Source organism: Halichoerus grypus, chromosome 8 (assembly GCF_964656455.1).
Source record: "Halichoerus grypus chromosome 8, mHalGry1.hap1.1, whole genome shotgun sequence".
NCBI lineage: Eukaryota > Metazoa > Chordata > Mammalia > Carnivora > Phocidae > Halichoerus > Halichoerus grypus.
In genome coordinates this window covers 78,811,735-78,883,823 of record NC_135719.1, presented here as the reverse complement: position 1 = coordinate 78,883,823, position 72,089 = coordinate 78,811,735, and the positions used below count along the sequence as shown (strand labels likewise).

At 38.0% G+C, this 72,089-nt stretch overlaps 4 protein-coding genes and 2 pseudogenes across 4 annotated transcripts; 2 read left to right on the top strand and 4 right to left on the bottom strand.

Moving 5' to 3' along the window:
* Positions 1 to 1,976: 1,976 nt before the first annotated feature.
* LOC118551904 (olfactory receptor 11G2-like) lies at positions 1,977 to 2,942 on the bottom strand. Its single transcript, XM_036118050.2, is given in 1 exon segment — positions 1,977 to 2,942. A coding segment is annotated over 1 exon segment (933 nt). The 5' UTR covers positions 2,910 to 2,942.
* Positions 2,943 to 20,897: 17,955 nt separating this feature from the next.
* On the bottom strand, positions 20,898 to 26,853 carry LOC118551905 (olfactory receptor 11G2-like). The gene is made up of 2 exons (XM_036118051.2): positions 26,834 to 26,853; positions 20,898 to 21,801 (listed from the first exon to the last, which is right to left on the bottom strand). Exons 1-2 carry the CDS (start codon positions 26,851 to 26,853, stop codon positions 20,898 to 20,900), a joined length of 924 nt encoding a protein of 307 aa, XP_035973944.2.
* A 3,754-nt stretch (positions 26,854 to 30,607) lies between these two features.
* LOC118551913 (U4 spliceosomal RNA) lies at positions 30,608 to 30,734 on the top strand (annotated as a pseudogene).
* Positions 30,735 to 35,298: 4,564 nt separating this feature from the next.
* Positions 35,299 to 36,177, bottom strand: LOC118551906 (olfactory receptor 11H6-like). Its single transcript, XM_036118052.2, has one exon. The coding sequence runs from the start codon at positions 36,175 to 36,177 to the stop codon at positions 35,299 to 35,301; it is 879 nt and encodes a 292-aa protein (XP_035973945.1).
* Positions 36,178 to 51,797: 15,620 nt separating this feature from the next.
* Positions 51,798 to 52,739, bottom strand: LOC118551907 (olfactory receptor 11H6-like). The gene has a single exon (XM_036118053.1). The coding sequence runs from the start codon at positions 52,737 to 52,739 to the stop codon at positions 51,798 to 51,800; it is 942 nt and encodes a 313-aa protein (XP_035973946.1).
* A 14,288-nt stretch (positions 52,740 to 67,027) lies between these two features.
* LOC118551889 (olfactory receptor 11G2-like) lies at positions 67,028 to 70,145 on the top strand (annotated as a pseudogene).
* The last annotated feature ends 1,944 nt before the right edge of the window (positions 70,146 to 72,089 follow it).

The following is a 72,089-nucleotide window of genomic DNA, read 5'->3' as shown; positions in this document are numbered from 1 at the left end:
GTGGAATTTAATGCAATTAAAGCAATAGAAAAGAATTTCTGGTTTTGTCATGACTAAGCAGCTTGTATTAAACTAAGCTTTCCACCAAAAGTAACCATAAAATCTGGACAGAATACATAACACAATCATTTGAAGCCACTGGAGAACAGTCAACACAGACACGACTTCAGAGACTACAATTCCAAGAAGGGAAGAACAAGGAAATGAGTTCTACATTCACCTTGGGTACCTTTTCTTGAGGATGTTTGACAGTTCACTGGGTGGGGGCAATATGGGGATATGGAGACATGTGGGAAAGAATGGGGGGAAGGAAGAATAAAGTCGCAGCAGAAAGGAGTAATTTCACTGATCTGAGAAGATAAAGGATTTGGTGTTTGTGGCTGCTAGAGAAGCTGGAGTTTGAGAAACAAATCCTGGAGACAGGAGAACCACAAAGAAGTGAGACTCAAAATATGAATGCAATATTCCTTCAAGGCATTTATTGATTGTTAATCCATTAACGTGCATGATGAGATTTCAAGAAATCTAGCAGAAAGCAAAACTGGGAGTTTAAAGAACTGAGCAGAGGTTTCAGGAACATGGGGTTCAAGGAGTACAGAAATAGGAAGTCAGGGTGCACTAAAGTGGAGGGGCCCTGAAAACAGTCCAGGCTTGCAGATAGACTTAGAAGACTGTGTTCCTGGAGTATGAGTCACATTCCAGGAATAAAGGCAAAACTGGCCTAAGCTATTTTTATACTTAAATTATAGTCCTTAAATAAAATCAAAATGATCTGCCTCTACTTTCTTTACTGCTACAAGAAAACTTTTGTTGATTTACCACACTTGTTGTCTTCACAATTTTTGAAACATAATGTTTAGCTTCAATTTAAAAAATTGCATGCTAAGAAACAGGACAAATGATCAAGAACCAGGGGAAGAAATAAACAACAGTCACATGCTTACAGGTGCTTAAGGTTTTTGGTCAGTACTATGATGAATAATTTTTGGGAACAAATTACTTTTTTTTTTTTGATGCTCAACATCTCTAATCATCAGGGACAATGCAAATCAAAACCACAATGAGATATCACCTCACATCTGCCAGAATGGCTAAAATCAAAAACACAAGAAACAAGTGTTGGCAAGGATGTGAAGAAAAAGGAACCCTTGTGCACTATTGGCAGGAATGCAAACTGGTGCACCTACTGTGGAAAATAGTATGGAGGTTCCTCAAAAAATTAAAAATAGAAATACCATATGATCCAGTAATTCCACTACTGGATATTTAACCAGGGGAAACAAAAACACTAACTCAAAAAGATATACACATCCCTATGTTTATTGCAGCATTATTTACAACAGCTAAGACATGGAAGCAACCCAAGTGACCAACAACAGACAAATGGATAAGGAAAATATACATAATGGAATATTACACAGCCACAGGAAAGGGTGAGATCTTGCCATTTGAGACAACATGGATGGACCTAGAGGGTATTTTGCTAAGTGAAATATGTCAGAGAAAGAGAAAATGCCATATGATTGCACTCATAAATGGTATTTTAAAAATGAATAAACAAAAAGCAGAACCAGACCTATAAATATAGAGAACAAACTAATGGTTGCCAGTGAGGAGCAGAGTGGGGGTTGGGCAAAATGGGTGAAGAAGAGAGGGAGATACAGGCCTCCAATTATTGCAATGAGTAAGTCACATGAATAAAAAGCCAGAGCATAAGGAATACAATCAATGATAATGTAATAACGATGTAATGAGACAGATGGTAGCTATATTTGTGGTGAACATAGCATAATGTATAAGCTTGTCAAATTGCTGAGCTGTATACCTGAAACTAGTGTAATATTGTGTGTCAACTATGCTCAAATTAAAAAAAACTAGTTTTTTTAACCTGAAAATAAGTTAAATACAATTTTTGCAAATAAGTTAAATATAATATTGGGTTCTAATTTCCCAAGAGCCTTTTTGATTAACACGTTTTATATTCCCAGAAGTTTATGCAGGGCATTTTTCATATCTTTGTTCCTAAGACTATATATCACAGGATTAAGGAGTGGAGTCATGACAGAATAAAAAAGAGTCACAATCTTCTGTGTTTCAGCTTTATGCTCAGATGTTAGGTTCCCATACATGATCAGTACTGAGCCATAGAACAGTGAAACCACAGCCAGATGAGACCCACAGGTGGAGAAAGCCTTTCTTTTCCCAGCTGCTGAAGGGACTTTCAATACTGCTCTTGAGATCAAAGTATAGGATCCCATGAAGAAGAGAAAGAGAATGACAAGGGGCAGAAGACTTAAAGTGGAGAAGACAAGCTCTACCACAGTTTTTTTGCAAGTGAGTGCTAGAAGAGGACCTGGATCACACAGGAAGTGGTCAATGATCCTGGATCCACAGAAGGACATTTGGGAAATGACGATGATGGGAATCAAGTACCAGAAGAAACCAAGTACCCAACAACTGACCACAAGATTGGTGCAGAGATGTCCTGTCATAGTGGTTGGATAACGTAGAGGCCAGCAGATGGCAAGGTACTGATCAAATGCCATAGTAGCCAAGAAAAAGCATTCTGTAGAACCCAAGGAGAAGAAAAACTAGAACTGGAGAAAGCACCCAGAGAAGGAGATGACCTTGGTGTCAGAGAGGAAGTTGGCCAACATGTTGGGGACAGTGGAGGTGACATACCGGATCTCTAGGAAGGAGAAGTTGGCGAGGTAGATGTACATGGGGGTGTGGAGTCTCTGATCCCAGTACACAGCACAGATGATAGACGCATTGCCCATGAGGGTCAGGATGTAGACAACAGAGAAGAGCAGAAAGAGGAGGATCTGCCCTTCCCTGGGGCAAGGGAAGCCCAGGAGGATGAAGCCAGTGATGGTGCTGGAGGTGTTGGGGGTGCTGGAGATTTTCATGGGTCTGGGAGCTGTGAAAGAACCCGTAATTACTGAATATTCCTGGAACAGCAGAGGGACTTCATTTTCTTTGTCCAAAGAAGAAACTGAGATTAGTTTATTTATTCATTATGAATTCAATATTTATTGAGTGTTTACTGCTTGCTAGGTATTTTTTCCTAGATACTGGGGATATAGTAGTGAACAAAATAGATTAAAAATCTCTATTGCCTTTAGCTTATCCCAGGTAGGAGAATGCAATGTAGACTGACGTTACTATGTGTAATTCTTTTTCTCTCGTCTTTAAATATACTGGGTTAGCTCTCTTCTTGACAAATGTCTTTTTAAGAGTAGACTGAGGTTATTGTTATGTCTAGCAGCAGTGTCATGGAGGTGACTGGGGGTACAGATGATCCTTGCATTTAGAAGGGTTTCTGCAATTTTTTTTAATGAATGGATAAATGCATTGCCTTTAGGAACTCCATGAACAGTCACCTAATGCAGCTGTTTGTAGGCAGGTGCCTTGTTGGTCATGTGATTGTGGAGCAAGAAAAATGTGGGACTTTTGATGTCAGTTAAAAATTATTTGACATTTAGCTATATTTTAACTTAACCTGGTGATTCACTGTCTCTAATGTCATTATCTACCAATTTCATGGGCAAATCCATCAGGTTTGTTGGAGAAAACTACCTGAAAAAATAGCACCTAAGGCCAATTTCGATAGATATCCTGAAAAATAAAATTAACATCAATAATCTGACCATATTGGAAAAGGTCTGTTCTCTGGGGTAAGGATGCAGTGGTGTCCTGGAACCCCTTCTCTGGGTCAGGTTTGTTTAAGACATTTACTTGATTCCCACGTTAAGGGGTACTCATGTGTCCCCTAAGAACTTTTAAGGTTCTAACCATCTGTCTCAATGTCTATTACCACAGGGCTTTCCTGGCCTCAGCTAGGGCGGGAAGGGATGGGGAGATGATGACTGCATTATGAGCTCCATCTTCTGTATGTTTTTGACCAGCTTTAAATTCGTCTGTATCAGAGCTCAGGTTAAGTTCCAAATGATTATATATTTATTTCTCATAAAGGGGAGCTGAAAGCAGGTTTTATTTAAAAATCTCTTATTTGTAAAACAACTCTCTTTTCATTTAGGATAAAAATATTCTTTTGTTGGAGAAAAATTTTTGCCCTAATTTGCCTGTCTCTTTGTAGAACATGTTAGAACTAATATTGGAGTCACTTGGTACACTGTTTACTCACAAGTGGCAGAGGGTAGGATTTGATATAACCCATAAACTCAGGTTATCCAGTCTCAGAAGTTAAAACAAAAATTTTGTGGAGCTTGTGAGTTTATAATATTAATTTACAGACATGATGACTGGATTTAATCAATTCAAGGACTCTGTTGCTTGGTAGTGATTGTGTGTTTTTGGTTTGGATTATTTTGCTGGTTTTCCTCAAATCTCAATTTATACTCAGTCATCTATTTGACCATCATATTACTGGAAATGTGGATAGTTGAGTAAATCTTTGAGGGCTTTCTTTTTTTTTTTCCCTGTATGTTTTAGTATCATATCTCCCTTTCTCTTATCCTTTAATAAATTGTTGTATAACTGCTTCCTTTTTTTCAAAAAATATTTTTTTAATTATGAAATACATGTATCATATAAAACTTTGGAAGAATACATGAATTGTAATGAGAATAATAAAAGCTTTTAAAAATATCTATACAACACATTTTAGGAGAAATATGTTCTAAGCCTTAAAACGATATTATTTATATGAAAGTGATTTTTATACCATGGGAACCTAAAAAATAATGTGAGTAAAATTTGCAGGAATGTATTATTTAATAACTTCTGTGTATTACCTTGAGTTACTAGAGTTCTGATATAGATTTCAGGGAATTTATTTGAAAGGGGGTTATGAGAGATTGAGTGTTCTTGGTAACAGAAGCCATTCTATTTTTAAGTGATCTCTTTTTTTTTTTTTTTTTTTTTTTTAAGTGATCTCTTCAGCTGCTAAAGGATGGGTGGCAGAGTGGAAAAGTAGAAAGACAAAGGCATAAATTCTGTTGATTAAAAAAAACTAACTTGTTTATGGATCTAGCATAGTATTTAACATCTCTTAGTTTCTCAAATGTAGGGTGGGAACTGCACGACAGAATTCTTAATCCTGTTCATCTCTGAGATGTTAGTTGTTATTCTAGGAAGGCCCAGACTGTACGGGATAGTTAGACTTGCAAATCTAGAAGTGATATGTAATCCTGGAATGAAAATCCTTGGTGGATATTGTATTAATTATATATGAAGATACAAGAGACAGGACAGCTCCCTTGCAGAATAGTTTTCCAGGTAGAAGCCTGACAAAACTGTCCTGGGAAATAGGAAATGTGTAAAAATATTTTATACTAATTCTAATAAAGTTAAATGTGGTTAAAGATAGAGATATTTCTGCTAAGCTGTTTTGTTACTCACTGTTTTTCAGTTAGCCCCTAAGCATAGAAAGCAGCTGCTGTGTTACCTGTCAGTCCGAGTTGGTTGGGTGCCCCTGAATTGGCCTCAGAGATGGTGTGACCAGCGTTGTGGAAACATGAACACAGGGGCCTCAACTGGGTCTGTGCACTCAGGCTGCTTGGACAGAGAATCAACAAAACAAAACAAAGAAGCTTTACTTTTTAACTTGTGAAATTAGTATCCATAATCTTGATGCATCCAGCTGGTCCCAGAAACACAGTGGGGTGCAACTTTTGGTATCCTCACTAGTTAAATTCTTTAAGCAGACAGCCCAGACAATTCCCCTGTGAGCATAACCCTCTGCCTTATGCGCTTACATTGTATTGTTGTGGGAAATTCTACAGGCCAGTTATTTCTTATCTCTTAGTTTCCTCAAATGTCAAATGGTGGTGATAATGTCTTCCCCAAAGGGTTGGTATAAAGACTGCTGGATGAGATAATGAATTGACGAGGTGGAAGCACTTTGTCGATATCTGACGTATAATAAATGTCAGATGTTTTTTGTAAGACTGTAGCTGATTTAGCAGGAAACTTTTTTCAGAGATATAGATTCTTCAGCTATATTTTAATAATTTTTTCCTCTCTAAGCACTACATTACCTTCTTTCCTGAAGCAGGAAAGGGAATTCCAACTGAAACTTCTCCGTCAGTTTCTTGGAGGCTTTTCTGAGAGTAGAAGTAGTTGCCTTTGTAGTAACCATCTGGAGAGAAGGTGTAAAATAGGTTGGAATGCAGATTGGTGAATGTATGTGCTGTAGGATCCAGGAATTAAAGTCAGAGTGTGTCTTTTGCTCCTTGAGGATTCATTTACTCTCTCCAGAAGGGGAATAGTGCCAGGAGACAGATCTGTGCTAGTTATTCCCTTGCTCACTCCCTATCTTCTCTGGAGACCCTTGTGCCTTCATTTCTGTCTTTATTTTCCCCAGTGGTGGAGGAAGTAATATTTTTACTGGGTCTAAATCTCTTAGAGATAGCTAGAGATGCAATCAATAGTGATCAATCCCTCACCAACATGTTCAGCATATCTATCATATGCTCAAGGGAAATTCTGCCCAACAAAACCCTAGATAAGGTGTCAGTATTACAGAAGTTTAAAAATTTTTTGGCCTTCTGATACACTGATGTCAATTGTGGGTTTTGGAGACAGAGTCCCCCTCTCCCTACCATAAACAGGAGACGGTTGGGGGACCTTAGCCAAGGGACTGTGGAATCACTGTCTTCCCAAGACCACCATGGCCTCCTCTTCTTTCTGATCAAGGTTCTGAGTTACAATGTTTGACTGAAGAATCCTGCCTCTCATGGGACACTTACCAGGCCTGAGGATACTCTTGGCCAAGGGGGCCACATAGCAGGGGCATTCTGTAGCAATGTGCAGAGAAGCTGCACTTGGGGCGTGGGCTTCAAGTTTTCTTCATCCTCAACAAAGGAGCAGATCTTTTAGCACAGCTCATACTCCTTGAAGGAGCTTTCATCCTAAACATCTCCCATCCTGTTGAAGCACCTTTGATTTTTCCCCTACCCACAGTGTAAAACTCAAAGTCTGTAGCCTGGTCAGTAAGGCCCCTGCGACACAGTTCTGCCCTATCTTTCAAGTCTTGCTTCTCAGAGTTTCCTGCTCTTTTTTTTCCCTCTGCTCCAGCCATACTTACCTATGCACACACAGAATTCCAGCAGCGTATTTGTCGAGTGAGTCATTTTACCCTCTGAAAAGCTTGGAAGAACACCCTGACTCCAAAAGCAAGAGAACCCACTCCTATGGAGTGAGATGAATTCACATATCCAAATAGCAGGTTTACAAGTTAATTGTATGCAAGAGTATCCATGTGTTGCTGTGCTTATTTTTCTTCTTTTTTATTTGCCATTCCTACCCCTCCTGGTACCTGCAATTCGATCTCAGAATACATTGATACTATGAGCAAGTACATCATGGACTGGATAGGATATTGTGTGCTCACTTAGGCACCTAATCACCATTTATAATGTTTAGATGGGAAAAACTTGTTGCAAATTTCAATCAGTCTTGGCTTGTATTTGTATTTTTAGCAATGATTACTTTATTTATTTATTTTTTATTACGTTATGTTAATCACCATACATTACATCATTAGTTTTTGATGTAGTGTTCCATGATTCATTGTTTGCGTATAACACCCAGTGCTCCATTCAGTACGTGCCCTCTTTAATACCCATCACCAGGCTAACCCATCCCCCCACCCCCCTCCCCTCTAGAACCCTTAGTTTGTTTCTCAGAGTCCATAGTCTCTCATGGTTCGTCTCCCCCTCCGATTTCCCCTGCTTCATTCTAAGAGCATACATTTCTTATGGGAAACTTGTCACAAAAGAGGATAGAAAACAAAAATATCAGTGACAACTAAATCCTCAGGAGAGTTGATGGTGTTTTATTTCACAATATTCTCCTTTTCCTCTACATTTCCAGTCAACTATTTTTAAGGATAAAGTTCAAGATATTTGTGTGTCATAATATACTGTTAGTAATAGTAGGTGCAACAGTCAGCTGTAACAAAATTCTCTGTTTCTCTTTTTGTTAATTATGAAGTAACAAGCCCAGCAGCTCAATTTAGTGCTTATAATGAGCTTAGAAAAATACTAAAATTAGTTTTTTCCTTAAAGATTTATTTATTTATTTTAAAGAGAGAGCATGAGCAGGGGGAGGGGCGGAATGGGGAGAGAGAGAGAGAGAAACAGACTCCCCGCTGAGCTCGGAGCCCAATGTGGATCTCACGACCCTGAGATCATGACCTGAGCTGAATCAAGAGTTGGGTGCTTAACTGACTGAACCACTTAGGTGCCTCAATATTAAAATTAATTAAAATTTCTTTTCCTGGAGAAAAAAATGCTTAAAAATCTTGCATAGAATCTGATAAGCATTTATCATTTAAGATCAATGGTTCTTATTCCATTCCATTTGTGCTACAAAACAGTTACTTTAATTTTCAAATATGAAAGTTTAACTTTGAGGACAAAAATTCCTTTCCATAGAATTCTATGGAAAGAATGACTTTGTTTTTAGAAATCTACTTTAGAACCTTGAAGTTCTTACTAATTTACTAACATCTGAAGGCTCATTTGATTTTAAAAGTGGTCAATTTGTAATCTTGATTGGATCCTGGGTCAGAAAAAGAAATCTGTCCCCAACTCCTACTGTGAAAGATATCAACAGGATAATCAGGGAAATTACAGAATAAGGTCTGTAAATTAGATAATAGTATTTTATCAATATAAATATAAACCACATACTGTGGTTATGTGAGAAACCATTCCGTATTTCTAGAAAATACACACTGAAACATTCAGGTGTAAATGTTATACTGAACTCAAGGTTCAGCTGCCCATTGCTGGAAATGCCAATACTCAAGAGAAGAGTTTTGATTGGAAAGGAATTTGAACTTTATTCAGGACACTGACTACCTGGGGAGAAGGCAGACTCTTGTCCAAAAGCCAACTCTGAGGTTTCTGCTTTACCCAGGGGTACTTAAAGGGGTTGTGGGTAGTTAATCAGCAAAGGGAGTGCAATGGTCTGCTACATTTCTTGATCATGCGCAGACCTTATGATGCCAATGGTAAATGTTATCTCAGTGCTGGGGGTTGTGTGAGGGTCATATTTCATGATGTGCCGGAGTACCTGACACCAGTCAGAAAGGCTAAAATTAACAAGTCAGGAAACAACAAATGTTGGTGAGGATGCAGAGAAGGGGAAACCCTCTTACACTGTTTGTGGGAATGCAAACTGGTGCAGCCACTCTGGAAAACAGTATGGAGGTTCCTCAAAAACTGGAAAATAGAGCTACCCTACGACCCAGCAATTACACTACTAGGTATTTATCCAAAGATACAAATGTAGTGATCCAAAGGGGTATGTGCACCCCCAATGTTTATAGCAGCAATGTCCACAATAGCCAAAGTATGGAAAGAGCCTAGATGTCCATCAACAGATGAATGGATAAAGAAATGGTACACACACACACACACACACACACACAGACACACACACACACACACACACACACAGTGGAATATTACCCAGCCATCAAAAAGAATGAAATCTTGTCATTTGCAATGACATGGATGGAACTAGAGGGTATTAGGCTAAGTGAAGTAAGTCAGAGAAAGACAAATATCATATGATTTCACTCATGTAGAATTTAAGAAACAAAATAGATGAACATAGGGGAAGAGAAGGGACAATAAAATAAGATGAAAGCAGAGAGGGAGACAGACCATAAGAGACTCTTAACTATAGGAAACAAATTGAGGGTCCCTGGAGGGGAGGTGAGTAGGGGAATGGGGTAATTGGGTGATGGGCATTAAGGCGAGCACTTGATGTAATGAGCACTGGCTGTTATATGCAATTGATGAATCACTAAACTCTACCTTGAAACTAATAATACACTATATGTTAATTGATTTTAAATAAAAAATGATAATAAAAAAGGTAAATATGTGGAGAAAAATGACACAGAGAAAGATACAAAAAGACACAGGATAATAAGGCAATTGTAAATTTTAACCAATTGGAATCTGGATAAAGGGCATATTTATATTATTCTTGCAACTTTTCTGAAAAACTGAAATTATTTCAACATAGAAAATTACAAAAAAATCAGAATTTTGTATTTATCAAATATGTCTTTTTTTCTCTTGGTTTTCAAGATATTTGGAAGCACATAGCCTTTTTTAAAAAAGATCTTTTTTATTTGAATGAGAGAGTGAGAGAGAGAGCAAAAGTGGGGAGGAGGGGCAGAAGGAGAGGGAGAAGCAGGATTTCTACTGAGCAGGGAGCCCGATGTGGGGCTCAATCCCAGGAACCCAAGATCATGACCTGAGCTGAAGTCAGGAGTAGGGTGCTTAACTGTCTGAGCCACCCAGGCACCCTGAAGCACATAGCTTTTTTAAACAGAACTTTTTAAACAGAAACTTCCAGAAATCCATCAACAGCTACTTAATCAACATTTACTGTGTATCTGCCACTCTTCTGTGAATGAATATGAGAATTGCATAGAGAAATGTAGAGAGAAGTAGAGAAATACAGATAACTATAAAAGATTGTCCTCATCTATGAGGCATTTAGCATGGGGAACTTAACCGAATATTCTAGAAGAAAAAACACACAAAAAATGCCATGGATATTTTATAAAATTATTTAATGAGTAAGAATTTTAGAGCTGGAAAGGACATTTATCTTGGGATAGGGAAAGAGTTATATTCTAAATATAGAGGTCCATTCATGACCACAAATATATTTCATGTGGATCTATCACTGACATAAAATGTGAAACCTACTTCTGTAGTATATTGATCCTTTGTGTTATTTCTTTAGAATTATTTTTCATATTTTCTCAAATACATACACAGAACATATATACCTACACACTTAAATATGTATATATCTGTATTTAAATAAAAACTGTGTTCTGAATTGTGATTTTTATTATCTTTTGCAGACCAACTTATTCTAGGTGTTCATTTACACTTGTTAGATAAATCAATTTAAATAGTAAAGAAATATAAACAGTCTGCCGACTTCTTCGGGACATATTGACTTGGGAATGTAAGGCATAAGAAACTGTGGTATGTGATTGATACGTTTTCAGTTTGCCATGTTGCTAAAATGACTTCATCACAATTTACATCTTAGCAGCCAATATCAGAGTCCAGAAACTTCCCCTGTTCTATATAGTACCCATGAAACTGACTGAAATGAAGCTGGATGGGCCAACAGGGCTTTTTTCTTGCTAGTCACTCCTAAATGTTCATTTTTTAATCTTCCTGCCCCTGCCCCCATTCTGTCAAGGGACTTAGTGTTTTCTCTTAATTTAATTCTGAGAAATTTCAGAAAACACTTTTTGAAGTGATAAACTTTGTTAGAAAAAAGTAAGGGACAGCCTGGTTAGTGAGATTTTATATAGATGAATATCCTTAAGTTATGCCAGTTCTTTTAAACTGGGAAACTCTGATCTAGATTTATCATTATTATTAAAAATAAAATATTATTATAATAAAGTTTATTATTAATGTATTATTACTTGATATAAAAACATTTTAAAATAAAGCATAAGATTGGGAAAAAAATAGAAAAAAGAGACCTCTATATTATTACCTAAACATTGCCATTTAAACTATTTTGGTGTACTTCCCTTTTGTCCTTTTTTCTAAAGACTGGAAGTTAATCTTCCTGCACATAGATGTCATACTGTATTTACAGTATTATTCTACACTTAGTCACTGTGTTCTTATCAGCTATTTCCCATGAATGCTTCCTAACAGCTGAATATCATTCCAGCTTTAGTGAAACATAGAGAATTTTCCTAATTTTTCAATAACCTATTTAATTCTGCCATGACAAATTAATAGTGATGAAGAACATCATCTTTGGACTCAGAGAGACCTGGTTAAGCCCCCACTTCCCTAGTTACTGTCAGACTGTACTTTGAGCAAATTGTTACTTATTCTCTCCAGGCATTAGATTTCTATGTAAAATCATGTAAAATAGTAATGGCTCAAATAATGGAATGGACTAAAAGAGATAGTGTATACAAAACGGTTAGCTCAGGAGCTCTCATATAATACCCTAACATTAAGAGACAGCATAACATAATAGTTAATAATATGGTTTCTGGAGTCATAATTCTTTTTTTAAATTTAATTTAAATTTTAATTTTCATCTTAATTCCAGTTACCATACAGTGTAATATTAGTTTTAGGTGTACAATATAGTGATTCAACACTTCCATGCATCACCCGGTGCTCATCAGAAGTGCCCTACTTAGTCTCCATCACCTATTTCACCCATCCTCCACCACTCCCCTCTGGTAACCATCAGTTTGTTCTCTATAGTTAAGAGTCTGTTTCTTGGCTTGTCTCTCTTTTTTTTTCCTTTGCTCATTTGTTTCTTCAATTCTACATATGAGTGAAACCATATGGTATTTTTCTTTTTCTGTCTGACTTATTTCACTTAGCATTATACCCTCTAGATCCATCCATGTTATTGCGAATGGTAAGATTTCATTCTTTTTTATGGTTGACAAATATCTCATTATATGTATACACACATACACACACACACACATATATACACACCACATATTCTTTATCCATTCTGCTATCAGTGGATACTTGGGCTGCTTTCATAATTTGGCTATTGTAAATAATCTTGCAATAAACATAGGGATGCATATATCTTTCCAAGTTTGTGTTTTTGTAATTTTTGGGTAAATACCCAGTAGTGGAATTACTGGATTATATGGTAATTCTATTTTTAATTTTTTGAAGAGCCTCCATACCGTCTTCCACAGTGGCTGGACCAGTTCGTATTCCTGCTAACAGTGCATAAGAGTTCCTTTTTGTCCACACCCTCACCAACACTTGTTGTTTCTTGTGTTTTTGATTTTAGCCATTTTGATGGGTGTGAGGTAATATTTCATTGTGGTTTTGGTTTCCAATTCCCTGAGGATTCATGATGTTGAACATCTTTTCATCAGTTGTTATTTCTTCAAATACATATTTATTTCTTCAAATAAATTTTCTGCCCCCTTTTTTCTCTTCTTCTGGGATCCCTATAATGTGAATGTTATTATTCTTGATGGTGTCACTGAGTTCCCTAAGTCTATCTTCATTTATTGTTATTATTTTTCTTTCTCCTGTTCAGCTTGATTGCTTTTCATTGCTGTGTCCTTCAGGTTGCTGATCGATTCTTCTGCTTCCTCTAGCCTATTATTTATTGCATCTAGTATATTTTTAATTTCAGTTATTGAGTTCTTCATCTCTGATTGGTTCTTTTTTGTTTTCTGTCTCTTTGTTAAGGGTCTCATGGAGGCCCTCCACTCTTTTTCTCAAGTCCAGTGGATATCAAGTCCATTACTTTAAATTCCCTATCAGGCATATGGCTTATCTCCATTTCATTTAGCTCTCTTGTTGTGATTTTGACCTGTCCCCTCACTGGGACCTATTCCTCTGTCCCCTCACTTTGTCCAACTCTCTGGGTCTGTTTCTTTTTTTAAAATTTTATTTTTAAAGATTTTATTTATTTGAGAGAGAGAGTGTGAGAGACAGCACAAGAGGGGGGAGGGTCAGAGGGAGAAGCAGACTCCCCTCTGAGCAGGGAGCCTGACGTGGGCCTTGATCCTGGGACTCTGGGATCATGACCTGGGCTGAAGGCAGATGCTTAACTGACTGAGACACCCAGGCACCCCTCTGTGTCTGTTTCTATGTGTTAGGAAAGTCAGATACATCCCCTGCTCTTCTTTTTTTTTTTTTTTTTAAAGATTTTATTTATTTATTTGACAGAGAGAGACCAGCGAGAGAGGGAATACAAGCAGGGGGAGGGGGAGAAGGAGAAGCAGAGCTTCCTGCGGAGCAGGGAGCCCGATGTGGAGCTAGATCCTAGGACCCTGGGATCATGACCTGAGCCGAAGGCAGACGCTTAACGACTGAGCCACCCAGGCGCCCCACATCCCCTGCTCTTGAAAGTAGTGGCCTTATGAAGAAGAGGTCCTGTCATGCCCTGCAGTTCAGTGTCCGCTGTTCGTCAGAAATTGGCACTTCATGGGTATCTCCTATGTGTGTTGCATGTGCCTTACTATTGCGGCTGAGCCACTTTTGCCTTCAGTCTAGTTATCTGCAATGGCTCTCTGCCTGTTGTGGGTAGGGTTTGGTCTCTTGCTATTAGTGGGCCAGTCTGGGGTCATCTTGGGCTTGAGTTGAGTCAGATCAGGCATTTGCCAGAGATGTAGTAGCACCAAACTACAGGACACTTTCCCTGTGTTGTCCCCTGAGAAGTTTCTGTTGGTGGGGAGGGTCTGTATTCAGACTGGATGTCTGTCTCCAGCCCACTGGGGCGGCATTTGGACTGGTGTATATGGTTATCTTCCCCTCTTCCCCGCGCAGGAGTCACTTTTGGAGTACTGCTGACCCTTGCTGGGGCTGCTTGCACACTGCCACACTTTGGATAGGGTTGGCCAAAGTCGTATTGGAGGGTAGGTAAACAGGAGAATGTGGGGGTGGGATGTGTGGTATTAGCAAGGTTTATGTGAATCTATTGTGGAAGGGGACCTGGAGGGGAAGCCTGATGGGAGGGGGCATGTCCACAGAACTTGGGGGCAGAGTGTGCTGTTAGCAAGTTAGATAGTGAGTGTTGGTGCTGGGTTGGTTCCTTGTATCTAGGCTGGGGGGCAGGGAAGGGAAATGGTACCTGCCAGCTCTCTTATACTTGGCGAAGTCTCCCAAGGTTCCCTACCCCTCTAGCACATGCTCTGGGATTAGTGAATAAATCTCCCTTCATTTACCCCACATAGTTTTGCAAACTGCTCCTTCTATGTAATATCTCCACAGGGCTGTTAGTTGTGCTGTCTCTTTAAGGGCAGGGACTCAGTTTCCTCTTGCCCTATTGGCTCTCCTAGAGTTGAGCCCACTGTTTTAAAGTTCCTGGTGTTAAGCTCTGCTGATTGTAAGAACTCATGAAATTATACTCTCTGGTTTTCAAAGCCAAATGTTATGGGGAATCGTCTTCTCTGTGTGGGTTCCCTGTGCCTCAGGTGCCTGGTGTGAGATTCTGTTTCTTTCCTCTCTCTTTGCCTGCAGCGTCCCTCCCACAGCCAGTCCTGTGGTCTGTTTAGCTCCCCACATGTCTCTGTCCTTCTTACCCTCTTCGATATGGCCTCTTTGCTACATTTAGCTGTGAAGAGTCTGTTTTGCCAGTCTTTGGGTCATTTTCTGGGTTATTTCCACTGATGGAGCTTTTTTCTAGTTATGTTTATAGATGAAGTGAGCTTAGGGTCTTCTTACTCCACCATTTTCCCTGGAGTGGTAGCTATCATGATTTTTTAAGTTACTTGTACAATATCCAACATGTTGGACAATTTTCTTTCTAAAACCAATACCATTTCATATTGTGGTTGCTTCACTTGGTTGTGCTTCTTTTTCGAAGCACAAATGCATGGCTCTTCTACTCTGTCATGGAAAATGGTCAGCACTGGGCCTGTTGCTACTTACTGCACTATCCCATCCTCATGACAGGATCTGTGGTAGGGTGATGTGACTCTCTGGGCTCACTGATTTTCTCATTCAGTCCCTATTTTCTTTCTAAATGATATGGTGATGTAGGTTGGGTTCAGTGGAAATAGATGCTAAGATTTCATGCAGAGAGTTTGTTGTGGAGTTCTTTTGGGAACAACAGCTATACAAGATTGAGGAAAGTAGGATGGGGTAGAAGGAGAAGTTGAAATGTGATAAAATTGAAACAAAAGTCTCAGCTGTTGCCATGTGGAACCCTGTAGCTGAGACGGCTGTTCAGATTTGTCACAGACTGAGGAAAGAGTGTCAGGCCTTTGTATACCAGCACTGACTAATTATTGAATGTGAGCTATCCCTGGGTAGGGCAGATAAACTAGTCTAGGAAAAAGCTAGTCTCTGTGGCTCGAGGCAATTTCTGGCAAGGAAGCCAGTTATCAGCATGCAAGACTTCTGTCAGTTGGAGAAATGATTGTCTCAGTCTTGAAAGAAAGATTGGGACAGCACATTATAGCATCCACTACACATGGGCCCACTGAGTCATGTCCCATACCTATGCCATATCATAGAACATGTACTATGAACTATCATCATTCTCATAATTTTGTATATCCTTGGACCATATGTATTGGTTCTAATAGCTACATTTCAGGTGCTCTCAGTTCATCAAAATGCCTTCTCTAAATGTGAGTCTTAGTGGTGGTGTCTCTGTTCTATGAAACCATGGTGATGTATGTGAATCCCATATCTGGCTATTTAGTAGAAATGGAGACGACTTATCACATCCTCTCATATCCTCTATAATAATATCCTCTATAAAAACTCTAATCTTAAAATTCTTAGCGACATCGCATTCAATAAGGACATGAAGCCTGTTCTCAGTCATGTCTTTTATGGTATGAATATTACGCACAACTCAAGAAGAGTTCTTCCTATTAAAAGATCCTGTTGAAGGAACCCAATTTTATTAATTATACATCTCTGGCCTACTATACAAAATGAAAATATTTGGTACACCTAATCTTACTTTGGAGAGAGTTGCATATATTGTAAGGCCAAATGTAAAGACACCAAACAGAGAAGTCAATGAAATATAATTTGTAAGATAAACAATGAAAAGATCCCTGACACATGATTAAAAATATTTTGATATAATTAGGAGCATGGAGAACAGCATGAAGCATATGTACTAGGTTGTTAATATTGTCTAGTAGGGATGGTTGGTGGTAGAGAGAAAAGTAGATTGAGGATGAAGTGGTGGTGGTAGGGAGTAGGAAGGAGAAAATAAAGGAGAGTCCACCATAAAAAAATTCTCATTCATATAAAATTGGCATATGTGAGAATGTGTGTATGTGTATACAAGAACACATGAAAGATAGTTGACTAAAGTATTAATGGTGGTTCCCTCAGAGTGGTGGGATTTTAGATAACTTTAAAAGCATTTTTATGTTTTGTTTGAGAATTACTGCAATGGGCATTTAGTATTTATATATTGAGAAAAGCAAAAGAACATTTTTTTTTTTTTTTTACTGTGGATGAGAAGAATCATTGCATTAAAGAAATCTTTCTTGAATACAAATAAATATCAGTGTATCCCTTGGAGTGAAAAAGCTGAATTCATAAAAGTAGATCAAATACATAAAGTACCTTCCACATATGAGCTTACATGGTTCTGGCTCAAAGAATAAGTTCTGAATGTATTATTTTAAATATTAGTATAACAACTGTACTTTGTTCTTTAGAGATTGATTTTTATATTTCAGTACCCAAATGACATTTTTTATTGTTCCCTGTTTCTCTTTACGTCTATTTATCTTAATTGTTGAATTGTAAACTATATTACATCTACATCTTGGAGCCATATTTATCTTGATTAAGGATGCTCATCACTCATTAGTATATCAATAGGTGTGGCCAATTATAAATCATGATGGGGTAGTAAATGCCCTATGGAACACCTATTCTAGAAAGCTTCTTTTCTGTGTATTGTGGTATACTTGTAAATAGATTGTGATCTATGAATGGTTAAGTACATTTTTCAGAACTTGTAATGCTTTCTCACCCCTTAATACTCTTGGCTTTTATCTGTACTCTTTTTATACTTGCTCCCATATCAACTTATGATTCCTTTGTTTATAGCACATCTTGTCCATTTACCCCTTGTTTATGACCCCCCAAGAGAAGGAAATATGTCTTATTCACTTCTGTGTATTAGTCATCTTCTAGCTCTGTGCCTAGCATGTTAAATATATTTAATTGTTTTAATGAGTAAGTGGTCATGGAGGAAAAGGGTACAACAAGAATAAAAATATAGCCACTTTCACTTTTTCATATTTTATTTATTCTCATAGGTCCTCAGAAGAAGAAGACATTTCTACTTTGTTCTAATAGAACCAAAGAATTTTAGTGAGATGATAAGAGGTTGTCAATTTTCTTCTTTTTCATTTTCCATCAACAGTCAGTCCTCTTCCTAATTTCCCAAAGAATCAAAGAATTATGAAGAAATGTTTCCCTGGTTCTAATTTCATAGTGGAATAGTTTTAAAATTTATTTTTTAATGTTATCATTAATTGTTTAAATGTATATTTAAATCCAATACATGCTTATAGAAAGAAATTTTAAAAATACAAAAGTATATGCAATGAATGTCTTCTTTCCCTGCCCCAAACACCCAGTTCTCTTTCTCAAAAACAATCACTGTTCTACTTTTTTCTTTCTTCTTCAACAAGCATATAATGTAATTATGAGCACAAATATATACTTACCCATAATCTTTCTCCACATGAAAGATAGCCCAAATAGAGATTTTTTTCATCTTGTTTTTGATTTAATGATGTACTTTGAGGATAGTTTTATTTTTTTTATTATTATTATTTTTTAAATCTTTTTTTTTTTTTTAAAGATTTTATTTATTTATTTGAGAGAGAGAGAGAATGAGAGACAGAGAGCATGAGAGGGGGGAGGATCAGAGGGAGAAGCAGACTCCCTGCCAAGCAGGGAGCCCGATGCGGGACTCGATCTTGGGACTCCAGGATCATGACCTGAGCTGAAGGCAGTCGCTTAACCAACTGAGCCACCCAGGCGCCCTGAGGATAGTTTTAGATCAATAGACATGTACAGATCTTCATCTTTTTACAGTTATAGAGTATATTTCATTCTATGGATATATAGTAATTCAATCAGTCCTTAATTGATAGGAACTTAGATTGTTCTAATCTTTTGCTATTAGAAACAGTAGTCAATTCTTGTACATATGCCATTTTTCTTATATGTGAGTATACTACTCAGATCAATATCTAAGAGTGGAATTGCTGAGTCAAAAGGAATGCCCTTTAAATTTTGATAGTTTTTGTTAAAATGTCCTCCATAGCTGTTGCAACAATTTACCTTCTACTAGCAAAGGAAGAGATTGCTGTTTCCCCCAACAACGTGTTTGATCTTTGTCAATTTTTGTCTAATTCTTAATAAAATAGAATGTATTTTTAGATATTTGAAACATCTGCTATTTATTTTTTTCATACATTTGGCACTTTTTCTTTTGTGCCGATGCTATTTTTCTTATTGACCTGAAGATTTACATATATAATATACATATATTATATATAAATATATATAAAGATATTAATCTTTTGTCTATAATTGATGTTACCATGACAGATGTTCTGGAGGGCAGAAATTTAAGTTCAACTAGAAGAATAAGGCCAATTTGTTGTTGTTGAAAGGATAATAGAAAACTTTAGGTTGTGCCATAGAGTTATAACTCATAACTCATAAATACAAATGAAAAATTAGAGGCTGAATTATCCCTATTGAAAATAAGAGAAGAGACTTTCCACTCTCCCCCCTTTTTTTTCTTGAGCATTTACTTTAGAAAACTTGTAATTAATTTTTTTCTGTCTTTGAAATGTATGTAAAAATTTAAAAAATCTAAACGCGCCTTTTTAAAAAAATTATGTTCAGTTAGCCAACATACAGCACATCGTTTGTTTTTGATGTAGTGTTCAGTGATTCATTAATTGCGTATAATACCCAGTGCTCATCACAACACGTGCCCTCCTTAATACCCATCACCGGGCTAACCCATCCCCGCATCCCCCCTCCCCTTTGAAACCCTCAGATTGTTTCCTAGAGTCCAGAATCTCTGATGGTTCGTCTCCCTCTTTGATTTCCCTCCCTTAAGTTTTCCCTCCCTTCCCCTATGGTCTTCCGTGCTATTCCTTATGTTCCACCAATGAGTGAAACCATATGATAATTGTCTTTCTCTACTTGACTTACTTCATTTAGCATAATCCCCTCCAGTTCCATCCATGTCAATGCAAATGGTGGGTATTCATCCTTTCTGATGGCTGAGTAATATTCCATTTTATATATGAACCACATCTTCTAAATGAGCCTCTTGCCAGCTTTATGACTCAGGAATGTCTTTGTCAAGGACCTAGGACGTCTCTTTGAAATGTAATCATCGAAGTGGGTAGTGCCCCAATCTCCCACTTTCTGTGGGCGTATACGAGCATAGCTTTGGTGGCCTATCTTCCAACCTGCAAAACTATCTCAGGCAGTATAGACAAGTTTATTTTTCCATTGCAGGAAACCAATTGGCAAACACAGATGACCATCCCAATTACTGAGTGAATTTAGGATGAACTGTGTGTGACAAAGGGTGCTGTCAAGTCTTTCTTGAGGATTAGTTATTATTTATCTTCAGAACATGTATGTAAATGGGTTGTATTTGCTTGGCTATGTAAAGGAATGAGATTTCTTTCTGAAGAGGTGTCAGAGAGGAAGTTGGCCAACATGTTGGGGACAGTGGAGGTGACATACCAGATCTCTAGGAAGGAGAAGTTGGCGAGGAAGATGTACATGGGAGTGTGGAGTCTCTGATCCCAGTACACAGCACAGATGATAGACCCATTGCCCATATATGATACACATATTCCCTTTCTTTGATACTTATTCAATAATAAAACTGTTTTATTCTCTTCTACCACTGTGGAGAGGTTTTCTGGCTTGGCAGGAGATGTTTTTAATTCTATTTCTCCAACAAACTCAGTTCAGTTTATCACTCTAGGACTCTATCAATTGTAAAATTAGGGAGATGGAATGTATCTTTGAGATCCCTTATAGCCCCATAAAATCTAGGAAATAAGAAGTATGGTGTATAAATTTCAGAAACCATATAAACAATTTTCTGAGTGATGTGAGTCTTCTTTTTAACTAAGAAATTAAGAACCAACTGTGTGGCTTAGTCAGTTAAGCATCTGTCTTCAGCTCAGGTCATGATCCCAGGGTCCTGGGATTGAGCCCCACATCCAGCTCCTTGCTCAACGGGAGCCTGCTTCTCCCTCTCCCTCTCCCTCTCCTTGCTGTTCCCTCGGCTTGTGCTATATCACTCTCTGTCAAATAAATAAATAAAATCTTAAAAAAAAGAAAAAGATTCTGTCCCCAAATCTTTTAAACCAAGACTTACTTTTAGGTTCCCAATAATTTCTTCATAGCATGTTTCATATCTTTGTTCCTTAGACTATATATTACAGGGTTGATGAGTGGAGTAACTATGGAATAAAACAAAGTCACCATCTTCTGCATCCCAGCATCACGCTCAGATGTTGGGCTCACATACATGACCATCACTGAGCCATAGAACAGTGAAACTACAGCCAGATGGGACCCACAGGTGGAGAAAGCTTTTCTTTGTCCAGCTGCTGAGGGGACCCTCAACACAGCTCTCAGGACCAGAGTATAGGACCCCATGATAAAGAGAAAGGGAATAAATAAGAGCAGAGAACTTAAGGTGGAGCTAGTTAACTCTATTACAGGGGCTCTAGTACAGCTGAGGGCCAACAGGGGACCTGGATCACACAGGAAGTGGTCGATGATCCTGGATCCACAGAAGGACATTTGGGAGATGATGATAATGGGAATCAAGAACCAGAAGAAACCAAGTATCCAGCAACTGACCACAAGATTGGTGCAGAGACGTCCTGTCATAATGGCTGGATAATGTAGAGGCCGGCAGATGGCAAGGTACCGATCAAATGCCATAATAGCCAAGAAAAAGCATTCTGTAGAACCCAAGGAGAAGAAAAAGTAGAACTGGAGAAAGCACCCAGAGAAGGAGATGACCTTGGTGTCAGAGAGGAAGTTGGCCAACATGTTGGGGACAGTGGAGGTGACATACCAGATCTCTAGGAAGGAGAAGTTGGCGAGGAAGATGTACATGGGAGTGTGGAGTCTCTGATCCCAGTACACAGCACAGATGATAGACGCATTGCCCATGAGGGTCAGGATGTAGACAACAGAGAAGAGCAGAAAGAGGAGGATCTGCCCTTCCCTGGGGCAAGGGAAGCCCAGGAGGATGAAGCCAGTGATGGTGCTGGAGGTGTTGAGGGTGTTGGAGATTTTCATGGGTCTGGGAGCTGTGAAAAGACCATCACATTATTGAATGTTTGTGTAGATGGGGACCCAGATATGCATCGAAACCACCCTGTGGAATGCAATAAACACTTAATCTCAGTAATTACTATTTTTGTCTAATTCTGAAATACTGTTCTAGCTTAGCTGTTGGACTGAAAAACACAAGAAGCCAGTGAATATCAGTGGATAGACAGAGATATTTCTTTATTGTGAAATATATGTGAACATGCTAAATACATAAGCTTATAACTTTATTATTACACATAAACCTCCGTAGTAACTACCACTGAGATCAAGAAATAGACTGTCACTTGCACCCTAGAATCTTCCCTCATGCTCCATCCCAAGCAGTATCCTCTGCCTCTCTATCCTTCCAATTGTAACATTCTCCTTTCCTTATGGTAATCACTTCCTTGTTTTTCTTTATTTTAATAACTAAGTATGCATCCCTAAATGAAAGTATTTGGTTTTGCTTGTTTTTGTACTTTACATAAATGAAATTATCCTTTTGGCTGTCTTCTTTTGTTCAAAGTAGGTTTGTGAAATTCATGTTGTTGCATTATCTGTAGTTTCCCCATTTTTACTTCTCTATATTATTACATTTGATGAATAAACTACCACTTAGATGAATTATTTCCACTTTGGAGCTATCAGGAATAATTCTATGAATATATAGTTCATTTTTCCGTTCACACTTGCACTCATTTCTATAGGCTGGACCATAGAATGTGTGTATCTTCAAATTTATTAAACAGTGTTCCATCATTATTGCACTATTTTTCACTTCCATTGACTGTATATAAGAGCTCTGATTGTCTACATTCTTTTCTTTCTTTCTTTTTTTAAAGATTTTATTTATTTATTTTCCAGAGAGAGAGAGAGAGAGAGGGAAAGTACAAGCAGAGGGAGTGGCAGGCAGAGGGAGAAGCAGGCTCCTTGCTAAGCAAGGAGCCGGATGCGGGACTTGATCCCAGGAGCCTGAGATCATGACCTGAGCCAAAGGCAGACACTTAACCATCTGAGCCACCCAGGTGCCCCTGTCTACATTCTTTTCTAATGTTAAGGTCAATGTTTACCAGGGCCTGGGGAATGCTATATAGACTGTGCTTTAATGGCTTCTCCCTTTTTTGATTTCTTCTGGGGGTACTGGACTGGGTAGTTCTCTTCTTGTCAGTACTTTTTTTCCAGAGTAGGTGGTTATATCAAAATTGTTCTGTTCTCAAGAGAGAGTAGTCCAGAAGTGAGGGGAAAAAAAAAAAAAAAAAAAAAAAGAAAACCGTCCCCAAACTTGAATTATGAGAACATTGTAATGCATGGTGTAATTTAAGCCACATCTGGGAAGTTTGTTGTCCATCTTACATGAACATTGAGCCTTGTGATCAGCCTTATCACTTAAATAAGGCATTTCTTTTTTGTACCTACTTTTCCGATATGCCTCTCCCAAGAGAGAATTCTTTGAAGTGGCTCACTCAGAAACATCTTCCTGAACAGGACGTTTCATAAAGAACTTTTCATAGGCTTGAAATCAGTTTGTATAAGCCACTTTACCAGAAATGATTGGGAATTAGCATAATGCTTTGCACTTAGGCAGCTTTTAATAAATACTGATAAAATGAATGAATAATGCACTTTTTTCAGTTCCCAGAAAGAGATCACACCAACAAGGGGGATTAACATAACAATAAAAAAAATTAAAAAAAAAAAAAAAGAGATCACACCAACAGAGCTACTTGTGGGCAAAGCTGACTCAGACTGTGTGGCCTTGGAACAGCGACCCTTGGGACTATTGGGAATCTTCTATTTTGAGGGAGTTAACAAGTTCACTTATTCTGCATGGTAATGCAGTCTACCAGCTTCAGGAGTAAAACATTCAAATTGTAGGAAGTAGCTGCAGCTCACCTCTGTTAATATGGTTCCCCAGCCACCTAGGGTAGATACAGTTGAGGGATAGGATGAGCATTAATGTGGTTTTGTGGAAACAAGTCGTTGATGGTTTGGGTTGGGGATATGACTCTATAAAATTTTCTGTTTTGTAGAAATGTTCTATTTCTATTTCTATTCTAGTTATATGAACTGTGGAACCTGGTACTATTGCTCTAATGCTAAGGTACATGTAGCGGGAAACTTGAAAAGAAGAGAAAACTTTAATTTTTTGCTCCCTTCTAGTCACTGTTTGGGAGCCTTAAGTCAGAATGACCTTGGATGATTATACATTTGCATAATGGCTTTATGTTTTTCTGAGTTAAAAAAAACCCCCACAAAACACAACCTTTGTTAAATAATCCTACCCTCAACCCTGGGTCTTGGTTATGACAGCCTCTGTAAATAGGGCATGCCTAAGGAACATGAAAAATATCCATTTGCATTATCTGGAATGTAGTATCAGTTAATCAAATTATTTTTGAGGGTTGGCATAGTTATCCAAGGAGTCTGACAGTGGTCTGTCAGAGTATTCAAAAACAGTAAGATTTCCCTGAATAAAATGACAGAAGGTGTCAGGGGAGAAGTAGCTGATGATAGTGTATTTTTGTGTTGATTTGAGAGGAAGATTTATGATAGGGGACCAGCAAACTGAGTAATAGTTTGGAACTTGTAAGCTGTGTACAAAAGCTTCCCTCCCTGAGCCAGACCTATTTCTGGATTTTATATGATTTTCATGACATGGGGAACTCATGTGGCCAATAAAGTTTCCCAGGAGCCTGCTAGTTTATGTCTTATATTACAGTGGGTCTTTTAGTGCCTCAGCTGTGGGAGCAACAGGTTCTGGTTCTTGTACCATAGACTTACACTTTCTAAATGCCCTTTCCTCTCTGATTTTAAGAACGCGTGACTTGGGACTGAGGTTAAGTTTCACATACCAAGTATTCATCTTTTGAAGGCAAACTTAAACCAGACATAAAATATCTAATATACATTTGCATTACTTTACCCTATTCTCATTCAGGATGAACATTTTCAGAATGTAGTCTTTTCGGAAGCAACCATTTTTCTCTTTCTTCCTTCCTTCCTTCTTTTTCTTCTCTCTTTTTCTTTCTTTTTTCTTTCTTTCTTTCTTTCTTCTTTCTCTTTCTTTCTTTCTTTCTTTCTTTCTTTCTTTCTTTCTTTCTTTTCTTTCCCTTCCTTCCTTTCCTTCCTTCCTTCCTTCCTTCCTTCCTTCCTTCCTTCCTTCCTCCTTCCTTCCTTCCTTCCTTTCTTTTTTTTTAGTAGGCACCATGCCCAGTATGGGGCTTGAACTAAAGACCCTGAGATCAAGACCTGAGCTGAGATCAAGAGTCAGATGCTTAACTAACTGAGCCAGCCAGGCACCGCTATGGTTGGGGCATTTTTTTTTTTAAGATTTTATTTATTTATTTGACAGAGAGAGGCACAGTGAGAGAGGAACACAAGCAGGGGGAGTGGGAGAGGGAGAAGCAGGCTCTGCCTTGAGCGGGGAGCCCGATCTGGGGCTTGATCCCAGGACCCTGGGATCATGACCTGAGCCGAAGGCAGATGCTTAACGACTGAGCCACTCAGGCACCCCTGGTTGGGGCATTTTTAATCAAAGTGCTTTGCAGCATATTTCTAAAGGTTATTTTTGTAATAATCACTTTGTCCACTCCCTCAAAATATTTTCAGCACTTTGAATCGCTTAATGTTCAAGAACTTACTTTTCCTGGTTTAGTCTAATATTGCATCTCTTCCTTTCTTTTACCCCTCCCATCTAATTTATCAGCAAGATGCTCTGCTTCTAAACTATGACTCATGTCATACAATTCTCTTTGTCTTCACTGTTGTCTCCCAAGTTCAAATGACCATCCTTTCTTCCTTGGACTTCTGCAGCAGCAACCTAACAGAACTCCTTGCTTCTACCTTAGTTCCTCTATTCTCCATTTTCCAAACAGTGGCATTTAACTTCTTAAGAACAGAAAAACAAATCATGTTAGACTTTTGAGTAAAACCATTCCCTCTCAGAGCAGTTCAGTGTCAGGAAGTCTCACAAAGCTGTTCTAGAAAACAGGAATGGCCATCACCATTTTATGCTCAATCTAATATATTTAACAGGACTGTATTGCTACTCACCTTTTATCACTTAGCTCCTCTGAACAGAAGAAACTATGATGTTTACCTGCCACAATTCTGAGCAGGGCTGTTAAAACAAAACAAAACAAAACAAAACAAAACAAAACAAAACAAAACAAAACAAAAAACTGGTGGATTCCCGCTGCATCGATTGCTGAGGGCGCTGTGAACATCAGTGTGTTTATGACCCCAGGCTGAGTTAATAGACTGAGTTAATACACAGCAATCATCTTTTTTTTGGTTTACTTGTTAAATTAGTCAACTCGGGAAGGGTTAAGATGGACTGAGTGAGTGAGTGAGCTAGGTCATGCGATACACAGTTCAAGGAAGACATTTCCTGATCTTGGTATGTCTATGTGTTGGCCTGTCTCCATAGCCAGTCTGGAGATGTCTCATGACAACTCAGTTCCCTCCTTGAGATAGTTTGTATAGTTTCTTTTTTTAAAAATTTTATTATGTTATGTTAATCACCATACATTACATCATTAGTTTTTGATGTAGTATTCCATGATTCATTGTTTGTGTATAACACCCAGTGCTCCATGCAGAATGTGCCCTCTTTAATACCCATCACGAGGCTAACCCATCCCCCCACCCACCGCCCCAAACAAGGTTTTCTGAACTTCACTGCTACTAGCTTACATTCAGTATCTACAAAATAATTTGCAAGGATATAAGCTGATTTAGTCTACTATACCCTGACTTCTATTCCTAACACGCTACTTCTTTTTTGAATGACTATGCTCAGCATAATTTTTTCAGTGGACAGAGTATGATGAATGGAGAGGTCCTGGGAGATGACCCCAAGTTGTTTTTTTTTTAAATTTAATTTTATTATGTTATGTTAGTCACCATTCATTACATCATTAGTTTTTGATGTAGTGTTCCATGATTCATTGTTTGCGTATAACACCCAGTGCTCCATGCAGTACCTGCCCTCCTTAATACCCATCACCTGGCTAACCGATCCCCCACCCCCTCCCCTCTGGAACCCTCAGTTTGTATAGTTTCAGTGAGGGTATTGTAACATCTGTAATGTTGGGTAATCTGTAGAAAATACTGAAGAGTAAGGATAATTTTCCTGATTGGGATGAGTGGTAGGCAGCTGTGCATAATGGAAAAAAACATTGGATTTAGAGTCAAGAGCTTTTTTTATTAGTCATAGGAAATTAATACTCAGTTTCTTTAGTGATAAAGTGGGCCTAATAATGCCCTTTTTAAAGGGCTGTTGTAAAGATTATTGAATGAGATAAATCCCTGTAGCAGTACCTTGACCAGTGCCTGACCAGTAAAAGCTTAAGGAATCATTGGTTGTATGTGTATGGCTGTAGCAAATTTGAAGAGAGCTGCGGATGGAAGCTAGTAGATTATGACTTTTGCTCTTCTAAACACTTCAAAACCTTTTTACCTGGATCAGCAAAGGGAATTCCAAACTGAAGCTTCTCAAAAGTTTCTTTTTTAATTTTCTTAGAGAGATGGCAGTAACCAGAGAGGAGAAAAGAAGTGGAAGTGGTTGTAATAAGGATCCTTGATTGTGTTTGTGGAAGGGTGGAGGGGTTATAAACAGAGCCTGTCAGGAAGTTAGCCCTGTTGTTTTTGATCCTTGAGGATCCATTTACTGCTTCTAAAAGGAAAACAGTGTCAAGAGACATCTTTATGCTTGTATTCACTTCCCTTGGGGGCCTACCTTAATTTCTGCATGTGTGTGTGTGTGTTTTTTCCTATACAAGTTGACATATTTACCTTGCTTTAAATCTCATACAGGTGGAATGATATATTAACAAATCACTTGATTGTTTCATTAATTAATCAACCCACAAGTCTATCTCTAACTTCCCTAAGTGTGCCCCTTTGCAATTCCTCCCTCCTATCCCTCCCTGACATCACTCCCCAGGTAACCACTGATATTTCTCTCACTGTAGATGTTTGCATTTTTCATAGCTATGTATATATATATATATATATATATATATATATATATATATATATATGGAATATATATATATGGAATCATACCTTATGTATTTTTTTTTTTTTGGTCTAGTTTCTTTCAGCACAAGTATTTTAAGATTCATCCAAGTTGTATCTATTGATGCATTATTCCTTTTTATTGCTGAGTCATATTCTGTTGTATAGATAGGAATTTGCTCATTTGTTTGGCTTTTGATGGATGTTTGGGTCATTTCCAATTTTGTGTCATTATAAATCAAACTGCTAGGAACATTTGTGTATAAGACTGTATGCACATGCTTTTTTCTCTTTGGTAAATAGCTAGGGGTGTAATGGCTTTATGAAATGGTAGATACATGCTTAGCTTTTTAAGAAACTGCCAAACTGTTTTCCAAAGTGCTTGTACCATTTTACATTCCCACTAGCAGTGTATGAGAGTTCTGGTGCCTTTATATCATCACCAACACTGGTATAGTTGGTCTTTTTTTTTTTTTTAAAGATTTTATTTATTTATTTGACAGAGAGAGACACAGCGAGAGAGGGAACACAAGCAGGGGGAGTGGGAGAGGGAGAAGCAGGCTCCCCGCGGAGCAGGGAGCCCGATGCGGGGCTCGATCCCAGGACCCGGGATCATGACCTGAGCCGAAGGCAGACGCTTAACGACTGAGCCACCCAGGCGCCACCTATAGTTGATCTTTTTAATTTTCGTGATTCTGGTATGTATATAGTGGTAGCTCATTGTGATTTTAATTTGTAATTCCCTAACAACTAGTGATGTTGAATATATTTTCATTTGCTTATTTTCCATTTGTATATGTTCTGTTCAATGTGTGCTCAAATATTTTTCCATATTTTTATTGGGTCATTTGTTTTCTTATTATTGATATTCTGAGTGTTTTTTAAAATACATTCTGGATGCAAGTCCTTCAACAGATCTAAGCTTTGCCAATATTTTCTCCTAATCTGTGGCTTGTCTTTTCATTCTCTTAACAGTGTCTTTCCAAGAGCAGATATTTTTAATTTTGGTGGAGTCCAGGTTATGAATTTGTTGTTTTATGGACCATGCCTTTGGTGTTGTATTTAAGAAATCTTTGCCTAAGCCAGGGTCACAAAGATTTTTCCCTGTGTTGTCTCTTAGATGTTTTATAGTTTTAGGTTTTATAATCAATGGCCCATTTTGAGTTAATTTTTGTGTATTTTGTGAAGTGTTGAGATACTGTTTATTTTTTTGATGTGGGTATTCAATTATTCCAGCACCATGTATTAAAATTGCTATCTTTTCTCCACTGAATTGCTTTTGTTTAAAATAGGGACTATTTCTGGATGCTATTTTCTTCCACTGATCTGTTTGTTTAACTTAATGTCAATACCGCATTGTTTTGATCATTTGTAGTTTTATAATAAGTCTTAACAGTGTTACTCCAACTTTGTTTTGTCTAGTGTAAGTCCTTTGCATTTCCAAATAAATTTGAAAATTAGCTTTCTAATTTCTAGCAAAAAAGCCCCACTGGGATTTTGATTGAAATTGCACTGAATTCATAGATCATTTTGGGAAGAATTGATGTCTTAACACTACTGAATTTTCCAACCCATAAACAAGTTATATCTTTACACGTATTTACATCTTTAATTTCTCTCAACTATGTTTTGTCGTTTCCATTCTATAAGTCTTTCACATCTTTTATCAGTTCTATCTGTATTCAATATATTTTGATGCCATTGTAAATGGCATTATTTAAAAAAAATCTCAATTTCTGTTTGTTGCTAATACTTACAGAAATACAATTTGTTTTAATTTTTTTTTTAAAGATTTTATTTATTTATTTGACAGAGAGAGATAGCACAAGTAGGCAGAGAAGCAGGCAGAGGGAGAGGGAAAAGCAGGCTCCCTGCTGAGCACGGAGCCCGATGTGGGGCTCGATCCCAGGATGCTGGGATCATGACCTGAGCCAAAGGCAGCTGCTTAACCGACTGAGCCACCCAGGTGCCCCTGTTTTAATTTTTTTTGTTTAGTTTTTTAAAGATTTATTTATTTATTTTAGAGAGCGAGAATGAGAGAGAGATAGTACATGAGAGGGGGGAGGGTTAGAGGGAGAAGCAGGCTCCTCGCCGAGCAGGGAGCCCGATGCGGGACTCGATCCAGGGACTCCAGGATCATGACCTGAGCCGAAGGCAGTCGCTTAACCAACTGAGCCACCCAGGCGCCCCTGTTTAGTTTTTTAAAGACTTGTTTGTTTATTTGACAGAGAGAGAGCAAGTGCATGCAGAAGCAGGCAGAGAAGCAGGCAGAGGGAGAGGGAGAAGCAGGCTCCCTGTTGAGTGGAGAGCCAGACTCAGGGCCTTGATCCCAGGACCCTGAGATCATGACCTGAGCCAAAGGCAGACGCTTAACTGACTGAGCCACCCAGGTGCCCCATACAATTGATTTTTATATATAGTTCTTGTATCTTGAAATCTTGAAAGACTTGCTTATTAGTTATAGTAGGCTTTTTTGTTGATTCCATTGGATTTTCTACAGAGATGATCATGTCATGTCTAATTAAAGAAGTATTCCTTCTTTTTTTCAATTAGGTTGCCTGTTACTTCTTTGCTTTGCCTGTTTGCACTAACATTTCCAATATGATGTTGAATAGAAGTGGTAAGAGCAGAATTCTTGTCTTGTTTCTGATTTTAGGGAGAAAGATTCACTTTCACCATTAAGTATGATGCTAGATGTAGGTGTTCGAAAACATTCTTTACAGATCAAAGATGTTTTGAGCTTTGCACAGTGGCAGTATCATAGCCAGTGAGGTTCGTCTGAGGTGTGATTATTGCTAATTGAAAGCTCTTCACAGATCAAAGAGGTTTCTGTCTGTCACCAGTTTGCTAAGACCTTTTATCAGGAATGGGTGTTGGCTAGAATGTAGTTCAATATGTGCAGGTGTATTATGTATCACCTAGAGTCTTATGTGCCAACTTGGGCATTTACATCACCTAATAGGGTTTAAATGGGAAACTTATGTCAAATTTCAAAGAACTGAGTTCTGAGAAAAGTTTTGCCTGTACATTCCAATTATTAGTTGAGAATTTCCTATATTAATGTTTAATTTTTAAAGGAAATATCACATAAATATCAGCAATAGCTGCGTCTTAAGATGGGCCTGATAAAATAAAAACTCATTCTCTGCATCTGGTGTTTTCAGGGCAACATACATTACTCATGCCAATGACATATGAATGTTTTCTTAGAAAAACACATAGGGTGCATCTGTTAACTCTCCCAGGGCAGGTGTTAGCAGCTATGGCATGTGATCTCAGGTTGGTTCAGTTTGCCAAGGTGATTCTCAATTTCACAGATTTCTAGTCACGGGCAGAGGCTACTCTCTGCTCTGGAGGGTGACTTGTTCCCACCAACTGTGTGAGAAGAAACCACAAGTGGGAAGTAGTTGGTCCTCGTGGCTGCTGAATATCCTTTTACTATGTTTTAATTTCTCTCTCTCTGCCTCCAGAATCCTGAGGGCGTCTTGTTCTCACTGCCACTCACCTCAGTATCTGCCCTCTAGTGTCCTACAAATTCCACTCACTATCCTATTAGGATCAAGTTATAGAAATGAAATACCCTCTCTCCTTAATTCAGCCAGCATTTTATCTTATACATTTAAGAGGAAAATTTCTAAGGAAATAAAAAAACAAAACCAATGAAAAAGCATTTCTTCAGAATACAAGTGTCTTATTTTAATATAATTAAAATGTTTACCTGAAAGTTTGTTTGAATAATATAGTTTACTGGATTCATGTACTGCTTCCCATGAACAACACCCCCTGCCCCACATTTCAATCATGTCAGGAATAACTCCTCCCCAAACTTCCCACTTCTTTTTCCATTCTCAGTCACGCTTTCCTTCGTCTTCTCACTTTTCTTTGGATAGCAGGTGTGACAGCACTGTGGTCAAAAATAAATTGCTCAGTTCATGTCTGGGACCAATACATTTCATTTATTCATTTCATAAACACTTATTTACCTCTGTGATGTGCCTTGAATTACATCAGTGTAGAAGATAATGTTCCTGCCTTTGTGAAATTTACATTCTAGTGAGGGATACCAATAATAAATCAGGTAAACACATAAATCTATAATTCTAGTTAGTCATAATAGTATAACAAAGAATAAGGGAGAAAAAATTTGTCATTATGTGTGGTGATGTTAATTAGACTTATTGTGGTGATGATTTTGCAATATATATATATATATATATACATACATACATTGTATAGCTGAAACTAACATAATGTTGTATGTCAACTGTCCCTCAATAAAACATGAATATATGAGTATAGAAAATGTTAGCATAGAATAGGGGGTAATTTACATGAGATGGTTAGAGAATGCCTTTGTTAGGGGGTGATCTTTCAAAGTCAGAAAATATTCCATGCAAAGTTCTAGAGGAACCAAGTCCCATAAGTACAGGTAAAAGTTTGGGATTTTCAAAGAATATGAAATAGTTTATTTGGCTATCCAGAAGGTAGATGGTATATGAGGCTGGAGAGGTAGGCAGGATCAGATCATCTAGAAAACATTCTAGGCCACAATAAATAGTGTTTTATCTGAACTCCTGGGAAAGCCTGCTCAGTAATATAGAGGAAGGCTTAATAAAAATCTCATCTTAATAAAATCCTTACCACTTCATAAGCTCTTCTTGGAACAACTTATTTACGTACACCTTTATTCATATGTTCCTTTATTATACTATATTCCACCTTGTTCCATTAAGGATCTGACATACCAAAAGAAAAATGCAATAAAAGAAAGAATAAGAGAAATATGAACTTGGAAAGAAAAAAATAGAATGATAGTTTTTGGTTAAGATCTTACGCTTATCAAGCCTCTAAATGTGTTATGAAGAATGGGAAAACAAAGTGAGAAATGGGGAAACATTATCTGTTACATGATTTTTATTAAGGGTAAAAAGAAAACAGTGGGTTCACAGGGAAAGCTAAATTAATGGCTTTTAGTCCTATAATAATTTCTTTCATGGGGATTCGTACTAGGGAAACTAAGAAGTACAGTGAAAATTGGTCACCCAAAGTATGTGATGCAGATAGATAGCTGATAGATAGATGGAAAGATGATAGATAGGTAGAGATATACATAGATATACTCTGGTTCAATATAACTGCTTCTTATAACATTTCTCAGCAAGATTCAAAGGCATTATATAGAAGTACAACTCAAGAGAGGCAATTCTTCCCAGATCTAATAATTTTGATCCACATATTAGCTTTCTGATGTTCTGCCTTAATCCAAAAGTTGACCCAGAATATCCTAAGAATAAAATTTAGAGCTAATTGCATGTTCACCCAAAGCAAAGATTAATAACCCCTTATTTGGATATGAAATTTCTCTTCTGTGATATAGAAGTTGAGTTTCAAGGACTATTCACAAGAATGGAAGGAACTGTTGATATCACAATATTTGTCTTAAGAAGTTTATTAGATTCTTTCTCCTCTGGAAGTAATTTCCCAGCTAATGTAGGATTTCATTTCTTAAAAAAAAAAAAATGTCATTTCTTTCTGCCACATATTTTTTTTTTTTAAATACAAACTGAGGGTTGCGTGAATTGTGGAAGACTTGAATCACAGATCTGTATCTCTGAAACAAATAATACATTATATGTTAAAAAAAAAAAAGAAGAAGATAGCAGGAGGAGAAGAATGGGGGGGGAATCAGAGGGGGAGACAAACAATGAGAGACTATGGACTCTGAGAAACAAACTGAGGATTCTAGAGGGGAGGGGGGGTGGGGGGATGGGTTAGCCTGGTGATGGATATTAAAGAGGGCACATACTGCATGGAGCACTGGGTGTTATACACAAACAATGAATCATGGAACACTACATCAAGAACTAATGATGTAATGTATGGTGATTAACATAACATAATAATAATAAAAAAAGAAACTTGTAAATAAAGCAGACAAAACTTTAAAAAAATTAAAAATGATAAAGTAATCGTACTTTTGAGATACCACCTTACAACAGTTAGAATGGCAAAAATTAACAAAATAGGAAGCAACAAATGTTGGAAAGGATGTGGAGAAAGGGAACCCTCTTACCTGTTGGTGGGAATGCAAGTTGGTACAGCCACTTTGGAAAACAGTATGGAGGTTCCTCAAAATGTTAAAAATAGAGCTACCCTATTGTAGCTCTATTTGACCCAGCAATTGCACTACTGGGTATTTACCCGAAAGATACAGATGTAGTGAAAAGAAGGGCCACATGCACCCTAGCGTTCATAGCAGCAATGTCCACAATAGCCAAACTGTGGAAGGAACAGAGATGCCCTTCGACAGATGAATGGATAAAGAAGTTGTGGTTCATATATACAATGGAATATTACTCAGCCATCAGAAAGGATGAATACCCACCATTTGCATTGACATGGATGGAACTGGAGGGGATTATGCTAAGTGAAATAAGTCAAGCAGAGAAAGGCAATTATCATATGGTTTCACTCATATGTGGAACATAAGGAATAGCATGGAGGACATTAGGGGAAGGAAGGGAAAACTGAAGGGAGGGAAATCAGAGAGGGTGACGAACCATGAGAGACTCTGGGCCCCAGGAAACAATCTGAGGGTTTCAGAGGGGAGGGGGGTGGAGGGATGGATTAGCCCGATGATGGGTATTAAGGAGGGTAGGTGTTGCAATGAGCACTGGGTGTTATACACAAATGATGAATCCTGGAACACTACATCAAAAACTAATGATGTACTGTATGGTGACTAACATAACATAATAAAAAAATAAATTGAAATTGGAAATTAAAAAAATAAAACAGTGGTTCTATAAGATCATTTGTGGATTGGTGCTGGTCAGGTGCACCAGAACGACCTGAGTAACATTAAAATAAGGATTTCCAGGGGTCCACTTCAAGACTCTGATTTAAATTTGGAGAAAAACTGAGAATCTGTTCTTTTAAAAAGTTCCCTAAGTAATTATGAAACAGGTTTGGTTATTGTCAGTCTTTTGGATGTCAATTAAATAAAAAATTTGGCTCTATTATGGTTGGATTCTCACTAATTACTTTTTATTTGAGCTGCAAAAACACAGGGACTGTGTTAATAATCACAGATAAATGGACAAGCCGGTATTGGAGGTCAGGATAGAAGAAGAGTCTAAAGTCCGGACATCCAGGTCATTTATTCAAATTATGATCTATGAAATCCTGATTTGAGGGCAGAGTATGATTTAATTTGGCATACTGTTGTCCATTATGTAACAAGGCAAGAATAGATGAATTTGAGTCTGTGTTTCAAGGGGCAAATGAATAAACACCTACTTTTTAGGTGGGAATGGAAATGGGGAAAATAATTAATTCTGATTTTTGACCAACTCATGAGCTCTCATTTGCTTTGACTAATTTCTGTGCACATATGAATTTTTCTCAAGGCAGCCTTCATGTCTTTGTTTCAGAGACTGTAGATCAGTGGGTTTATAAGTGGGGTCACCGAAGAGTAAAACAAGGTTACAATCTTCTGTATCCCACCTGGATTTCCAGAGGTTGGGCTGATGTACATCACCATGATGGATCCATAGAAGAGAGACACCACAGCCAGGTGGGAACCACAGGTGGAAAAGGCCTTATGTCGGCCAGCTGCTGAAGGGACATGCAACAGTGCTCTAAGAACCAGGGTGTAGGACCCAAGGATGAAGAAGAAGGTGATGAAGATAATAAAAGAGCTCAGTATAGAACAGGAAAGCTCAATTCCAGGGGCAGGAATGCAGGACAGAGCCAGAAGAGGACCAGGGTCACAGACAAAGTGGTCAATGGTGTTGGGGCCACAAAAGGGGAGTTGTGTGATAAAATAGATAGGGATTGGATAGCAGAGGAAAGCTGTGACCCAGCACAGGGCCACCAGGTTCATGCAGAGATGGCTGTTCATGATGATAGGATACTGGAGAGGCTGGCAGATGGCCAAGTACCGATCAAAAGCCATGAGGGGCAGTAAGAGGGTCTCAGTGATGCCCATGGAGAAGAAGAAGTAGAACTGGAAGAAGCAAGCTGTGAAAGAGATGGTTTTGGTCTCAGATAGGAAGTTCTTTAACATATTGGGAACAGTCGTGTTGATGTAACAGATCTCCAGGAGTGAGAAGTTGGCCAGCAGGATGTACATGCGGGTGTGAAGCCTGCGATCCAGCTTCACTGCACAGACAATGGTCCCATTCCCCATCAGTGTCAGGATGTAGGACACAAAGAACAGCATGAAGAGGAAGACCTGAACCTCCCTGGAGCACAGAAAACTCAGGAGTATGAATTCAGTCACTGTGCTGACTCCTGACATATTCATGGCTTCCTAAGGGATGCAGAAGAAGGGTGACAATGACAAAGATGGCCTTATTCTTTCATCCTCAGGATTATTTCCTTTGTGGAGATTCCCTAGCTCCCTCAGATTCCATTATTCCATTAAATAAATAATATAACTATACTGCTGAAGACTATGAACTTTGGAGAGTTCTTGGTATGCTCAGACTTTGAATCTTTGTATTCTCTCATTTCTCTTTCAGAATTTTCTCACGGTAAAAGACAGGCTGTTATGCGATAAGCAGCTTGGAGAAGGTTAATGACAGTACTCACAAACGTAAGTAGGTATGAAAATCATGTATTTGTATCTATAGGTTAAGAGATATAGACCCTTGATATTGGACACAGAATTTCAATTACTTAAATCTTTGGAATTAGAGACACAAATGTTAGGCATCCGAAGAGGGAGAAAGGTAACCACACACTGAAATCTTTATGCATTTCACTGTTATTCTGGATCAGTATTGGTGTCTTAAGGTCATCTGACAACTGAGTCAAAAAGCATCAAATGTACCATCCATTCTTCAGTATTGATCATGGTTTGTTAACTCAGTAAAAATTTGAACTCCCAGACATCTACATAATGGCTTTCATATCAGTTCCGTCTTCTACCTGTTGAATTAAAATACTTCTGTAAAACCTTGGTCTAGGTTAAATCGCTACTTATAGGTAGAAAAACTGAGCAATGTATCTGGTATATTATTTAAGGATTTTTGAGGGTTTTGCCTGAAGTGTCACAAAGTGTCCTAGAAAGGCCTCTATTCTTCTGGTTTATGGATAGATGCTGAGGCTCACAAATGTCAGATACTCCCAAGCAGAGGCCTCTGGGAACCAAGAACTGTGCTGGGAGCCATAAACTGTCCCACTGGACAAAGATTCCCTTTCTAGTTCCTCACCCCCTCTGTCACCCCATCTTACTCTAGATGTGGAGGTTGGCATTGTGTCGGGGAGTTGAAGGAGAATCTTTGTGAAAGCTTCTTTGTGTGAGTTAGACTTAGATGTTGCGTGATTTCCATGGTGAGAAAAGCAAAGCAAAGCCTATGAAATTGCCTACAATTCTGATGTTAGTAGTCTGGTCTTAATTTATTAATTTATTTTAGGATCCCTTCCATTAATGAGGGACAGTCATCATTTGGGCCTAAATGACCCAAGTAACATGATTGAATGGTGATATTTATTCATAAAATATAAGTGCAGAATAGAGATCCAGATGCTTTTAATAAAAGTGTTCTAGCTAAGAATATTTATTAATGTATCAGTTATAAAATGCATTACTTTCCAGATTGCATAATGCCATAGCTTTAAGGATGATCTTGATGATTGCAATTAGTGACACAAGGGATCAGAGTAATTCAGAATTTTCCACATCACATTTTGCTGTAAGGCTCCTCTTTGTGACTAGATCATGTTTGGCAAAACCAAGCTGTGAGTTCATTCCTCTGTAGCAGGAATTCACAGAAACCCAGAAGTGAAGAAACAATGAGGAAAGAGGTTTAAAAGGAGGAAGTATTTGTTGATTAATGTGTATGAGGATTGCAAGGGCTTTGTAAGCCATGTGGGAGTGAACCCACCACCGTGGAGTGCCCGGTCATGTTGTGCATCCTTCCTCAAGGTGCCTGATCATCTGCTCTGTGACAGAGCCAAACATGGCTAAAATCAGAGAGAGCTGAAGTGTTTTCTGCCCTGCTTTTCATAGCCACTTTGTCAGTCATTTCCAGATGTCACTTCACTAACATGCGATTTCCCCCAAAGACCTGGTTCTGACTGGATGCACCTCCTGGTTAATAAGGACGGACTTTTCATATTTCCCCATCCTCATCTCTCTCACTTGCCTGATTTCCAGCCCTCCTAGTTGTAAAGATGAATCTCCTTACATTCTTCATGTAACGTGAGGTGCTCTTGTTTCCACAACCACATAAAAGAAGGCAGAGCTAGAAGGCACACCTAAGAACTGTCCTATATTGTATGTCTTCTGAACCTACCTCCTTATGGATCTGGCAGGTCTGACTTGGAATCTTCTGTTTTCACTGCTGCAGAAGGCAGGCAGGAGGGAGGGTATGGCATCTTTGGCAGAGAGTAGCTCAGAGAGGGTGCTTAGATAGCTGGACACACGATAGTGCTTTGGAGAGAAATTGGCGTATTTGTTGCACAACAGACACTTACCTATGTTTCTCTGAAATCTGTGTCTGATTCCTCCTAAGGGTTATAGTCTCCTATGAATTCCAAAAGTGAGAATTTATGAGAGGATTGTTATGTGCCCAATGTTCCCTTCCCTCAGGAGCCCCTTGATTGGCCTTTGGGACTCAGTTTCTCTAGTGGTGATCAGATAGATACTCTCATGCTATTCTTAGAACAGAGGTTAATTTTGTTGTTTGGACAGGTTCCTCTTTTGATGGTGCAATCACTATAGCAACACCAGTTGAGCTGGGACATGAACTTTTTATTTATTTTCTTGTTCCTTTACATTCAATTTTATTCATTTTTTGAGTCTGCTCCAAGTTTTAGATTCTCGTGTTTGTCAGTATCAGAGTCATGTCATCAGATTTCTCATTCTCATTCCTGTTGACGCACTCCATGGCTTGAAAGGGGTTATTCCTTCTTTCTACTAACAAGTTTTCTCCCAGGTTCACTCTGTGCTTCTAATATGACACTGATAAGTAAATTCCATTTCATGGTGAACAAGTCCCAGTAGTAGATAACATGGGGTAGGTGATGGAATGCCAAAGTTCTAGAAGACACCTCCCCATCTAGCCCATTAGGTTATTTCAGACTCTTTTAGCAGATGACCCTAAAGGTTGGCATGATTATTGAAATTTTCTTTCTTCTTTCAAGTGAGTTATTGCTGAGAGAGACTCAAACTTTCAGACACTTTCATTTTTATTACTTTTATGTCTATGTGTGCGTGTGTACATGGGTATGTGTGTACTTTGATGAGATATTTAATAATGTTTTTCTTCTGTTATTGGTTTGGAGCCATCTCTAACGAGACTGCACTCTCGTTAATAATTTATTATTGGCTACAAAGCATCAATTAGCAAAAAGTTTCATGAGGGTTTATGACTTGAAGTTTGCTCATTTTCTCAGCACCATTTCTGTAAGGTAGAAATGTTTTTTTTTCCCTCTAAGTGGTAACAGCACTTTTTGAATCATGAAAATTGATATCCTAGTATGCATAAGAGCCAGTTTTTTTGAGTGATATACTCATTGAAAGCCTTTGATATTTTTTTACATTTTATTTATTTATTTATTTATTTATTTATTTATTTGGTTTTGGCTATCTTTTTTTTTTCTTTCTTTTTTTTATTATGTTATGTTAATCACCATATATTACATCATTAGTTTTTGATGTAGTGTTCCATGATTCATTGTTTTCATGTAACACCCAGTGCTCCATGCAGTACGTGCCCTCTTTAATACCCATCACCAGGCTAACCCAACCCCCCACTCCCCTCCCCTCTAGAACCCTCAGTTTGTTTCTCAGAATCCATAGTCTCTCATGGTTTCTCTCCCCCTCCAATATCTCCCCCTTCATTTTTCCCTTCCTGCTTTCTTCTTCTTCTTCTTCTTCTTTTTTTTTTTTTAACATACAATGTATTATTTGTTTCAGAGGTACAGGTCTGTGATTCAACAGGCTTACACAATTCACAGTTCTCACCACAGCACATGCCCTCCCCAATGTCTATCACCCAGCCACCCCGTCCCTCCCACCCCCCACCACTCCAACAATCTTCAGTTTGTTTCCTAAGATTAAGAATTCCTTATATCAGTGAGGTCATATGATACATGTCTTTCTCTGACTGACTTATTTCGCTCAGCCCAATACGCTCCAGTTCCATCCACGTCATTGCAAATGGCAAGATTTCATTCCTTTTGATGGCTGCATAATATTCCATTGTACATATATACACCACAATTTCTTTATCCATTCATCTGTCGATGGACACCTTGGCTCTTTCCACAGTTTAGCTATCGTGGACATTGCTGCTATAAATATCAGGGTGCACGTACCCCTTCGGATCCCTACATTTGTATCTTTGGGGTAAATACCCAGTAGTGCAATTGCTGGATCATATGGTAGCTCTATTTTCAACTTTTTGAGGAACCTCCATACTGTTCTCCAGAGTGGCTGCACCAGCTTGCATTCCCACCAACAGTGTAGGAGGGTTCCCCTTTCTATGTATCCCCGCCAACATCTGTTGTTCCCTGACTTGTTAATTTTAGCCATTCTGACTGGTGTGAGGTGGTATCTCATTGAGGTTTTGATTTGGATTTGCCTGATGCCGAGTGATGTTGAGCACTTTTTCATGTGTCTGTTGGCCATTTGGATGTCTTCTTTGCAGAAATGTCTGTTCATGTCTTCTGCCCATTTCTTGATTGGATCATTTGTTCTTTGGGTGTTGAGTTTAAGAAGTTCTTTATAGATTTTGGATACTAGCCCTTTATCTCATATGTCATTTGCAAATATCTTCTCCCATTCTGTGGGTTGTCTTTGGTTTTGTTGACTGTTTCTTTTGCTGTGCAAAAGCTTTTTATCTTGATGATGTCTCAATAGTTCATTTTTGCCCTTGCTTCCCTTGCCTTTGGTGATGTTTCTAGGAAGAAGTTGCTGTGGCTGAGGTCAAAGAGGTTGCTGCCTGTGTTCTTCTTTAGGATTCTGATGGACTCCTGTCTCACATTTAGGTCTTTCAACCATTTAGAGTCTATTTTTGTGTGTGGTGTAAGGAAATGGTCCAGTTTCATTCTTCTGCATGTGGCTGTCCAATTTTCCCAACACCATTTGTTGAAGAGACTGTCTTTTTTCCATTGGACATTCTTTCCTGCTTTGTCAAAGATTAGTTGACCATAGAGTTGAGGGTCCATTTCTGGGCTCTCTATTCTGTTCCATTGATCTATGTGTCTGTTTTTGTGCCAGTACCATACTGTCTTGATGATGACAGCTTTGTAATAGAGCTTGAAGTCCGGAATGGTGATGCCACCAGCTTTGCTTTTCTTTTTCAACATTCCTCTGGCTATTCGGGGTCTTTTCTGGTTCCATACAAATTTTAGGATTATTTGTTCCATTTCTTTGAAAAAAGTGGATGGTATTTTGATAGGGATTGCATTGAATGTGTAGATTGCTCTAGGTAGCGTTGACATCTTCACAATATTTGTTCTTCCAATCCATGAGCATGGAACGTTTTTCCATTTCTTTGTGTCTTCCTCAGTTTCTTTCATGAGTATTTTATAGTTTTCTGAGTACAGATCCTTTGCCTCTTTGGTTAGATTTATTCCTAGGTATCTTACGGTTTTGGGTGCAATTGTAAATGGGATTGACTCCTTAATTTCTTTTTCTTCTGTCTTCTGTCATAGGAATGCCACTGATTTCTGTGCATTGATTTTATATCTTGCCACTTTACTGAATTCCTGTTTGAGTTCTAGCAGTTTTGGGGTGGAGTCTTTTGGGTTTTCCACATCAAGTATCATATCCTCTGCAAAGAGTGAGAGTTTGACTTCTTCTTTGCCGATTTGGATGCCTTTTATTTCCTTTTGTTGTCTGATTGCTGTGGCTAGGACTTCTAGTACTATGTCGAATAGCAGTGGTGATAGTGGACATCCCTGCCATGTTCCCCACCTTAGGGGGAAAGCTCTCAGTTTTTCCCAATGGAGAATGATATTGGCTGTGGGTTTTTCATAGATGGCTTTTATGATTTTGAGGTATGTACCCTCTATGCCTATACGCTGAAGAGTTTTGATCAAGAAAGGATGCTGTACTTTGTCAAATGCTTTTTCTGCATCTATTGAGAGGATCATATGGATCTTGTTCTTTCTTTTATTAATGTATTGTATCACATTGATTGATTTGCAGATGTTGAACCAACCTTGCAGCCCAGGGATAAATCCCACTTGGTCGTAGTGAAGAATCCTTTTAATGCACTGTTGGATCCTATTGGCTAATATTTTGGTGAGAATTTTTGCATCCATGCTCATCAGGGACATTGGTCTGTAATTCTCCTTTTTGATGGGGTCTTTGTCTGGTTTTGGGATCAAGGTAATGGTGGCCTCATAAAACGAGTTTGGAAGTTTTCCTTCCCTTTCTATTTTTGGAACATTTTCAGAAGAATAGGTATTAATTCTTCTTTAAATGTTTGGTAGAATTCCCCTGGAAGCCATCTGGCCCTGGGCTTTTGTTTGTTAGGAGATTTTTGATGACTGCTTCAATTTCCTTCGTGGTTATAGGTCTGTTCTGGTTTTCTATTTCTTCCTGGTTCAGTTTTGGTAGTTTATACATCTCTAGGAATGCATCCACATCTTCCAGATTATCTAATTTGCTGCCATAGAGTTGCTCATAATATGTTCTTATAATTGTTTGTATTTCTTTGGTGTTGGTTGTGATCTCTCCTCTTTCATTCATGATTTTGTTGATTTGGTTCATTTCTCTTTTCTTTTTGATAAGTCTGGCCAGGGGTTTCTCAATCTTGTTAATTCTTTCAAAGAACCAGCTCCTAGTTTCGTTGATCTGTTCTACTGTTCTTTTGGTTTCTATTTCATTGATTTCTGCTCTGCTCTTTATTATTTCTCTTCTCCTGCTGGGTTTCGGCTTTATTTGCTATTCGTTCTCCTGCTCCTTTAGGTGTAGGGTTAGGTTGTGTATTTGAGACCTTTCTTGTTTCTTGAGAAAGGCTTGTATTGCTATATACTTTCCTCTTAGGACTGCCTTTGCTGCATCCCAAAGATTTTGAACAGTTGTGTTTTCATTTTCATTGGTTTCCATGAATTTTTTTAATTCTTCTTTAATTTCCTGGTTGACCCATTCATTCTTCAGTAGGATGCTCTTTAGCCTCCATGCATTTGAGTTCTTTCTGACTTTCCTCTTGTGATTGAGTTCTAGTTTCAAAGCACTGTGGTCTGAAAATATGCAGGGAATGATCCCAATCTTTTGGTACCGGTTGAGACCTGATTTGTGACCTAGGAAGTGATCTATTTTGGAGAATGTTCCATGGGCACTAGAGAAGAATGTGTATTCCATTGCTTTGAGATGGAATGTTCTGAATATATCTGTGAAGTCCATTGGTCCAGTGTGTCATTTAAAGTCTTTATTTCCTTGTTGATCTTTTGCTTAGATGATCTGTCCATTTCAGCGAGGGGGGTGTTAAAGTCCCCCACTATTATTGTATTGTTGTCGATGTGTTTCTTTGCTTTTGCTATCAATTGGCTTATATAAGTGGCTGCTCCCATGTTAGAGGCATACATTTTTACAATTGTTAGATCCTCTTGTTGGATAGACCCTTTAAGTAGGATATAGTGTCCTTCCTCATCTCTTATTACAGTCTTTGGATTAAAATCTAATTTGTCTGCTATAAGGATTGCTACCCCAGCTTTCTTTTGGTGTCCATTAGCATGGTAAATGGTTTTCTACCCCTCACTTTCAATCTGGGGTTGTCTTTGGGTCTAAAATGAGTCTCTTGCAGACAGCATATCGATGGGTCTTGTTTTTTTATACAGTCTGGTAGCCTGTATCTTTTGATTGGGGCATTTAGCCCATTTACATTCAGGGTAACTATTGAAAGATATGAATTTAGTGCCATTGTATTGCCTGTGACTGTTACTGTATATTGTCTGTGTTCCTTTCTGGTCTATGTTGCTTTTAGGCTCTTTCTTTGCTTAGAGGACCCCTTTCAAGATTTCTTGTAGGGCTGGTTTCGTGTTTGCATATTCCTCTAGTTTTTGTTAGTCCTGGAAGCTTTGTATCTCTCCTTCTATTTTCAGTGACAGCCTAGCTGGATATAGTATTCTTGGCTGCATATTTTTCTCATTTAGTGCTCTGAATATATCATGCCAGTCCTTTCTGGCCTGCCAGGTCTCTGTGGGTAGGTCTGTTGCCAATCTAATGTTTCTACCATTGTAGGTTACATATCTCTTCTCCCGAGCTGCTTTCAGGATTTTCTCTTTGTCTCTGAGACTCATAAGTTTTACTATTAGATGTTGGGGTGTTGACCTATTTTTATTGATTTTGAGAGGGGTTCTCTGTGCCTCCTGGATTTTGATGCCTGTTTCCTTCCCCAAATTAGGGAAGTTCTCTGCTATAATTTGCTCCAATATACCTTCTGCCCCTCTCTCTCTTTCTTCTTCTTCTGGGATCCCAATTACTCTAATGTTGTTTTGTCTTATGGTATCGCTTATCTCTCGAATTCTGCCCTCATGATCTAGTAGTTGTTTATCTCTCTTTTTCTCAGCTTCTTGATTTTCCATCATTTGGTCTTCTGTATCACTAATTCTCTCTTCTGCCTCACTTATCCTAGCAGTTAGAGCCTCCATTTTTGATTGCACCTCATTAATAGCCTTTTTGATTTCGACTTGGTTAGATGTTAGTTCTTTTATTTCTCCAGAAAGTGTTTCTCTAATAACTTCCATGATTTTTTCAAGCCCAGCTAGTATCTTTAAAATCATCGTTCTGAACTCTAGTTCCTACATCGTACTAATGTCCGTATTGATTAGGTCCCTGGAAGTCGGTACTGTCTCTTGTTCTTTTTGTTGAGGTGATTTTTTCCATCTTGTCATTTTGTCCAGAGGAGAATAGATGAATGAGAGAACAAAATGCTAACAGGGTAACAACATCCCCAGAAAATATACACTGAACAAATCAGAAAAGACCTGAAGCCAGGGGAAAAGAAAGGGAAGGAAAGAAAAAAGAAAAAGAAAAAAAAAAGAAAAAGATAAAGATAAAAACAAAAACAAAACAAAACAAAGAAAAACAGAATATGATCAGATATGGTCAGGCCGGTGCATAGATTAGTGCCACACACTAGATTTTGGGGGTATTTTGGTCTTTTAGAAGAAACTGTCTCCCAAAGTTTTAAAGAAAGAAAAACTTATATATGTACAAAAATAAGGGTTAATATGATGAAGGAATGGAATATGACTGTAAAGATGAATTATAAAAGATTTTATAAAAGGAATTGATAAGAAGTTGGTTGAAGAAAGAAAGAAGAGGATTAAAAAAAAAAGAAAAAAAAAGGGAGAGAATGTGGTCAGGCAGGAGACTAGAACAAAACCATACACTAGTGATTTAGGATATATTTTGATCTGTTAGAAGAAACTGTATCTCAAAATTTTAAAGAGAGAACAACTTATATATATATATGCCAAAAATAAGGGTAACTACTATGAAGGGATAGAATATGACTCTAAAAATGAAAAATAAAAATGTTTTTTAAAAAAGGGATGGATAAGATGTTGGTTGAAAAAGGGAAAAAGAAAAATTAAAAAAAAAAAAGTTAAAAAAAATTAAGTTTGAAAGACTGAAGAATCATGGTAAAAAAGCCATGAATTCTATGTGCAGTATTCTCCTGTCACTGGAGTTTTGCCATTCTCATTGATTGGTAAACTTGGTCTTGGCTGGCTGTTCTTGCCGATCTTCTGGGGGAGGAGCCTGTTGCCGTGGTTCCCAAATGTCTTTGCCAGCGGTGGAATTGCCCTGCCCTTGCAGGTCCAGGGTAAGTAATCTGCTCGGGTTTGCTCTCAGGAGTTTTGTTCCCTGCAAACTTTCCATACAGCTTTGGAGGATGAGAGTGAAATGGCGGCCTCTCAATCTCTGCCCCAGAGGAGCGGAGACCTCGGGCCCCCACTGCTCAGTGCACCCCCAGAGAAAAGCAGTGAATCACTCCCATCTCCCTGGTCTCTGGCTGCACTCCATGCCCACCTGGCCTCTGACCGAGCATTTCTATCTCTGGCACACGACCCCGTGTGGATTCTCCAAACCCAGCAGATCCCTGCAGTGCGCTCCTGCACCGCTCCTCCCGGGGGAGGAAGGGGAGTCTCCCTGGATCTGCCACTTGTTGGGTCCCTGCTGGAGGAGCAGTGGCCCGACTGTGCCGCGGATCACGGTTTATGGCAACCCTGAGCTGAGAGCCCGCGCCTCGGCTCGGTCTCTGCAGCCGGCTTCTCAGCTCTGATACCCGGGAGCTCTGCCCCACTCAGGCACCCCCGGTCTTTCTGTGACCCCGAGGGTCCTGAGACCACACTGTCCCAGAGAGGGTTCCACCCCCCGCTTAGCCACTGGAGCGACGTCCCTCAGTGGAGCAGACTTCTAGAAGTTCCGATTTTGTGCTCCGTGGCTCTATCACTTGCCAGAAGTGGCCAGCGGAGGCCCCCTCCCCCGCCATCTATCCTCCTGAATATCGCCTCTGATTCACTTCTCCGCACGTCCTACCTTCCAGAAAGTGGTCGATTTTCTGTTCAGAGAGTTGTTGCTATTCCTTTCTTCAATCTCCTGTTGAGTTTGTAGGTGTTCAGAATGGTTTGATCCCTATTTAGCTGAATTCCTGGGACCAGATGAAATTTAGGTCTCCTACTCCTCCGCCCTCTTGCTCCTCCCCCTTCATGTGCTTCTTTTCCACCTATACATCTTCCTTTGTTGTAATGCCTTTATCTGGGTTTGGTAACAGGATAATGGTGAGCCCATAGAATGAGTTAGGAAATGTTCCCTCTGTTTCTGTTTTCTGAAATATATTGTGGAAAGTTGGTATCATTTATTTGTTAATTTATGAGTAAAATCATCTGACCTTATTGATTATGTTTTTAAAAGGTTATTAATTAGTAATTTATTTTCTTTATACTGTTATAGATACAAGATATATAGTTAAGGATACTAGATGTATAGATATAGATATATTCAGATTATCTATTTCTCCTTGTGTGAATTATAGTTTGTCTTTTAAGGAATTTGTTCATTTCATCTAATTTATTAAATTTGTCGACATAAACTTATAGAGTTTCTTTACTATTCTTTTAATGTCCATCTACGTCTTCTCTGTTTTTTTTTTTTTTTTTTTTACTTAGTTAGCCTGGCTAGAGGTTTACTAATTTTTTTTAGTGTTTTTGAAGAACTAGCTTTTGTTTCATTGATTTTATCTAATTTTTTTCTGTTTTCAGTTTCCTTGATTTTTGCTCCGAATTTTATTATTTTTTTCTGCTTGTTTTAGGCTTTTTATTTATTTATTTATTTATTTTTGCTATTTATTTTTTTAAATTTCTTAATTTTTTTTTATTATGTTCAGTTAGCCAGCATATAGTACATCATAAGTTTTTGATGTAGTGTTCAGTGATTCATTAGTTGTGTATAACACCCAGTGCTCATCACAACACATGCCCTCCTTAATACCTATCACCGAGTTACCCCATCCCCCCAACCCCCTCCCCTCTGAAAACCCCAGTTTGTTTCCTGGGGTCCATAGTCTCTCATGGTTCGTCTCCCTCTCTGATTTCTTCCCCTTCAGTTTTCCCTCCCTTCCCCTATAGTCCTCCGTGCTATTGCTCATGTTCCACATATGAGTGAAACCATAAGATAATTGTCTTTCTCTGCTTGACTTAACTTCACTTAGTATAATCCCCTTCAGTAAAATTGTTCTTTCTCTCTAAGGTAGAATATTATACTATTAATTTTACATATTTATTCCTTTCTAATACATGCATTTAATGCTATGAACCTTCTAAATACTGATTTTGCTGCATCTCTCAAATTTTGATGAGGTGTATTTTTGTTTTCATTCAGTTTAAAATGTTTTTAATCTCCTGAGATTGCTTTGTTGCCATATGTGTAGAATGGAAGTGTGTTAAGTTCCAAATATTTGGGAATTTTCCAGTTATCTTTCTGTTATTGATTTCTATTTGAATTTCAGTGTGGTCTGATAACATACTTTGTATTATTTCTATTCTTTTAACTTTGTTAAGGTGTGTTTTATGGCCCAGAATACGGTCTATCTTGGTGAATAATGTTGAATGCACATTTGGGAAGAATGTGTATTCTGTTGTTGGATGGAATATTTTATAAATCCTTATATTTATGGTTTAATGTTCAACAAGAGTGCTGAAATAAAGTCACTAGGTGGGGGGGATAGTCTCAACTAATGGTGCTGGGACAACTGGGTATCCACATGCAAAAGAATGAAGTTGGACCCCTATCTCCCACCATATACAAAAACCATTTCAAGATGGTCCATAGGCTTAAATGTAAGAGATAAAGCTGTAAAACTCTCTGAAGAAAACAGGCATAAATATTTGTGATGTTGGGTTAGGCAATGACTTCTTCAGTATGACACCAAAAGAACAAGAGACACACACAAATAAATTGGGCTTCATCAAAATAAAAAACTTCTATGCTGCAAATGACACTGCCAAGAAAAGTGAAAACCCACCCACAGAATGGGAGAAAATTTTTGCAAATCATTTATCTGATAAGACACTTGTATCTAGAGTATTTTAAAAACTCTTAAAACTCAACAGCAGTAAAAAATAAGAAAAATCTAAGGATTTGAATTGACATTTTTTTCAAAGAAGATTCATGAATGGCCAATAGTTACATGAAAGGATTCTTAATATAAGTGATTAGGAAAATGCAAATCAAAACCATAGTGAGATACTACTTCATAATTATGTCAGAAAAAAAAGAAAGAAAAAAGAAAAGAAAAGAAAAAAAGAGAGAGGGAGGGAATAACAAGTGTGGCTGGGATATGGAGAAATTGAAATTTCTTAATAATTGCTGGTGGCATTATAAAATAGTACAGCAACTTTGGAAAACAGTCCAGAAATTCTTAAAAAAAATTAGCACATGATCTAACAGTTTTACTTAGGTATTGTTATGGACTGAATTATGTACTTCCAAAATTCATATTTGAAGCCCTGATCTCCAAAGCAACTGTATTTGTATATAGAACCTTTAAGGAGGTAATTAAAGTTAAATGATGTCATAGGGTAGGACCTTAGTCTGATAAGACTGCAGTACTTATAAGAAAAGGAAGAGAATATCTAAAACTAATGATGTAATGTATGGGGATTAACATAACAATAAAAAAATTAAAAAAAAAAAAAGAAAAGGAAGAGACACAGCAGTACCACCCCTACCTAAGTGCATGTGCAGGCCATTTGAAGATACAGTGAGAAGGTGGTTGTCTGAAAGTCAAGAAACGAGGCCTTACCAGATACCAACTCTGCTGGTACCTTGATCTTAGATTTCCAGTCTCTAGAACTATGATAAGATAAATTTCTATTGTTTAAGCCACCCAGCCTGTGGTATTTTGTCATGGCAGCCTCTACGGACTAGTATATATCCAGGAGAAATGAATATATGTGTTCACACAAAAATGTGTACATGGATGTTCATAACATCATTATTCATATTAGCAAAAAAGTGGGAACAGCTTAAATGTCCATCAGTGATGAATGTGTAAACAAAATGTGGTATATCCATACAGTAGAATATTATTTTATAATAAAAAGGAATAAAGTACTCACACATGCTAAAACATGGATGAGTTGCTTGTGGATGAGCATTATGCTAAGTGAAGGAAGACAGCCACAAAAGGCCACACAGTGCATGATCCCACTTTTTTGAAATGCCCAGAATAGGCAAAATCCATAGGGACAGAAAGTAGATAAGTGGTTTCGAGGGACTGAAGGGAGAGGGGAGTAGATAATGACTGCTAATGGGTATGGGAGTTCTTTTTTGAGGTTATGAAAATATTGTAAAATTTGTTAGGGGTGATAGTTACACAATTAGGTGAATAAACTAAAAACACTGAATTGTCCACTTTTAAAAGGGTGAATTTTATGGTATCTAAACTGTTTTTCAATCAAGCTGTTACAAAACAAAACAAAAAAGGTTAGAAAAGTTTATTTCCATCCCTGGGTTGTGGTCTCTCTGAGGACAGGAAAGAAATATTGTTAATCTGGGTTATTCCAAAGGCTAGTACAGTGCCAGGATAGTATTTCATATTCCTCATTCTTTTTAATATTCATATCTCCCAAATGTAAATGTGTAAAAATATTCAAAAGAGACTTATCTATCTTGAATATAAATTTTTTTTAGCAAAGCAATGGTTATTATATTTGTGTTATAACATGTCTTATTGCTATCTAATATTCAGTTTGGTTGATTTGCACCAAGGGCGGTTTTGAAAAGAAAGGAATGTGGATGGATGTGGTCTCATTCTCTGTTATTGTGGAGTTTAGAAGTCCCTGTTTTTGTTTTTGTTTTTGTTTTGAGAGGGAAGGTGGGGAGGGCAGAGGGAGAGAGAGAATCTTTAAGCAGGCTCTATGCCTAGCATGGAGCCTGCCGTGGGTCTTGATTTCACAACCCTGAGAACATGACCTGAGCTGAAATCAAGAGTCAGATGCTTAACCGACTAAGCCACCCAGGCGCCCCATAGAAGTCCCTAAATTTGAATGCAGTGATTCCCAGCCCTCTCTGTATTACAATTTCCTAGGGAGGTTTTCAGAATACCTGTGCCTACACCACAACCCCAGATCTGAGTCAATTAATTGAGAACCACTGCTTGAGTGGAGGTAGCTGTCTTTAGAACTATATGTGGTTGTGATTACTGTGAGCCAACAGAGAATCTGCTGTAAATCAGTGGTTTTCCAACTTTAGTGTGTATAATAACTCACGAGGATAAAATGCAGATTCTACTTCATTAGGCCTGATATGGGTCCTGAGATCCCACCTTCTAAGAAGATCCCCAGTGATGCCCAGCTAATGATCCCCAAACCACATTTTCAGTGGTAAGGGTTGTATAATATATTTTCAAATGTGCAGGAGTGAAAGCATGGTTAGTAAGAAGAAAATGAAATAAAACAGTTGCATTATTAGACAAAGGAATTGATGAAGAGAAGGAAGCAGGTAATTTCTTAAGACATTAACTTTCATCTTGGTGAGGCTCTTCCATTGATTTGACTATCATTTTTTTTTTCATTTTATACTTTACTTCTTTGATTTTATTTTATTTTTATTTATTTTTTATTATTATGTAATGTTAATCACCATACATTACATCATTAGTTTTTGATGTAGTGTTCCATGATTCGTTGTTTGCGTATAACACCCAGTGCTCCATGCAGTATGTGCCCTCTTTAATACCCATCACCAGGTTAACCCATCTCCCCACCCCCTCCCCTCTAGAACCCTCAGTTTGTTTCTCAGAGTCCATAGTCTCTCATGGTTTGTCTCCCCTTCTGATTCCCCCCCTTCATTCTTCCCTTCCTCCTATCTTCTTCTTTTTTTTTTTTTTGGTTCAACCACTTTAGGTTGACCTCAAGTTTTTCTAGAAGTTTTTTCATTTCATCTGTAGGATATATAAAATATAGATTGTTATGGAGTTCTCATAATTTCTTTAGATATTGTCCTGACTGTTGATAGGATGACAAGGATGATAGAATCTAGTGAGGAAACATGAACAAATTTATTTTCTTTATTTAAATTGAGATTATTGACATTTTTGGGCTAGGTGTGATGTTGGGTTCTGGAGTTATAGAAATTAATAAAACATAGGCCCTGCTCTTAAAAAATTGACAGTCTATTAAGGATGGGGAAGCACATAGGATGACTTATTAACAGTTAACTAAAACACAAGAAGAAAATGAATGACATGTTCAATAGAAGTACACATGATGTGCTATGGAAGAGGCAGTTAATTTCACCTGGGGAAAGGCTTCATTGGTGACCTGGTATTTAGAATTTTGAAACGCCTCCTTCAAAATGTTCACATCTATTTGCCAGTTTCTTAACTGTTCACTAACGGGAGGCTCACAGTCTGAACTCATCTGGGAATAAGACACTAACATCACAGACCAGTTTTAGGAACCTCCTAGAACTTTCTTTAAGGCATCCTTCATTTCTTTATTCCGGAGGCTGTAGATCATGGGGTTGAAAAAGGGGGTCAAAACTGAGTAGAATAGAGTTGTGAACTTCTGCGTTCCCTCTGCTTGTCCTGACCCTGGTCTCACATATGTCGTCATGACAGAACCATAGAAGAGAAACACAACAGCCAGATGTGAGGAACAGGTAGAAAAGGCCTTCTTCCGGCCAGCAACTGAGGGCACCTGCACTACAGCCCTCAGCACCAGGGTATAGGAACCAATAATGTAGAAAAAGGTGGCGAAGATGAGGAGGGAACTCATGGTGCCACATATGAGAACAGTCCCTGGGATTGGGACACAGGCTGAAGCCAAGGCCAGCAGAGGACCCAGGTCACACAGAAAGTCATCAATTACATTCGGGCCACAAAACGGTAGCTGGGTAACGAGTATCACTGGGATCAGAAACCAGAGAAAACCATAGACCCAGCAGAAGATGACCAGGCTGCAACAGAATTTAATAGTCATGACCATGGGATAGTGCAGGGGGTGGCAGATTGCCAGGAACCGGTCATAGGCCATGATGGACAGAAATAAACATTCAGTTGTGCCCAGTGAGAAGAAGAAGTACAACTGGAGGAGGCACTGAGCAAAGGAGACGGTTTTGGTCTGGGAGAGGAAGTTGGCCAGCATGTTGGGCACATCAGAGTTGACATAGCAGATTTCCAGAAAGGAGAAGTTGGCCAGCAGAATGTACATTGGGGTGTGGAGCCGGCGGTCCCAGTGTACTGCACACATGATGGCCATGTTTCCAAGGAGCGTCAGGATGTAAGTCACAAAGAATACGGAAAAGAGGAGGAACTGTATTTCCCAGCGGCAAGGGAAGCCCAAGAGGATGAATTCACTCACAGTTTGAGAAATATTTCTGGCCTCTGAAGTCATTTCCTTCTATCCCGTGAGGATTACAGCAGAAGTTACATGTACAAAGGGAATTATGCCTCGACTCTTCCCCAGGAGACAACAACCACGTTCTCCTGATCATAGGGAAGGGGGCCTGGACCCAGGGTTCCTGTTTTTGATTGGGTGCTCAAACAATACAGTTGTTGAGTGTATTCTTCTATAAATGACTCTTCACTTTTAAACTGTATACAGACCACTGTCAATCAATATACTAAATATTGGTCAATATTTTGAAAAAAGTTTTCTTTAAGTTAAAATAGAAATTCAGGTATTTCCTTTCTGCATCTCTCATTGGGTTGCCTGGTGTGCCCAACTTTGGAGAACATTCTCTATTGTCTAGACGGTAGAAATAGGTGGCTGACTGAAGCTAAATTGAGATATAAATGTTGATATTGGCAATTCAAATACAAAAAAATTAGAATTAACAGTTTTACCAGACAAAACAGTACTGTCAGATAAGTGACATAAAGGAGAGAACATGAGGCTTTGAAGCCAGCTATGAAAATAACCACAGCTATTAAATTGAACCAAGCAAGTTCCGATTTAGCTACATTAAGTGACCACTTACAGGCCATTAGTATCTATTCCCTATCTGTAGGATGCTGTGTTACATGGGCTCCAGGCTTTGATATTATTAGAGCCAGAAGAGGGAAACTTTGAAAGGTGTAGATTCCTGGGCTTCACCTGGGTTTGGGATCCACTGCTGCGGCAGAGCACGAGCTTTGGAGACGTTACAGTTCTTGGCTTGGCCACTGCCTGAGGAGTATTTTCTCGGGAAAGAACTTAAGCTCTGAGACTGTTTCTCTGTAAAATATGAATAATCATACCTCCACAGCAAGGATGACATGAAAACTGCATAAAATAATATACACGGGGCGCCTGGGTGGCTCAGTCATTAAGTGTCTGCCTTCGGCTCAGGTCATGATCCCAGGGTCCTGGGATGAAGCCCCTCATCGGGATCCCAGCTCAGCGGGAAGCCTGCTTCTCCCTCTCCCAATCCCCCTGCTTGTGTTCCTTCTCTCGCTTTGTCTCTCTCTGTCAAATAAATAAATAAAATCTTTTTAAAAAAATAATGTATGCAAAAGCAGTTTGAAAAAAGAAAATTATAAAATGCTACAGAAATATAAACTATTTTAAACTGTTCAGGGCTTGTTATGCTACATGTTACACTCCTTTGTTAATCTTATAAATTAAACTGATTTTAAAGTACAAAAGAATGTTTTTCCTTGTGGAATTTTAGCCATGTGACAGGCTAAGTACATGTCGTATGTGTGTTGTATTCGTGTGTGAGTACATGTGTATGTGTATGTATATGAATAAGAGATGTAGACCACACCAGATGCAGCTTCTTTGAAGACCATTTTTTGCCCATCAGACACACCAGAGGCTCTCTTTTTTTTTTCTTAATAGACTGTCCTCCTTCGCATGGTTACCATTACAGTCTTAAATGATAGGATCATTTTCCTGATGGCTACACCGTACTGTGTATTGAGGCCACCTGCTTTTGAACTTGCAGATCCTTCCTTGGTGATCCTTCCCCCACTGCCCCACCTGTGCCTGGCCCTTCTGTGGGATTTCCTGGGAAATGAGGATCAGACTGTACGCAAGTGATCATAACAGAGGAGCACCAAAAAATACTATTTCAGAATAGGCTGACTTATGGAAATCAGGGTCCTTTTCTCCCTCTGGCATTCCTGGATTTTGTGGTTTATTCAGCCCTGGAAAAAGCCTGGCTCTTCTTTTGGATACAAGGGAATAGAGAGAACCTTATCCAAATTTTAGACCTTGACCTAGGCTAAATTAAACCTAGATGTTCGGAATATGGTGTATCATCTCTGTTTCACCTTTTTCCTCCTTTCCCATTTTAGAAGCTCAGAACTCTCTATTCTCCTTTTCTTAACAACACCAGTTCTCTGGGGGGGAAATCCGGTAAACTCATGCATAAGCTGAACCCCCAGCATCTGTGAAGACTATAGCAGTTTTCATTTTCCATGTTATGCACACAAGGGTACATGAACAGACGGCACACACACCAAATGTAATGGAACAGCATTTACTGGGGGAAACTTGCAGATCCAGGATCAGTCACAGGCAGGAAGGCGCCTTTTATTGTGCTCATTACAACCACAGTGACATGCCGAAATCTAGGATATCACATTCTAAGAAGGCACCTCAACCCTTAAACTGTGAGGTTTTGGTTTTTTTAGCAATAGGATTAGGGAAGTGCTAACTTCTCCACTAATGTGATTAGGGCCGGGATATAATATCAACACGAGGAACACTTGGTTTAGTCCTATTTCTAGACTCAGAGTTTGGGGCTAGGGGAGAGGGACGTCAGCTTTTCTCCTGGTGTGATGGGGGCTGCAGTTCAAGCTTTGTGGTTGCAGCTCTAGGATATGACAAGCTAACAGCAGGACTCTTCACCTCAGCCAATGTTAGGAGATAGTCATTCAGCACCAGGCAAGAGATGCTTCATTTCCGTGGAACTTCACAGGAGGCAACTTGCTCTTTGGGAGGGTGGCTTGAAAGGCATTCTTTTGAACAAGTTAACCCTTATGTCTAGCATGTGTCTTTTGGGGGTGGGCGCTTCTTAGTTACTCTATAGGGGAGCCACAGCAAGAATTATTGCCTCCATTTCATGTGTGAGGAAATAAAGACTCAAAGAGATTAAATGCCTGAGATCCCAAACCAGTAAGTGACAGGGTCAGGATGAGTCCATGCTTTCTGGTTCCCATTTTACTGTCACTGTTTTAAGGGAACTGCAGAGTAGATGTGCCCAGAATGTCACTCATTCCAGGGAAAAAGTGCATCAAATTAATAAAACGAGTAACTGTTGGTGCTGTAGACATCACAGCATCATCTGAGGGGAGGGAGATGGCGTCTCCCAAACTCCCCTCAAATTATACCACTTTGGTGGGATTGTGTTTTTTTTTCTTTTATTTTTCATTTTTACATGGCTATCTCTCTCTTTTTGAAAGATCTTATTTATTTATTTGAGAGAGAGAGACACAGCAAGAGAGGGAACACAAGCAGGGGGAGTGGGAGAGGGAGAAGCAGGCTTCCCGCCAAGCAGGGAGCCCGATGTGGGGCTCGATCCCAGGACCCTGGGATCATGGCCTGAGCCAAAGGCAGATGCTTAACGACTGAGCCATGCCGGCGCCCCTCTCTCTTTTTTTTGTAATAAGAAGTTAAAAGGCACACAGATACCATCCTGAGTATGGTAGTTATTTTACTCTTACCTGACTTTTCTGATATGCAGTGTTCAGCTCCTTTGTTGTGAGGAGGCAGGTCACCTCTTACCCATTTCTACAAAATTAAGGTAAATAATTAAAGAAGTAATGAAAATATTTATTTATTTATTTAATTTTTTTCTTTAAAGATTTTATTTATTTATTTATTAGAGAGCGAGTGAGAGAGAAACAGCATGAGAGGGGAGAAGGTCAGAGGGAGAAGTAGGCTCCCCCCTGAACTAGGAGCCTGATGTGGGACTCGATCCCGGGACTCCGGGATCATGACCTGAAGGCAGTCGCTTAACCAACTGAGCCACCCAGGCGCCCTTTTTTTTTTTTTTTTTTTTTTTTTTTTTTTTTAAGAGAAGGTATTAAGAAGCTATGATAGACAGTGAGGACATGTAAGGGTGCTATAGGTGCGCTTCTTTGCAGTTTAGGGTGCTCTAATTCTATTTGTTGCAGCCTTTGATTTATTAAAGGCCTTTTATTATTTGAGCTTTCTTCAGCACTTAGATAATGTTACTCCATTTCTACACGGCCTGCCTGAGTCTCTGTTTTCCAGTTGTTCTTGTAGCATGAAGGACAACTGATTCAATGTGCTATGTCCCAGGGATTCACTTAAGTGAAGAGTTGGATTCTGTTCTTTGTACTCTGCAGGAAATAAACTGTCATGACTGACCTTCTATTTCTTGGAATAATGTATTGCTCATAGTCACTGGCCTCGGAGATAGCATGGGTTAGAATGGGATCTACAAAGTCACACTTTCTTACCGATTCGATCTTACTGAATCTTGGAGTAGGAAGAGACTTTAGGGATTCTATAGTCTCTCTTCTTGCCAGCAGTAAGAGACCCTCTCTCCTGCCTTGGTCATCTAGCTTCTGCTGGAATAATCCATGACAAAGAGCTCAATGAATGGCAGAACAGCTTTCATTTTTATTTTTTTATTTATTTTTATTTTTAATTTTTTTTTAAGATTTTATTTATTTATTTGACCGAGAGATAGAGAGTAGGCAGAGCGGCAGGCAGGCAGATGGAGAGGGTAAAGCAGGCTCTCTGCTGAGGAGGAAGCCTGACGCGGGGCTCGATCCCAGGACCCTGGGATCATGACCTGAGCCGAAGGCAGACGCTTAACCGACTGAGCCACCCAGGCGCCCCAGCTTTCATTTTTAGAAGTTGTAATAAGCTTCCTTGTTCTCTCTCTCTCTCTCTCTTTTTTTAAAGATTTTATTCACTTATTAGAGAGAGAGAGAGAGAGAGAGGGAGTACAAGAAAGGGGAGTACCAGAGGCGGGGGGAGAAGCAGACTCTCCACTGAGCAGGGAGCCCTATGCGGGACTCAATCCCAGGACCCTGGGATCATGACCTGAGCCGAAGGTAGATGCTTAACCTACTGAGCCACCCAGGCATCCCTCTTCCTTGTTCTCTCTTACATTCTTGAGTCACATTCCCGTCTTGACTTGTCCTCTTGGTCTTGCTTACTTCTGCCTCAGGGGAGGAAGGTTAACACTTATTATGTGCCTACAATATGCACACATAAGATTTTGACTGTTCTCTCTTACATTCTTGAGTCACATTCCTGTCTTGATTTGTCTTCTTGGTCTTGCTTACTCCTGCCTCAGGGGAGGAAGGTTAACACTTATTACGTGCCTACAATATGCACACATAGGATTTTGACTGTGCATTATCCTTCTTGATCTTCCAACAACTACAGAAGTTATAATTGAGCCACAAGAAGGCAGTTAAGTGCCGGTCCTGGGCAGATTTGTGTTCTTTCATTACATTATACTGATGCTCAGAATAAGTCTACACAGCAGGACTTAAAAATATTTGAGGAAGGGATTCATGTCTTTGAATCTTCTCAATTTATACTAAGCACTCTTGGTTTCTTTAACTGAATTTGACATAATTTCCAGGGTGCTCACTATCCTGGTTGTTGTCTTTTGATTGTTCATACCTTTGGAAGATGTGATCTTTCTAAAACTGAACACAGTACCCCTCATATTGTGTGACTGACACAGAGCACACTGCCATAATCTCTTCTGCTCTAGAAACTCAGGCAGACTTAAGTTGACAGTAGATTTTTTAGGCAGTAACTTTATACTTTTGACTTTTATTGGATTTTTATTTTGCCAAAGTCTTTAGAGTTTGTTCACAAGAACTTCTTTAAAACAAGATTGGTCCAGGGTGCCTGGGTGCTCAGTTGTTGGGCGTCTGCCTTTGGCTCAGGTCGTGATCCCAGGGTCCTGGGATCGAGCCCCGCGTCTGGTTCCCTGCCGAGCAGGGAGCCTGTTTCTCCCTTTCCCACTCCCTCTGCTTGTGTCCCCTCTCTGGCTGTCTCTCTCTCTGTGAAATAAATAAAATCTTAAAAAAATAAAATAGAACAAGATTGGTCCTATCTGATGCTTGTGTCATTGAGTTTTCGAAGTGAGGGAGGTTAATTACTGAATTTCACCAAGTGTTTTAGTCAATTAAGGTCTTAAGACTATCAAATACTAGCTTTCTTTTCCATTTTTATTGCCTATAAATTTGATAAAATTTCTCGTGTTTCACCTATGTCTGATTGAAATATGTAGAACATGAGAAAATGCTTTTTCATGGCACTTAAAACATTTTCTACATTAGCATCTATTATTATCAACAATTGTTGATAGATGGCTAAGCTCAAAATATACAAGTAGTACAAAGGTTGTGCAAATGACATTATATTTCTGGAAGACATTCTGGCATATAGTATTAAATGGATGGTTTATGAAAAATTCTTAGAAGCAAATTTTGGGCTTTAAACTCATTACTCATTTTCAGTTTTTTAAAAAATTTTCTTTCGTTCTCCAGAATCCTTTAGAGACGCCAGTCGTGGTTTTGAAATCACATCTGTAAAATCTTTCTGCATCCAGGGATGTAATGTGTCTAGGTCTGAGAATTTAAGCTTATTTATAATTACTGACTGCTGTTTTACTTAATTTTCATATCAATTCTCTCTTATACATGTGTTCTCCATGCTTTGCAAAGAAGATCATTTTTTGGAGCTGTCCATATTTTAATTTAGATTGATGGGTGCCATGCCTTTCTCTCTCCAGAGGGCAGATGGCCCAGCCTTTTTTTTTTTATTTTAATCTCATAAACCTTGCAAGCAAGGAGACCCTCTCGCTATAATGCTATCAGCTAGTGTTGGAAAGACCGTCTCATTTAGGTCTTAGTCCAGTGACGAGCTCACTAAGTTCCTTAGAGAAACTCATGCTTTCTTTATAATCACTTTATTTTACTGGCCTCTCTGTATTTGTTTCTGTCTCTTTCTTTCTCTCTCTCCATTTATTACTTTTTTTCCCATGGAGTTACTTCTAAGATGATAATATGGTTTGGGATTTCTGACCCTGGAAAATTTAAGAACTGGCTGTACTATTACCCATCTTCTATATTTCAGTACTTATATAATTAAAGAATAATATTTCATACCATTTTCAGTAAAATATTTTAAAATAGCAGATTAACTTCTTGACCGTTGTCTATCATGCACTTTAGTTCATTTTCTAGTAACTGTTATTTTACCACCATTTATTGAACATTTATGTGCTGATACAATCCTTTCAAGCTTATTTTCTAAACTTCATTTGGTTTTATAGCTAATTACTGACCTAAACGATTCCAAAAATACAACACAATTTTACTAAGTGCCTACTGAATTCTTGTATAATTTTTAATGCAAAGGATGTTTTGGGACACGTATTTATATTCCTGCATGGTGAAATGTCTTAAAAATCAGAAATACTCTTTTCAATAAAATTAAGGGGCATTTAAAGAAGTGAATATGAAATGTCAGTGTAAAAATTGTGGGAGTTAACTTCCCACATTTCTAGATGAAGATTGGTAACTCTTAAAGTTGAAAAAGATAATTTCTCTTTTGCTTTTCAAATTAGCATAGGTGGTCATTATACCAGTGTTGGTGAAGGTGCAATCAAATGACACTCAGAAGAATTGTTGGAGGGAATATAAACTTGTAAATTGTTTTTTTCTGGCAGGCAATCTGGAAATACCCATAGCTTTTAAAACCTCTATACCCATTAAATAAAAATCAGAGGTGTAGAAAAAATTAATAATTAGGAAGTTCATCATAGCAGTACAGAAGAATTTCTGGGGATCATGTTAAAATACAGATTCTGACTCAAAAGGAATGGATGGGGCTTGGGATTATAAATTTTTAATAACATATAGAGAATTTGAATCACTGTGTTGTACACCTGACGCTAATATAACATTGTATAACTAATGTAGCAAAAGGTAACTAATGTTAACTATACACAAATGAAAAAAAGTTTTTAAAAAGCAATAAAGTAATGCTGATTCTTTGAGTAGTAGATGTTTACAAAGTTCTTTATAGAGCTCTTTAAAGAAAGTAAATAATACAAAGGAATAGAAAAATTCCTGTAAAGAAATAAAAATAGTGGCAACTTTTTCAAGGTCAAATGATAGGTTATATAATTTTTTTCTTTATACATGTCTATATTTCTTTAAAATTCCTATGAGTATCAGGGTGCCTGGGTGGCTCAGATGGTTAAGCTTCTGCCTTCGGCTCAGGTCATGATCCCAGGGTCCTGGGATCAAGCCCCACGTTGGGCTCCTGGCTCAGCAGGGAGCCTGCTTCTCCCTCTCCCTCTGCTCATGCTCTCTCTCTCTGTATCTCTGTGTCTCAAATGAATAAATAAAATTAAAAAAGATAAAATTTCTATGAGTATATCACTTATAATCTCAAAAATAATTATCATAAAATATTATTTTTGAAAGTACTTACTCTTCTGGATCTTCTACCTTCTTTGAGCACTTTTTATGAACTTTACTATGCCTGGGATGTTCCACAGTTCTAGGAGCCCATGATCTGTGTCATGTTTGACTTGCCATGTAAGGTTTCATCCCCCTTCACTTGCTATTTGGATTTAAACCCAGTGAAGTGAGCCTCTGTACCAGGGTTGAGGAGAAAGGGAAGATTCCCAACAGGGCATCCTGAGGCTGCATTTTACTTTTGGGTGACCAATACCATTTCATAAACCTAGAGCAGGGATTAGAAGTTAAGTTAAAAAAAATCAAGTGCAACATAAGAAATGATAACCATCAGCTTCTGGACAGGATTTGTGTTGTTACTCTTCTCTCATTAGAGAGTCATAGCTTATCCTCAGTCTACTTTTCTTCCCTAAAAGAAACAAAAAGGAAATTGAAATTAGTTTCCATTCTGGGTTTTACTTTTCTCCAGTAAATTTTATGGAGAATGCTGTAGTTTAGAATAAAGGTCACAAAAACTGTGACAATAGTAGAACAGAGCAAATGAAGGCAAAAAATTTACCTTTTTTCTGTTGCCTTTCCGGTTGACAACCTTTGAAAGTAATGGTTTCTTCTTCAACTAGAAAGGTAGAAAGGTACTTTCTCAGACTCAGATTTCCACACTCAAAATATAACATATTTTTCTCTGTCCCACATTCATGCAATATGGGCACCTGCCCTTTGTTGAAGGACTTGATTCAGGAACTGATGGAGAACAGGAAACAGGGACTACAGATAAACCTTTCCCTTGGATCTGAGTTCTATCCCTTGTGCTTCCACTTTCAGGGCATTTGGGGAAATGTTTTTTTTGGAAGTTGTAAAAGATGTGTTTTTTTTTTCCCCCTTCTAGCAGTGATGAGAATGAAAACTTGGATTCTCCACTTGTCCCTGTGAAACGCTTGCTGGGCCAAAGCCAGCTTCCCTAAAGGGATTCTTTGCTGAGATTCCCTCAGCTGGATGGACTTTACCCCAAGGACTCATGTTTTGATTATTTTTTTTTTCAAACATCTGACACTCCTTTTCTCATATTGCATAAGCGAGTCTACTCCATCTGTTGACACTGTTCATTAGACATGGAATTCTGAGCCTCTTTCTGGAATTAAAGGGACACCTATTTGGAGTATTCATTTTTAAATTCATTCCATGAATCCAAAAGTCAGTCCATGCCCATAGCTGCTCTTTTACTTTGCCATACAAACATTAGCAGTTAATATTTATTAAAAGCTTGCTTTGTTATAGGCAGTAAAATGAGTACATTTTTTGAATAAGTTCATTTAACTCCCATAATAATCCAATATGTTAAATATTACTATTATTTTTATTTTATAGGTGAAGTCATTGAAGATTAGATAAATTATTAATTTATTCAAGGTTTCACATCTAATAAATGGGAATGCCAATATCTGAATTTAGTTCTGTCTGAGAGCAGAACCTGAGTTCTTAAATACTAAACTATTTACCCTGCATCTTTACTTGGCGGGGAAGGAAAAGAGTGCTTACTGATAACTCATCTCATGCCAGTCACTGTGACAAATTCTTACATATAAGTTATTTTATTTAATCCTTGCAACATTCTGTGTGCCAGGTATCACAGTTGCAATTTTTAATAAATCTGATTATCAAAGTAATATATGCTTAAACAAAATTTTGGAAGATTCAGAAAAGCTGAGTGCTAAAAAATTACTGATAATTTTATAAAGTAGACATAAATTCAGGTAAAAGCTTGGCATATTTTCTTTGCTCTATTTTGTTCTAACAATTTTTCTTTGTACATATGAGGTCATAAAGCATGTACAATTTAGTATCCTGCTTGTGTAAGCATTTTTTTCCATGTAATTAAGACTCTTCAATGCTACATAATAGTGAGTGTTATATTTATAACATTTCCCTAGTGTATTTAAGCTATTTTGAATTTTCCAATCTTAAAATAATGCAATAAAAATCTTTGGGTTTAAATGTTTGTTTAATTTTAGAAAATTTCCCTGGGATAGATAGAAAATTTCCCTGGAATAGTTTGAAAGAAAATGATAATGTCAAAAAATTGTCATATACATTTTGAAAGATATATATAATTTATGCTCACAATACATATTGCCAAATTTCTTTCCAAAATATATTCTCAAAAGATGTGTTGATGAGGATGCCATTTTATGGCGTATGAATGGTATTTAAAAATATTTCTTTTTATATTGATAGAAGAAAAACATCCATGTCTGATTTTTATAGTTGCATTATTGTGGTTACTAATAATGCATTTTTCTCCAGTTTTATTGAGATATAATTGACATATAATACTGTATAAATTTATGATATACAGCATAATGATTTGATTTATACATATTGTGAAATGATTACCACAATAAGTTTAGTTAACATCCATCATCTCATATAGATACCAAAAAAAAAAAAAAAAGAAAAAATTTCCTTGTTATGTAAACTCTTAGGATTTACTCTCTTAACAACTTTTATATATATTGTAGAACAGTGTTAACTATAGTTATCATGTTATACATTATAGCCCTAGTATTTGTCTTATGACTGGTAATTTGTACCTAATGACCACCTTTATACAATTTCCTCTTCCCCTACCCCCTGCCTATGGTAATCACAAATCTGATCACTTTTTCCAAGTTAATTTTTTTTAAAGATTCTACCAAGAGTGAGATCATGCACTATTTGTCTTTAACTGACTTATTTCACTTAGCATAATGCCCTCAAGGTCCATCCATGCTGCTGCAAACGGCAGGATTCCCTTCTTTTAAATAGCTGAAAATTATTCTATTGTACATATATGCCACAACTATTTTACCCATTTACCCAGTGATGGACACTTAGGTTGTTGTCCTATATTGGCTATTATAAATAACACTACTTTGAACAGGGGTGTGCAGATATCTCTTTGATATAGTGTTTTTGTTTCCTTCAGCTATATTCCCAGAAGTGGTATTGCTGTATCATATGATAGTTCTATTTTTAATTTTTTGAGGAACCTCCATACTGTTTTCCACACTGGCTATACTATGTTATAGTTTCACCAACAGTGCACAAAAGTTCCCTTTTCTCTAAATCCTTGCCAGCATTTGTTATCTCTTGTCTTTTTGCTGGTAGCCATCCTGATAGGTGTCCCATTGTATATCCCATTGTAGTTCTTTTTTTTTTTTCCATTGTAGTTCTGATATGTATTTCCCTAATGATGAGTGATGTCAAGAATCTTTTCATATGTTTATTGGCCATCTTTATGTCTTCTTTGGGAAAATGTCTATTCTGGTTTTTTGCTGTTGAGTTGTATGAGTTCTTTATGTATATCAGATATTAACCCCTTATCCGAAATATGTTTTGCAAACATTTTCCCATTCTATAGGTTGTTTTTTTTCATTATGTTATTTCTTTTCCTGTGAAGAAGCTTTTTAGTTTGATATAGTCTCACTTGTTTATTTTTTGTTTTGTTGCTTGTACTTTATGTGCTTATTCAAAAAGTCATTGCCAAGATCCATGTCAAAGAGCTTCTTTCCTATTTTTTTAAGGAGTTTTATGGTTTCAGGTCTCACATTTAAGTCTTAAATCTATTGCAAGTTAATTTTTGTGACTGGTGTAAGATAGGGGTCTGGTTTCATTCTTTTATATATGAATATCCAATTTTCCCAGCACTATTTATTGAAGAGCTTATCTTTTCTCCATTAAGTATTCTTGGCTCCCTTGTCAAATATTAGTGAACCATACATGCATGGTTTTCTCTCTGGGCTCCTGAGTTGTTCCATTGGTCTATGTGTCTTTATGGCAATGCCATACTGTTTTTATTACTATAGTTTTATAATGTAGTTTGAAACTGTAAAGTTTGATGCCTCCAGATTTGTTCTTCTTTCTCAAGATTGCTTTGGAATCTTTTGTGTTTACATTACAAGTTTTACTATTGTTTTCTTTATGTCTGTGAAAAATACCGTTGGAATTTTGATGGGATCTTATTAAATTTGTAAATTGCTTTGGGTAGTATGGACATTTTAACAATATTAATCCTTCCAATCCATGAACATAGAATATCTTTCCATTTATTTGTATCTTCAGTTTCTTTCATCAATGTCTTATATATCAATCTTTATTCTAAAGTATAAAGTAATGAAATAACCATTGTGCCATTATATTTATTTCACTCTGAAAATTAACAACCAGTTGAGTTGCTCAAGAAAAGGAAAAAAAGAAGGGCACCAGTTATGGCATATGTTGTTTATGTCTTTATAACTTATTGTTGTGTTAATAATTAAAAAGGGTAATAATTAAAAAGAGGGGAATTGATCTGACCAAATTATATCTGTTCTTATCTGAAACAGTGGTTCTTAAAGAAGCTTCCACAATGGATAGAGTGAAACTTTCTGGGGTCTGAATATCCCTCAAGAAGTCTGAGAAGACAACAGATACATCCAGGAAGTCAGAGGTTGTGCATCCAAGTTGTCTCCTCCTTGTGACTCACTAAAAAAAAAAAAAATTGTGCAGGATGTTTCCCAGTGTTCCTTTTGTGTTGGGCCTCAGGATAAAACAAACAAACTGAAGGGAGGGGAGAAAAGGAGATATCTTTTCTTTTTTTAAAATTATTTTATTATGTTATGTTAATCCCCATACATTACATCATTAGTTTTTGATCTAGTGTTCCATGATTCATTGTTTGCGTATAACACCCAGTGCTCCATGCAGTACGTGCCCTCTTTAATACCCATCACCAGGCTAACCTATCTTCCCACCCCCCTCCTCGCTAGAACCCTCAGTTTGTTTCTCAGAGTCCATAGTCTCTGATGGTTCGTCTCCCCCTCTGATTTCCCCCCCTTCATTCTTCCCTTCCTGCTATCTTCTTCTTCTTCTTTTTTTTTTTAACATATAATGTATTATTTGTTTCAGAGGTACAGGTCTGTGATTCAACAGTCTTACACAATTCACAGGGCTCACCATAGCACATACCCTCCCCAGTGTCTATCACCCAGCCACCCCATCCCTCCCACCCCCCACCACTCCAGCAACCCTCAGTTTGTTTCCTGAGATTAAGAATTCCTCATATCAGTGAGGTCATATGATACATGTCTTTCTCTGATTGACTTATTTCACTTAGCATAATACCCTCCAGTTCCATCCACATTGTTGCAAATGGCAAGATCTCATTCCTTTTGATGGCTGCATAATATTCCATTGTATATGTATACCACATCTTCTTTATCCATTCATCTGTCGATGGACATCTTGGCTCTTTCCATAGTTTGGCTGAGATATCTTTTCCTTAAATAATAATCCTGTCAGAGCCAGAAGTAGTTGAATGCTAGAAACTGATACTTTCTCCTGGAGACAGGACGCTTGGATTTCACAGGAGGTTAGACAAATCTAACTAGAGTGAGTGAAAATGAATCCCTATTTTATTCTATCTTCCACACAATAGATGGCTAATAAATATGTCCTAAATGAATGAATAGATGTCTTTAGGAAGTCGCTTAATTGAGAATTTAACCACATGGTGTATCACCTTATGCAAAGTGGCCAGATTGGGAGAGGCCCTAGGAGTTTTCTCTTTGATAAAATTCCTGTGAGGATGAACATTACTCTGAGAAATTCTTGATGTACAAGGAAACAAATCTTGGTGAAATTTTTCACATGTCTCAAACTCAAGGGTCTTATTGCCTCTTAAAAATTTCTAAACCAGTTTTAGTCCTTTGTATCATGAAAAACTCAGACTCAGGTGTCATAATTTTAATATCTCCTCTGATCATATAATTATCATCCTAGTAACAGAGCTTCAATATGGTAACTTTCTTTTCATGGTTCCCCTCCACAGTCTTTCCAAATTGCTTCCCACCCTCTCCAAATCACCTTGCTCTTTTTGCTTGTAATCACAATCACCTCAGTGATCAGGGTCTTTTGTATTATGTAGTACCCTGTCCTGCTTATTGTTAGCTTTGCTTAAAACATGCTTATCCAGATGGATGCTGAAAATGATGTTGAGATGGGAGAGGGTGGGGGCGGGGGTTATTCCATGTTACTAGCTACTATTCATGCTGGGTTGGCAAGAGAGGGGAGGCAGGAGGGGGTATATTATCCTATAGCAGGCAGAAGAGGGGACAGACCTCCTGCATATTATTATTTGATCAAGCTCTATCTGCTTTAGCTAGCAATCTATTTGGGTTACACAGATTATGAACTTTGGAATCATGCAAACCTGGGTTCATGTCTTGTCTGTCTGATTTACTACCCTATGACATGGGAAACTATGGAATATTTCTAAAACCTGTCATTCCAGTAGCTTACTTGAAGTTTATCTCTGGGTAAGAAAAAGTTTGTTGGTCCAGACCTAGGGGCACTACTTCACTTCTGCCCTCCCAGCTTTGACATATGCAAGGCAGTAGAGGAGAGAGCTGTGCCAGGACTCATAAGTTTAAACTAAAATGGATTTTTTTTTCACAAAACGAATTTTCCTAATAATGGTTCATTTCAGGAAACCCACAAAAATCTATAACAAAATCTGTTGGAATCAGAGAAAAAGGAAAATTGTCTAGAATAATGTCAAAAGGGGCTCAATACAAGGGGTAAGGAATAATTAAAGTAACTGCAATGATCAATTGGGCTTCTCTGAGCCACTCTGGAACAAGCTATAATGTTTTTATTGAGATATTTATTCTGAGTACCATGTGTGATTTTATTTTTTCATTTTTAAAAAGATTTTATTGACAGAGAGAGAGAGAGAGCATGAGCAGGGGGTGGGGCGGAGGGAGAGGGAGCAGTAGATTCCCAACACGGGGCTCAATCCCAGGACCCCGGGATCATGACCTGAGCCGAAGGCAGATGCTTAACTGACTGAGACACCGAGGCCCCCCTCCATATGTAATTTTAGGACATATTTTCAAATGTTAGTTAGTGGCATAGAAGTGCATTAAGTTCCTATCATTCCTAAGATTGAATGTGCAAAGATCAGAATGTATATAGAAGCTGAATGTTCTTTTATGTTCAAACAAATACTTTTTAGGAAGAACCTGCTCATATTTTGCTTATGGTAATTAGGGCAATAAAATGAGCCCCCTCCCCATTTACTTTATGCTAGGCACTGTGCTAGGTGCTTTATAAACATTATATTTAATGCTTTGTTAACACTCAACGGTAAGTATTATCCTGATTTTGCAGATAAAGAAATTGAAACTCAGAGAGAGAGAGAGTCACTTGTCCCAGGTTATAAATCTTATATTAAAAAGGGCTAGGATTTCATTTTGGGTCTGTCTGAATTCTGACTCTTTATTTTTCTTTAAAACTAAAAAACATTTGTAATTATGGCAAAACCTACACCTCATTCTTAAACAGTCATTTTGACTTTGTACTTAAAAAGCAGTAAGATGTCAGGCCCTTTGTTTTATCACTAAAGTATATATATTTAAAATGAAAATTGAGGGAAAATGATATAAAACACATAGAAAATAAAAATGAACAGGTGGAAAACCTGTTCTAACTAAAAAGTAAAGTTATGTGATGCCATTTTAAAAAATAGTAAACTGGCAAATTTTGCAAAGGAACTGAAATGTTACATAGCTAACATAAATGAAGGGGATTCTACAGAGGATAATTTGAATCAAATTAAAATAATTTAAATATTTTTAAAGCACATGTTACATTCCTTAGTTTAGATTGGGAATTGCTTAATTATCATTCAGTTATTTATGAACTCTCTTTTATTTTATATACTTGTGCTTCTAACTCAGTAGTGTAGGCTCCATATTTTACTTTAATTGCTGTCAATTCACATCTTTTGAAGCAACATTCCCTGAGGTCAAACTTCTCTGGCACCTATATAGTATAATAGTAATTCTCAAAAGCCAGGCATTGTCTTTGTCACCCTAGAATCATCTGGGGATGTAAGTCTTTAATGGAAATTAATTAATGAATTAATGTATTTATTTAGGGTTGTGCCTTCTTATGATCTGCTAAGCTTCTATAATAATATAGTTAAATAGGGAAAATTTGTGGACCTCGTGATGCTGACTGAAATGATAGTGTAGGCAATAAAATATTTCAGTGCAGTTAAAGGGTGTAAACTCCTTCCTGAAGCTTATTAGCTGTACTAGAGTTAAAGGTGACCATTTAAGTTGTATAATGATTCATTTCTATCTCCTTTTCTCATAGGCTAAAATAAGAAGAAGAAGCCCTGGAGAAAATATTTAAAGTAAAGTAATACTTAAAGTAATGTTACCAGTAGTGTTTTTCTATTTGTCTTCCAACAGAGCTATCTTGAAAAAAAAATTCTTCATGTTGACTAAATATTAATATTCCATTTTATTCTCTACTTATAATACCACCTAGTTCTGATGAGAAATTGAGGTATTATGGAGGGCTGAATAAAATAGGAGACTCTTAATATGTAGTTCTGATTATGTCTGTGTACATGTTAGGTTAGAGAGAAATTAATGTTTTGCCTAACAATAATACTGCTATCACTCATGAATTCATCCTCCTGGGTTTCCTATGTAGTCAAGAGGTAGAAATTCTCCTTTTTGTTTTGTCCTCCATCATCTACATCTTGACTTTGTTGGGCAACAGTGCTATTATCTGGGCTATGTGGTGGAACCAGCAACTCCACACTCCTATGTATACTTTATTATCCAACTTCTCTTTCCTGGAGATCTGCTCATCAATTTCAGTGTGCCCAACATGTTGTTCAACTTCCTATCCAAGACCAAGACCATCTCCTATAATGGCTACATCTTACAGTTCTACATCTTCCTCTCTCTTTGTGCCACAGAACTTTCTTCCTGGCCCTCATAGCATTTGATAAATATGTTGCCATCTGCCATCCAATGCATTATTCTACCATAATGACCAGGAAAATCTGTGGAACCCTTGTGTCTGCTTGTTGGGTGGGTGGCTTCCTCTGGTTGGTGACCCCAGCCATCCTTATCTTCCAAGTTCCGTTTTGTGGTTCAAATGTCATTGATCACTACCCCTGTGATCTTGGGGCAATGCTGGCCGTATATGTGTACCTGTCCCCAAGACAGTGCTGACTTGTAGCATTTTCAGTGCTGTGATAACATTTATCACTTTGTTCTACATCCTTGTGCCCTACATACCGGTCCTTCGAGCTGTGGTTCACGTTCCCAAAAGTTCAAGGAGGAAAAAAGCCTTCTCCACGTGTGCTTCCCACCTGATAGTGGTGTCCCTATTTTATGGCTCAATCATGGTGATGTATGTAAGCCCAGGGGCAGCTAATCAGCCTGGTATGCAGAAGTTCTTGACAATGTTCTACTCAATTGCAACTTCACTTTTAAACACTCTGATCTACAGCCTCAGGAATAAGGAGATGAAGATTGTCCTCAGGAAAGTTATGTGTGAAGTTTAGAAATAATTCCTGAATGGGAGACGGTTTGGTGAGATAAAACTCCTTTTGAGTCCTGTTGTAAAGAATCTAGAAAAATTATACTTAAAAGTAAGGAAAGGTGCTAGATCTAGAATAAATATGTCCACATGAGAATTCTTGAAATTCAAAGCTTGTCTTTATTCTGTATTGATTGAATGACTATGGGTAAGTTACTCAAATTGTTATTTGTCTGTTTTCCCAATTTTATTTTATTTTTATTTTATTTTATATTTTTTAAAGATTTTATTTATTCATTTGACAGAGAGAGAGAGAGCACAAGTAGGCAGAGAGGCAGGCAGAGGGAGAGGGAGAAGCAGACTCTCCATTGAGCAGGGAGCCCGACGCGGGGCTCGATCCCAGGACCCCGGGATCATGACCCGAGCTGAAGGCAGCCGCTTAACCAACTGAGCCACCCAGGCGCCCCTGTTTTCCCAATTTTAATTGGAGACGATCTTAATAATCATGTCGGCATCATAGAGTGTTTGGGATTAAATGAGTTAATATGTGGAAGCATTTAAAATAGTGCCTGGCCCTCAATAAATATTATATAATGTAATATATATTATTATTAATAACAATTATATCAAAATTTATTATCATTAGCTATTGTTGTCAAGTATGTGCTTCAGCAGTTTTTTTTTTTCTCCAAACTGTTAAATGATAATCCTATTGTATTTATATAAAGGAAAAAAGGGCCTATTTTTAAGGAAAAAATGTTTTGATTCTTGAAAAAATCTGTGTAAATGCAAATCAAAACAAAAATTATTTCTGCCCCACCACCCTACATTTCCTTGTATTATGAAAAGGATGATAATGATTTGTTAGACAAAGATTGATGAGGACTGTGTTCTGGTTCCAACTCAGCAAATCAAAACTTTCATCCCCAGTTTTTTTTTTTTTTTTTAATTTTATTATGTTATGTTAGAAACCATACATTACATCATTAGTTTTTGATGTAGTGATCCACGATCCATTGTTTTCGTATAACACCCAGTGCTCCATGCAGTACGTGCCCTCCTTAATACCCATCACTGGGCTAACCAATCCCCCCTCCCCCCTCCCCTCTAAAACCCTGTTTGTTTCTTGGGTCCATAGTCTCTCACGGTTCATCTCTCCCTCCAGTTCCCCCCCCCCATTTTCCCCTTCCTTCTCCTAATGTCCTCCATGTTATTCCTTATGTTCCACAAATAAGTGAAACCATATGCTAATTGACTTTCTCTGCTTGACTTATTTCACTTAGCATAATCTCCCCCGGTCCCATCCATGTTGATGTAAAAGTTGGGTATTCATCTTTTCTGATGGCTGAGTAATATTCCATTGTATATATGGACCCCATCTTCTTTATCCATTCATCTGTTGAAGGGCATCTCGGCTCTTTCCACAGTTTGGCTATTGCGGACATTGCTGCTATGAACATTGGGGTGCATGTGGCCCTTCTTTTCACTACATCTGTGTCTTTGGGGTAAATACCCAGTAGTGCAATTGCTGGGTCATAGGGTAGCTCTATTTTTAAATTTTTGAGGCACCTCCACACTGTTTTCCAAAGTGGCTGTACCAACTTGCATTCCCACCAACAGTGTAAGAGGAAAGTTCCCCTTTCTCCACAACCTCTCCAACATTTGTTGTTTCTTTCCCTGTCCATTTTTGTCATTCTAACTGGTGTAAGGTGGTATCTCAGTGTGGTTTTTGATTTGGATTTCCCTGATGGCTAATGATGATGAACATTTTTTCATGTGTCTGTTAGCCATTTGTATGTCTTCTTCAGAGAAGTGTCTTTTCATATCTTCTGCCCACTTTTTGACTTGATTATTTGTTTTTTGGGTGTTGAGTTTGAGAAGTTCTTTCTAGATCTTGGATACCAGCCCTTTATCTGTAGTGTCATTTGCAAATATCTTCTCCCATTCTGTGGGTTGCCTCTTTGTTTTG

What these genes read in the sequence shown, in the direction of transcription:
- LOC118551907 (XM_036118053.1), bottom strand. Translation starts at nt 52,739, where the DNA reads ATGACTTCAGAGGCCAGAAATATTTCTCAAACTGTGAGTGAATTCATC.
- LOC118551905 (XM_036118051.2), bottom strand. Translation starts at nt 26,853, where the DNA reads ATGGGTATTAAGGAGGGCAG. An exon ending in ATGGGTATTAAGGAGGGCAG is followed by an intron (nt 21,802 to 26,833) that starts GTACTGCATGGA and finishes CAACACCTCCAG; the next exon opens with CACCATCACTGGCTTCATCC.
- LOC118551906 (XM_036118052.2), bottom strand. Translation starts at nt 36,177, where the DNA reads ATGAATATGTCAGGAGTCAGCACAGTGACTGAATTCATACTCCTGAGT.